The sequence below is a fragment of the Manacus vitellinus genome, unplaced genomic scaffold (assembly GCF_001715985.3).
Source record: "Manacus vitellinus isolate BGI_N305 unplaced genomic scaffold, ASM171598v3 scaffold_5_pilon, whole genome shotgun sequence".
NCBI lineage: Eukaryota > Metazoa > Chordata > Aves > Passeriformes > Pipridae > Manacus > Manacus vitellinus.
In genome coordinates, this window is record NW_021940682.1 from 4940580 (window position 1) to 5011126 (window position 70547).

At 44.2% G+C, this 70547-nt stretch overlaps 3 protein-coding genes across 4 annotated transcripts; 2 read left to right on the forward strand and 1 right to left on the reverse strand.

The window, feature by feature from the left end:
* The first annotated feature begins 2213 nt into the window (after positions 1–2213).
* Positions 2214–10105, forward strand: BID (BH3 interacting domain death agonist). Its single transcript, XM_029963546.1, has 6 exons — positions 2214–2357; positions 3306–3374; positions 4480–4732; positions 6015–6160; positions 7810–8013; positions 9244–10105. Exons 2-6 carry the CDS (start codon positions 3366–3368, stop codon positions 9253–9255), a joined length of 624 nt encoding a protein of 207 aa, XP_029819406.1. The 5' UTR covers positions 2214–2357; positions 3306–3365; the 3' UTR covers positions 9256–10105.
* Positions 10106–10349: 244 nt separating this feature from the next.
* BCL2L13 (BCL2 like 13) lies at positions 10350–51021 on the reverse strand. 2 transcript variants are annotated; one of them, XM_008920628.3, is made up of 7 exons: positions 50933–51021; positions 46023–46223; positions 37321–37431; positions 36207–36363; positions 33235–33304; positions 28423–28566; positions 10350–16905 (listed from the first exon to the last, which is right to left on the reverse strand). In XM_008920628.3, the coding sequence occupies exons 2-7, from the start codon at positions 46153–46155 to the stop codon at positions 16093–16095; spliced, it is 1428 nt and encodes a 475-aa protein (XP_008918876.2). In that variant the 5' UTR covers positions 46156–46223; positions 50933–51021; the 3' UTR covers positions 10350–16092. The 2 variants fall into 2 exon arrangements, with proteins under 2 accessions (XP_008918876.2, XP_029819338.1); XM_029963478.1 differs by lacking the exon at positions 50933–51021 and adding an exon at positions 46434–46448.
* Positions 51022–53364: 2343 nt separating this feature from the next.
* On the forward strand, positions 53365–65111 carry ATP6V1E1 (ATPase H+ transporting V1 subunit E1). Its single transcript, XM_008920602.3, has 9 exons — positions 53365–53541; positions 57017–57082; positions 58562–58671; positions 59148–59214; positions 61016–61105; positions 62404–62472; positions 62867–62961; positions 63788–63875; positions 64483–65111. The coding sequence occupies exons 1-9, from the start codon at positions 53509–53511 to the stop codon at positions 64543–64545; spliced, it is 681 nt and encodes a 226-aa protein (XP_008918850.1). The 5' UTR covers positions 53365–53508; the 3' UTR covers positions 64546–65111.
* The last annotated feature ends 5436 nt before the right edge of the window (positions 65112–70547 follow it).

The window sequence follows — 70547 nt, forward strand, 5'->3', positions numbered from 1 at the left end:
CTTCCAAAGTCTTAATGATTAAAATCTTCAGGTGGCATCAACATGATTGCATTTGACTGTTTGGTGTTTGCTCTTTAGGGGTCCATGGGGTTTTGGCTTTTTTTTTTTTTTTGAGAGTCCATTAAGGAATTTGACTTCTCAGGAGGAACATTGAGACTATCCAAGCCCTTTATGTTGATTCAAAGTAATTATGTAAAACTTGAGGCTTGTGGAATTAGTAATTAATTAAATAAAAAATAATTGGCCCTGGATTGCAGTAATAGGAAGCCATTTTGTGGTGTGGGAGAAATCCTTTTTCCTCCTCTCTGGCCACCCAAGCAGAACTTTGCTAGCCCAGGGCAGGAACCCTTCAGGGGCTTTGACTGCCTGGGTGGTCAGTCTTTGATTTAGGAAATTCAGTTCATGAAATTACCATATTCAAGCTTCCTTGTCTCATTTTTTTGCCATACAAGTACTTTGGAGTGTGGTGGAATTTTTCATTGTTCTTTTTTTTGTTTTACTTCTGCTCATGTGCAGGAGAGGACAAAACTCCAGTTTGCAACTACTATGGGTGACTTTTTTTTTAATGTCTCTATTTCTGTGGACTTTGCCCAGAGCTGAGATGATCCCTGAGGGGAGGGAAGAACCACACACGTTGTAGGTCTCTCCTCCCTGCACTGAGGTCTTGTCAAGGTGTTCTACCTGTGCAGGGCACCCAGCACTCAGGGAGGACTTTTTTTTTTGCTCTAATCAGCATGTGAGCATCTGCCTCTTTCTGAAAATCATAAGTGCTTTCAAAACACAGTATTTGAATCTGTAGAGACAGACAGGCACCTTTCCTGCACACTTCCAGGAACTGATGTGTGGAACATGCCCGGGCTTGAGCTCCTCTCGCAGCTTCTTATCAGTAAAGTGAGCTGGTGTGGATGGTGCAGAGGCTCGTGCCAAGCTGCTGTTCCCCGCCTTTCTGGGCCTGGCTTTGTGGGCATGCCCAGAATAAACCTGTGCTGCTTTGTTTGACTTGTATTTTCTGCTTTGGGAATGGAGCAGTGTGCTGCTTTTCCTTTCCAGACTGGAGCGGTCCGTGCCTCTTCTTTTAAAGCAGGGAGTGGGAAAAGACAATAGTGTGTCTCCTTTTGGTGGCCTCTTCCCATGGGTGTTCAGACTGAACCAAATGAGTTTCCTGCCAGTATGAAACAGTGTGAAAAAAAATGTAGGGGATCTGGGTGTTAAAGCCACATTCTGAGCTTACCTTGGAAAGATGTGTCAGGTGGCAAACCCCCAAGGAAGCATCTTGACTTCAATTTCTATTCCGTCCTCTTGCTGTAAGAAAAGCTTACATTGGTCCCTCTATAGGATGATATTTTATTTAGTCCATTTATCACCATCTGTCGATGCTCAGCTCTCCCTCCAGCAATTTACAGGAATTCTCAACAATGAGAAAAAGTAGGTCACCCCAGCACCGTTGGGCTGCGTTTGGCGGGGAGAGCTCTGGCTGTAGGGCTTTGGTGAGTGAGGAATCTCATTGGTGCTGGTCAGTCAGGCAGCCTCACCAGCACATCTGGCCATTTATGTGCAGCTTGCAGCTGGAGTGGCTTGTGTTGCATCACTTCTGCCAGAAGCCTGGGAGAACATCTGCCCCTCCACGACGGAGGGTGGTGTGATCAGAGGGTGGTGCAGCTTCTTGAAAAGATGGGCAGCTCTCTTCAGTTTATATTTGTGTTATAAAGTCAGCTGGCTGCTCCCAGCCCAAATTAGCCAGCATGGGTTTGTCTGATCAGCTGTGGAGTCCTGCTGTGGTGCCACAGGAAGCTTTTGGCACAGGCTAGGGCTGGGTGGGGATGGCAGTGCTGATATTGCTGTGATGAATGGGGTTTTCCAAGCAAATGGGATGTGGGCAGAGGAGGCTTGGTACTACTTCAGGCTTCCTGTGGTCTAAGCCATGATGCTTCAGGAAGTAGTGTTTAACTCAAGAGGAGTTAATAGCAGAGGATATCCACTGTTTGCCAGTTGTAACACAGACACCTTGGTTTTGGTCTGAATTACTTTGAATTGAAAATAAATGCTATCTATAAAACCAGAATATGTGCAAGCTGAGGCTTTACTTAACCTACAAAAATATTGCTGGTGTGGATAATTCCTGAGGAGTTTGCACAAAGCCAAAGTCCTGCCACAGACTTCATGCTAAATCCCCACTTTCCTCTTCATCCCAGAGTTCTGTTTCCAGTTCTCTAACCTGAATTAATGTCTGTCTCTCCTCCAGCAAAGTCAAACCCAGAAGAAGGGTCACTTCTGACCTGTTTCAGAACTCTGTCACGTCCCAGAGAAGAGGACAGAGGGGACTGCACTCTCCCCAGCCAGCACTCTTTAGGGTAGAGGTGAGTAGCAGCAATGGGGGTTTGAATGGAACAGAGGGAAATACAAAGCAGCAAAGGCTTAAGCCTGTGCTTTAGCCATTAGTCTGACATAACAACTCTGAAAAGAAGGGCTCGTGGTTAATACAGTGCCTGTGGGCTATTGTGTGTTTTAGATGTATTTGAGATTGTGTTTTGCCCTTGGACTTTTAAGAGCCTTTAAAAGGTTGGGCAGGTCTCTTGAAATATTACTGTGGTTTGCTTCAGAGGTTGAATTAATTTCTGCTTTCACTTCCTCCTTCTTCTCTACCAGCACACTTAGTTATTTAAAACACAATTACGAGAGGTTGTTACTGTGAAACGGGATCATTCATCACTAGCCCAGGTTAGCAGGCCATCTGGGCTCCTTAGTGCTTTCCCCCCGTTTTTGGCATTTGGTGGGAGGTACTGAAAGGAGCCTGAGTATCCACATGTATCTCTGGCGTGGGGGACAGGGGGAGGCACACTTGAGACCCTGCAGGTGTGCAGTGCTGTCAGCTGGGTGTTTCACTACAGACTGTGCTGTGCACAGAGCCAAGCAGCTCACCTGCTCTCAGTAGGTGCTCAAATTCCTCTCTGGTAACACTGCTCTCCATTCCAGCCTCTGGCACTGTGTGAGGGTTGTCCCTCTCCTCCCCAGCACCACCTTGGCTTTAAAGCCTCACTTGTAGGTAATGTCACTCCAGTGTCTGGCACGTGTCTGTGGCAGGAAGGAGTTTCATGCCCCTTGCTCACATTCACATGCCCTTCTCACTGAGGCAGCTGTGGATTTCTCAGCCCTTTTTCATGACTGCCAGCTTTCCAGAAATATGGATGTGCATCACTGAAAAGGTCATTTTCTGCGAGACATGGCCAGATACACGAGCACTGCTGCAAGATGTGGATTTATGGAATTATTTTTTTTTCTTTCACACTCTTCTTACTCTTTTGTAGGACAAGGAGTTCTGGTCTGAAGCAGAGGGTGACAGGAGCTGCTCTGTCTCTCAATCAATCATGCAACAGGTTAGAGTCAAGCATGGCTGAAGTCAGCTGTTTGCAGTGACCAGTGGTTCTCTTGTGCACGAGTGTTGGCTCATGTCCTTCTCATGTTTCTCAGAGTTCCTGCAGGGGCCCTGACACTGCTCTGAGCACAGAGGAGTGGATGGAACTGTGTAGTTTGCAAGCTGCTTCCTTGTTATCTCTCTGTGGCACTCCCCCTTGAAACTGCAGGCTGGAGATGTAGCTATGTAAGAGACTACAATGTTTATTGATAACGCTACAAACTGCTAAAACTAATAAATCAAATTAATAGGCACAGCACTGTGATCAATTTATTGCATTGTTTTGTGCAACCTTAAACACAATTATGAAGGTGCTATTTTTCACACTTAAATCTGATTAACTACATTGAACTGTTACTGAAATGTCTTGTCATCCTCCCCCACCCCAGCTTGTATTAGGATACATTTCTAACCCTCTGCTCTGCCCTCCCACAAGCCTTTTAAACACAGTGTGATAGAAAGTTTGCTTGGCTCTGCACGAGGAGCTGAACAGGTTTATTATGGAGCTACTTGAGGTTCCTTTGAAGGGGGAGAAGAAATGTGAACCTTGGGTTTTTTTGCAGGCTTATGCTATCTGCTATCTCTGTTTCCCACCTTGTTACTGCTCTGCTCTGATTACATTGAAGTGGGGAGCTGCTGCCTTCTTTATGCACAGGAAGTACAATGCCCAGTGCCCAAAGAGAGGGGTAAAACCCTTCCAAACAGAGATGTCTGAGTGGGGGAAGTGGATGGTTTTTGCTGCATACGCTTGTGTTTCAGAGGAGGAGCTCAGATCAGGGTTGCTGTCACTGCCACAGCTGGGAGTGTGAGGAGAAGGTGAGCTGGCTCTTCGACCACCAGTTGGTAAGAGCAGAGCCATCTGTCATTCAGTGTGGGACAGTTGAGTGCGGGTACACATCCAGGAGTTAGCATGCATTTGCTGAAATCTTGCTAATGCTACTCAGGATGCCCAAAGGAGGCCACAGAGACATGCTCAGGGTTGGAAAACAGCGTGTGTGCAGAGCTTTTGAGTGGGACATGGGCTTGACAGTGATTTCCTAACATTTCCGATCAACGGCTCTCTCCAGATGGAGCATGCCCTGCTGTACACCTTCCTGGAGGCATCCTCTGACTGCCAGTTCAAAGAGCAGCTGTGGTCCCTGGCACCTGTGTGTAACCAAGGGCCGATTGTGCCTCGTCGCCAAGGGGGGATTGATGGTTACCAGGGGAGGACTGTGCATTACCGAGGGTGGCTTGTGCCCCGGAGCCAAGGACCTGACGATGACTCTGAACTCCAGTGTGACGGCAACCGGAGCGGCCACCTGGAGAACGGAGAGCTAGGTGAGTGTGCATTCCTCCATCCCAAATGTCTGTCTGAACGTGGTGTTTTTCTTTCCCCCTTTCCTGTCTTGGCTGTTGACTGTTTCAGAGGGAGTAGTGTTTTCTCCACTGAGAAACTTCACAGTGTGGCTGTCGGTTGGGAGTTTAGCACTTGGGGATAAGACAGACTTTATCTGTCCATGGATTTCTAGAGCACCCATAACCCCAGGGTTTTGTCTGCAGCACACGGGACAAGGGCACAAAGCTGGTTCTCATGATAGCTGTCCTCAAGGAATGTGATATAAAAGCAGTTAATTGGGCCACTTGCTGCTCCTCAGGCAGTGACTGGGGCTGGGATCTTGGAACAAATCGTGTTCTGGTACTGGGTGAATCCCTTTCTGCTCCACCACTGTGGTGGAAACTGTTCCTCACTCAAAAGGTTTCTGGTCCTTTTCCTGCTTCACTAGCCATCTGCAGGGTGGCTACTGCCCTTTGCCCAGGGTGTGCCAGCTGGCACATTGACCTCAACCAGGGTGAGGAGGAAGTGCTGCAGTAAATAGACCCCCCTTGTACAAATTTGTGTAGGTCTCATGCCAGAAGTGACTGTGGGAAGCTTTGCCTGAAGGAGATTGAACAAGGTGTAATGGTTTTAAACTGAAATAGGGCAGATTCACACTAGATATAAGGAAGATTTTTACAACAAGGGTGGAGAAACACTGGCACGGGCTGCCCACTGGCAGTGGTGGATGCCCCATCCCTGGAAACTTTTAAGGCTGGCTGGGGCTCTGAGGAACCCAATCTCATTGAAGATGTCCCTGCTCATTTCAGGGGGTTTGGACAAGATGGCCTTTCAAGGTCCCTCCCAACTCAAACTGTTCCATGAGATGCTCCATTTTAGATGGTGCTTAAGAGACAAGTCATGACAACAGTCACTTCAATAAATCCTAGGATCATTTAGGGTGGAAAAGACTTTTAAGGTCATGCACAGTTTCTCAATTCCCCTCTCTGGACAGGATGTAGCCATTGCTGTTCTGTTGAGATTTTGGCTGGAGATGTTCTAATATCCCCTGTAGTGATTTTTTTTGACTGCACTTTATCTAAACCATAGATAAAAAACCTGTTTGTGCACTGTCTCTGTGAAGCAACTTGGGTTCACGTAAAGGAGTTGTGTTTAGAGCTGTCATGAATACACCATGAGAAGGTGGTTGCTAATGGAGATGAGCAAAATGCTGTGGGTCAGTTTACCTGCACTGAACCTGGTCTGGCTGCAGCCTGTGGACTAAATCCTGCTCCGTGTTGGCAGAGGCTGACGCTCCAACAAACGAAGACGTTATCCGGATCATCGCTGCTCAGCTCGCTGAGATTGGAGACAAGCTGGACAAAGATGTCCAAGGAAATGTAGTAAATGATCTAGTGCAGCACTTTCTGAATGAGAATCTCTCCAGAGAGGTGAGTGAAAAGCCACCTGGCTAGCAGTTCCCCTTTTGAATGTTGTGCGTCCTTCCTGCTGTGACTTTGAAAACAGCAAGCTTGAGACTTCTGTATCTTTGCTATTTTGCTGATTTAATTCTTGCCATCTTAAAATTCAACCCAAACACTTACATTTGGAGATTTGTTAGAGGTGATTCTGTAGCCTGTGGCAGAAGTTACTGTGTAAATTTGGTTCCTTGGGCTCATCTCCTTTCTGCAGATGCTGTAATTACAGCTGTGGGTAGTTGTGGAAAAGGACTGACTTTCAGAGGCATTTTGTCCTTGTTCTGTTGGCCCAGTGACTTACCTTTGAAAATTAACTGTCTGGTTAAGGCTTAGTATTTGTCCTTAAGATCTTTGGACTTTGGTGCCAAGTCCTGTGTGCCTGCTGATTGTCATGTGGGTAAAACAAGCAGGTTAGTGCCAGAAGCTTGACTTGTGCTTGTTACTGAACACTGAAGAGACAGCAAGTCATGAGACCCTTTTTTAGTGCCATAACTGCTCAGTGCTGGGAGCAGCAGTGGATTTTGGCCTGGATGGGTGACCTGCTGGGGTGGCCTCTCCAGGTGGCCTCTCCCTCTTTGATGCAGTTGGCCCAGCATCTAACATGCCTTGCTGCTCTGCAAGGGAAATAGAGTTGAAAGTCTCTTGTGTTAAAAAGGAAAAAGAAGGATGTCTAAGGATTAGTTCCACATCTGGACCAAGGGCCATAGTTTGCTTCCACAGAGCCTTCTTGGCATCTTCAAGGTAACTGTGGCTTTCTGGCTTGTTTGGCTTTCTCTGTCTGTGTTGAAGTTTTCTATGCTCTACAAGCCAATGTAGAACTGCGGACCCACCTTCTTGCCAAAAAGTCAGGATTTAATAACTTTAACCAATCCTTTTGTTTGGTTGGTTTTTTTGTGATGTGGGGTTTTCTACTAGGGTTTATCACTACACAGATTCCAGCAAAGTCTGACCATTCCTCATTCCTGCTGCCTTGCTCTCCACCCAGTTACGTTTCAGATCTTCAAATTTATTGCCTAACCTTTTAGTCTTTGATAAGACTGAGATATAAACCTAGTTGCTGACCTTGTTTTTTCACATTAGTAATATAGCTTAGTGTGTGCATATTGTTCTGTCTTGGGAAAACTGATCTTCCACTGACCTTGGGAGCAAGGCTTGGACACCTTCACTAGCTCTTCCTTATGTGAAGGCTTTTCTGTGAAACTTCCTCTGCCTTTTTCCAGTCCCTACCTAAGCTTGTACCCCAGATCTACGCTGGGTGGATTGTCCTTTCCTGGGAGCCCCAGAATTCCTTTACCATTTCAGGACTTGACAGGCTCAGTGCAAACCCTGGGGAGGAGGGGGCTGTTGCATCCTAAGTGTGTAAGGTGCTGTCTAAATTTTCCCGTGGTGGTGTGCTGCCTCCCTTTTGTTTTATCTTGGGTGAGCAGCTGAGCTCAGAGAGAGTGATCCTTGCTGTCATTCAGGGTATGTAGCAGGCAGGCTGCCCTGCCTGGGAGGAAGGGGAGGGACATCCTGTGGATGCTGAAAGAAGCACATCAGTTACCAGCAGTCCTGGCAGGCTGTGCTGAGACCCCTTTCTCCCCCAGCTGTTGCACTGAGATCCCTCTCCTCCCTCCATACAGGAGATAATGCGGCACATGTCAAGGGTAGTGAGAGAGCTTGCACAAGCCATCCCCGCAGACATGGAACAGGAGAGGGTCATGTTGGTGCTAGCAATGGTCTTGACTAAGAAAATTGTGAATACAGTGCCCTCCCTTCTACACCGTGCCTTCAGCGTCACTGTGGACTTCATGAACCAGCAGTTCCACAACTACATTGATGGAATGGTGAGTGCTGTCAAACAGCTCGGTGCGATCACAGCCGGCCTCTCTGCTGCCCTCCTGGCTGGCCTGGGTTATTCCCAGAGGGGTGGCCTAGCTCTGAACTGCCTGTGGTGTGCTGGGCTCCCTGAAGTGCTCTGGAAGTCAGGAGGAAACGTCAGTCTCTAAAGATCGGTGTGCTTGAGGGGGGTCACAGCTTCTGCTTGCCCCCTTCTGACAGTAGCCAGGGAACAGAGAGCTGTGACTGCTCCTCTCCTCCCTGCAGTCTCTTCAGGGAGCTGTGCCAGTAAGACTGGGGTTAATCGTGCCCTAAAAGCCTGACCTGAGCTCTGATGGCTGTATATCCTGAATGTCTTGATCCTGAGCTCTCTGCTCTTGACTTCCTTGGCTCCCCAGAGCTTGGCAGAACTGGAAGGGGAAAGGGATTGTCCCTGAGAAACAACCCTAGGAGAGCAACAATGAGAAATGGTCAGATCTGGTTTTGTTCACTGTTGGAGCTTCAGCATAGGTGGATTCTGTGCAGCTCATGGGCAAGGTGGGGTAGAGGCCGGGGCTTCAGCTGTCTGGGAAGGGGAGAGGACACACACATGTAGTGAGATGTGGCAGTACCCAAGAATGAGTCTGAGTGGTCAGAGCTGTGATCCTGCCACTCTGTGACAGTGCTGACACAGCTGTGGGGAGCTGCAGGTCCGTGGGACACCCCTGTGCTGCAGGCTTGCCATGGGCAGCACTGGCAGCCACCTGCAGAGGGGCTGGGCTCACCCTGTGTCCCAGGACTCAGCACCCTGTTCCCTTCCAGGCAGCAGGGCACGGTGTCACTGTGCAATGTCACTTGGCACTGCCCTTCCCTTCACTCAGTTTGGCTCCAGAGCGCTGAGTTATCCCAGAAATGGGTCACTCGTGTGGGACAGGCCCTTCCTGCTGCCCCAGCTGGCTCCGAGCACTGAGCAGCTGCTGGTTATCCCACCCCAGGAGGTGCCATCAGGAGCGGGCTGGAGCCGGGCGCCAGGGGCTGTCCCACGCTGTTCCCCCGGGATGCCTCCCTGCCGCTGCACGGAAGGGGGTGATGGCAGCCGCGGAGGCTCGGCAGGGGGCAGTGTCGGGGCGCGGTTCGCGGCACTGGGGACGCCCAGAGGTCCCCGGGAGCTGCCGGGCTCCTGGGCTGGGTGGGCTCGGGGCTTGCCGCGGGGGGTGGCTCTGCTGCTGTTAATGCCCGTTCTGTTTCTCTCCCTCCAGCTGGGTGAGTGAGCTCTCCTGCCCTCCACGTGGAGAACACGGATTCTAGAAGACAACTTTTCTTGGTGTTTGCTTTTTAACTTCTGAGATACTGTGGAAGTGTCTCAGTATCTCCCACAGCTGTGAAAGGGATGGCAGAGCTCCATAGATAGGTTTTTGTAGATTAGCACAGCTCTGCCAGTACCTGCAGGGAGAAGTGCTTGCCCTTTATAATTTTAGGATTTTTTTTCAGTTTTTTTTTTTTTTAGCAATAGCAGAGTTTGTGCAGACCCTGGCTTATACCTTCAGAGGCCCAGTGGGGGCAGGGCCTGCACCCTCAGTGTTTTTTCTAATCAGCTGCAGCATTTTGCTTTAGTTATTCGCTTGCCAGCCCTGCTCTTGCAGCTGAGCCGTGCTGAGTGCTGCTCCCTGGAAGGCCTCAGGCTGTGAAATGGATGGTTGATCAGTACAGATCACAAGTCATCTGTGGGGTGGATGGGAATCAGGCCTACCTTGATGGGGAGCTGGCAGCAAGAGAGAACAGAGCCCATAAGGACGGAGGGGTGTTTGGCCTGGTAAAGATACTTTAGTATCAATCACCATCCACCTGTGTTTGTTTGAAAAACAAAACTGATGGAGTAACTGTAAAGAAAAAGGCAGGAGTAGGCACAGGGCAAGTTTTTTTGATAATGCAACCTGGATATGCTTGAGAAAAAGTGATATATCTAGTAATCACATCTCAGGTTCAACAAACTTGGACTCAGGTTGTTCGACACATAATCACACGAGGTGGCAAACGTGTCACCTGTGATCCAGCTGCCTCATGAGTTTTGAAAGTTTGTAAATATTTTATGGGCTTTCTTAAATAAAAATGTCATTTCTGGTGGCACTATGGCTCGTAACAATTTCAATTTCCACCTGGATTTTTTTGGTGCTGTCAATTTTTTGTTCAAGTACTCGTGGCATTCCTCTGATTTACCAAGGCTTACGATGCAGCTGGCAGCAGTAGAGACACTCTGGTCCTGTCCTTGTGCCTTGCATGAGCAAATTTTATGTAAGTAAAAGCATCTTTTCTTTTGGTGCCTGCACTAAAACAGGGAGAGGGGGAAGCACAGAAGTAGTCTACACATTGTTCTTGAAAACTGTACCATTTATTAAAGTGCAACCTGGGGGCATGGATCTTACAGCAGTGTCCCATTAGCAGAGGGAAAAAATGTACATACCCCTTCACTTCAACTGACTATAGAACAATGAAGCTGGGAAGAACTTTCTTTTAAAGGTGGAAACACTTTTATTAACCAAATGGCACAAGAAGCTTTAGACAGTTTTCCCCAAGAGGGCTGCACTTGCATATTAGAAGGAACAGTATGACGAGTTCCTGGGATAATGGGTGACTTGAGGACCAGTCAGGGTCTCTTCCCCCAGGCAGGCCTCTTGAGAACAGAATCCGAAATCCCTGCAAGTCTGTCACTATTTGCTTACACCCAGCAGAAGCCTAGTAGAAGATATCCCCTAACATGCAGCTTTAGTCAGTCCCATTAGTCTTTGCTACTTAACAAATCAAGTCCCATTAGTCTTTGCTACTTAACAAATCAAGTGGCATTCTTTTGGTCTGAGTTTGAATAAAAGCTTATACTGCAAGTATAAGCTGCTTATACTGCTTATACTGCAAGTTAAAAATGGGGACAGACCCCCTAAAGGTATAGCAGTAAGATGCATCCTCTGCAGCTTGTTCTGTCCACATTGATAGTGTTCCTTCCCTCCCCTGCAGATACTGCAGGGAGATCAAAGGCAGCTTCCACTGGAAGCCAACAGGAGCTCCCCCACTTCTACAGCATGACCATAGACCTCTGGCTTGGAGGAAGCAAGTCACCTACCCAAGAGACCAAGAGAGGGTCAGCTCTAAGTAGGAAAAAAAAGTGATAAGTTATTTAACTTAAGGAAGTGGATCTGGGTAATGATGTGTTTGTGGTTCCCCTGGACTTTACACTGCAGCTGACCCCTCTGAGCTGGTGCCATTCCCCAGCCAAGGACTGGGCAGGAGAGTTCACTCTTGTCAGACACAAACTGAATTCCCTGCTCCTCTGGGCCTGAGAGCTCAATCTGCTGGAGTCAAGTAGTGGTGGCTTAAATTTTATAAACACCCCCTTTTTTGTTATGGCAATACAGAGCTTGCAGTTTGAAGCACAGGTACATACATGGAGTCAAAGCAATACTGTTCTTGTAACCTCCCTAGTGCTGAAATTAAGCAGACCAAGCCAAATTAAAATCATGCACAGCTTCTGCCTTCACTTGGTACAGGAGATATTGTGCCTCACCTCTCCATGTTTCACTGGGAAACACTTTCTCCTGTTGTGCTTCAGCCTGAGCAGACACAAACAGAGCCTGGGATAAAACATTCTCCTGAAGCCTTGGGCATTCTGAAGCCCCTCAGGCATTGCAGCTGGGCTGTGTTCACCTCTCCACCCCACACCCCCCCATTTCACAGCAAAGGAACCTCATAATTACACTCTCAAATTCTGTAACAGGAGCTTGCTCTGGCTTAGGGAGCACGATGCTGCCAGAAGCACTTCTAGTTTTTTCTGCCAAAATAGCAAGATCTACCTTCCTAGGGCCTTCCTAGTACTGCCATATCACTGTAGCTGAAATTAAATACCAGGAAGGTTTATGAGCTCAGATTATTTTATCTACTACAGTCATTAAAATGAAAAAAGACCAAACTTGAGAACCTTGCTTGTGACCCTTAGAAAGCATTGATTAGTTAAAAAATCCAGTCCAGAGTGTTAGGCTGGCTGTGATCAATGCTGTGTGAAAAGGAAGGAAGCAGGATTCTGGCAGCAGAACTTATCCTGTCTAAGAGCACTCAGCACTGCAGCTTTCACCTGGCCCTCCAGCTGCAGATGCCTGAGTGCAGCTTCCAGCCAGGAAGAAAAATCAAGCCCTCACAAACAGCACGGATGGATTCCTTAGTACTAACCTGCTCTCCAGAAGGCATGTTAGGAAAGAAACAACCAACTGCAAACACCACCACAACAGGCACTTCACCTCCAGCCAGAATCTAAACTGGTGTCCAAAAGCAGGTGCAATACTGAACAGAGACCACGCTCCCGCTGCATCATCCGGCTCTGTGCCAGGAGCTTCTGTTTGGACTGGTGAGTACCTGGAGCAGCAGCAGCTGCTCCAAGATTCACATCTTAATGGACAGAAGGCTGCAGAAGTGCTGCTTTCTTGGCTCCAGATTGTTGGGCCAGCCCTAGCATCTTAGATTGTTATTTTCTGTAGTTTTCAGCAGCCAAATTACCACCCTGAGAACCCCTCTCAGCACCCACCCAGGCAAGTGAAAACCAAAACCTTAAGTATTCAAGCTGCCTCTCTCTCTCTGCCCAGTAATATTCCTGTTTTGGCCAGCTGAACAGCTCAGTACTGTCGTGTTGCCCCACCTCCAGCCCCACAGCTGGATTTTGTGAAGGTTAAGGGAGTCCACCAGGCTCCACCCCACACAGGGCAGCTACAACAGGCAGGGATGTGGCTCTGTGTCTGCACTTTGGGCTTTTGGGTAACAGTGGGATTCTGGGGTTTGGTCTTTGCTCCCAGCCTCTTGTTCCTGCAGTGCCAGCTGAAGAAAGCCCTTGCCCATCTCCCAGCCACAATGCCCAACTGAGCATAGCTTAGAATTAAGCACAGCTGAAATTTAAGTTGCACCTTATCTTGAAAGCCTTTTCCTTGACAGCTCCTTACTGAGCATGCTGCCCACTGCAGGTCATTAACTATTTACCACTTCTTTGTAGATCTCATCTGCTGCTGTTTTAGCATCTCAGCTTTAGGGTGTGCTAAGGATAAAGTGAAGACAGAATGGGTCTAAGGTAGATATTTTGTTAAGATACAGGCCACTCGAGGACAGATATTGAGGCACTTCTGGGAAGGGGATATGCAACACAAGTTGCCCTTTTGTAAGTATAGAGCTACTGCCTTTCCCTCTGCCAGCTACAAGAGATCCACTAAAGAGAGGTTGCATCCCACCTTTTAGGGTAGTTAGAACCTGCAGTGTAGGATTACTGCAATATACTTGAAGATGGGGGGGAAAACCCCTTCCATTTTCTAATTCACACCTCTGACAGAGCAGCCTGTCACTCAGGTATGGAGGAACACTGCCATCTGACCTTACCTGCCCTTTGGTGACTTCCACAGGGCCTGTCCCAGCTCTGACCACAGGACTCCAAATTCAGCAGAATTCAAGCCCACAACTGACCTTTTTAACTAATGGAGTGTTCCCAGAGGAAAGAGACTCACAATGTCCTGAACATGTGGTCAGTGGGGTGGGGGAGAAGAGGGTACAAATTCTTGCTGACTTGCCAAATCTAAAAGACCCTTAGAGGAAAAGAATATTCTAGAGGAAGGACCAAGCAAAAACATACAGTGCAGCTGATGCTCCATTAAATGTGGCAACACACCAGATACTCAAGTATTTTCACGGTCAGGCAAAAGACTTAACACAGTCACTTATTCCTTACTCCTGCTGCCACCTTCTCACTGCTGTGTGGAAGAAGATGCTTTGTATTTAATACCCTGCTGGGCTCCTTGTGCCAACAAGTTATGGACTTCTTCCCTAGCTAGCCTGGATTTATTCCTGTCCTCTACTGATCTCCCACACTAACACTGAAACAACTACATCCAGAGAAGAGTTAAAGTAAAACCAGTTCTGTCTGCACCCCCCTTGATACACAAATTATCCGGTGCCCACAGAATCCATCTCTGCTTTAGAGTAACCTGCTGTGTGGTGACAGCTGGGGATGTCCCAGATGTAGGCTCAGTGTCTTCAGTAAGGAGAGGATGTAGGTCAGGTTCAGAACAGCCCTTTTTCCCACAGAGAATGTTCCTGGAGAAGAACCCAAAGCCATCAGCAAAGCAGCAGAAGAGGGGCAGCCCTATCCTGACTGACCAGGCAGGAAAGCACAGCAATGAGACTACCAGGAAATGGCAAAGTCAATTCCACTTTGCAATATGATAAAGGGTTTTGTTTTTTTTCTGTTAAGGCCAAACTACTAAGTTTTGTATATGGAAAAAGAGCCATTAGTGATCAACAGTAAAGTCCAGAACTCCACAGCTCCCAAGTTCAGTCCACAGTGGCAGCACATATGTGACAACCTTTCTCTTAATATTCAACTTCACACACACAGAGTTCAAAATCCAGTAAGTTTTCTAGAAAATCCATTCTCACAAAAGCTTAACCAAAAATAATTCCTCAGAATCTGATACGCTCTGACTAACTTTCCAGCATCCTGGGATAGGAAAATGCAGCAAGAATATCCTAAAATAGAGAATATGCTAAAAATCTCTTCATTCTGAGATCCCTCAAGAAACAGGCTCATCAGGAGATGTACCCTAGATAAAGTTATTTAGAAATAAAAGTACCTTGTCTTTGTGCTTTGTGAAGAGTAAGATTCCTGTAAGCTCATGTTTCGGTTTCTACATTATCGCGAGTTCCCCTTCACCTCCCTCCAGCTGGTCTAAGCCACAGTGCCAGCACCAACCTTCAGAGATGCATCCATAGTTCTGCCTGGAAAGCCCAAGGTCTTGCCCACAGAGCTGCAGTGGACATGGACAGACACACAAACATGCTGAAAGAGGAAGGCTTGTAGCTGGATCTGACTAACGAGCATGGCAATACTTAAAACGTTTCTCTCCACACGCACTTGAAGAATTGTGACTGCAGGAAGAGGGGTTTCCTTTCTGCCAAAGTAACTTTTCTCAGCATTTGTGAACCTGTAAGTTTAGCTGATTACAGATTCACCGCTGCAAAAGAAATCGCACTGACCAGCGCTCCGGGTCAGGTCAGGAACAAGCAGATAGAGGAGATGTTTAATGCTCTTTTGCTCACTAGAATCCATTGCTTTATATATCTGGGATTCTGTCACAGGCAAGACCAAGTTAGGACTAAATACACTCTGTGCTTAACTTGGGAAAGACGATGCAGACTGCGGCGTGACACAGGACAGCAGAGCGTTTACCGCTGAACGCACCCCGGAGATCAGAGCGCTGATCCAAGCGGCACCGTGTCCAGCATGAATTTTGCACCTCTGGTAACCGAGGGGTCGCAGTAAGTGGGCCGGGCAGGAGGAAAGCAAATGAGTTCTCAAACCAGCAGTGTCCCTCCCACCCTCCTGGGCAGCACCTCTACCCCAGGAACACCAGGATGCTCAGAGATAATACAGCAATAGAGAGGCAGCATCTTCACAGGATGGGGCTCCAGTAAACGTTAGGGGCCAAAACCAGTGTGAGCCAAGAGGTAAAAAAAAGCACTGTCCCACCGGGGCTTAGGAGGAACCTGGAAGGTTATGAGGAGCAGTGCTGTACCTGAGAGGAAGCCGAGACAAAAGGGAGACCAGCCTCTCGCTACAGGACTCAGGTTGGCTAATGTTTGTTAGGAAGGGCTCTGGGGCGCAACGGGAAGTGACAAGACAGCACAGCTGCAATAGCGGTCAGTCTGAGAAGCCAAAAACTCCAGGGGTTGGCAGCAGCTGGCTCTCCCCTTCCCCTGGGGATTCTCTGTTCCAGTTCCTAGAGTATGAGCACCCCTTTCTTCAGCACCTGCACTTAAGTTCTTAAATTTGCAGAATTTTTTTTTTGTTTTTTTTTTTAAAAATACCCCAGTACTTTAATCACGAAAAACCAGTCCCCGCCCCAATTCTACTAAAAACATGATTGTCCGTAGCTGGAGGCTTATTGAACAACCTCACCCCGTCACCATTAAGTTACTCGAATGTCCAATTAAACAGCAGGCAGCTCAACCCTTAGGTAACACAACTACAAAAAAACTGGATGGTGCTCTCTTGTCTCTCCCCCCTCCTCCTCCTCCTCGAGAGAGCTCCGTTACTTTTTCCTAAGCGCCAGCGCTACTCCGACCGCTACAGCCAATATAGCCACGGCGGCAGCCCCGCCGTACAGCAGTATCGATTTCCCTTCCGGCAAGAGGATGGGCTTCTCCTCGGCAGCGGAGGATTTCTCTTCCGCTTCTTCCAAATGGCCCTCTTTCCCCGCTTTTTTTTCCCCTGGAAGCAGTATTTTCTCAGGTTCTGGTGCAGCCTTTTCTTCTGACGGCGCTACCTTTGGGACAGGTTTACTTAGTGCGGGGATTTCAGGTTCAACAAGCTCTTCGGCCGCTTTTCCCTTTTCCTCCTGGGTTGCACGCAGAAGTGCAGAGGGATGTGCTTTTTCAACAGCAGCAACTTCAGCTGGAGGTTTTGCTTCCTGTAGAGAAGCAGAGGTTTCTGGGAACGCCGCCTGCATGGTCTCTGCAGCGCCAGCTGCCACCACTGCTTCCTCAATCCCCTCCGGTATCTCTTCCTTCTCCACGTGAACAATGTCGGAGTTGGAAGAGTTGTTCTCGCTCCTCTCTTCACCCCCTCCGTTGCTGTCCAGGCTTTTGACTTCTTCAGGATCCATAGCCACTTGCTGCCAGGACTCGGGTCCCAGGGAGACTGGCAGGCTCTCCGTGTGCCAGCTCTGACTCGCCGACAGGGAGACGGGCAGGCTCTCCGACTGCCACGACGTGGTCACCGTGGGGGACTCGGGGGGGCTCACCTGGCCTGAGTTGTCACTGGTCAGGATGTAGATGTCATTACTGTCCTCTGCGATGAGCCCGGGGTACTCTTCCTCTTCGGATTCCAAAGTAAAGACTGTCCCCTACAAACAAAAGGGAAGACACAACATATGAGCCACGGCTTCAGCATTACCTCCCCTGTACAGGAAGGAACAGGACACCTGGAAACTTGAGCTGGAAGAAAGATGAGAGGGCTCTGCAGCTGCCTGACCTACATTTCAGTAGCTTACAGGACCCAGCTGGTCCAGCTGGCATTTCCAGAGAATGGAACCTCTTAGATGAGCTTTACTGGGAGCTCCTCCTTTCCCTGACGTTACTGCATCGCCGAGTACACCACCAAAACACACCACTATTAACCAGACAAGATACTAAAATCTGAAACCAAACTGCAACAAAACAAAGCAAGCAAACACAAGGACATGTGCCCAGCTGAATACAGCTGCCTTCTCCCTTCTGTGCACCCTATTGCTTGTCTGTTTTCATCCAACAGTGTTCCTCTTACATTAATTTTATCCCATTTCCAGTGCTATCTGAAGCCTGCATTTCTACTTTGTACCAACAAGCTGGAATATACAGTAATTCTAGTATTTTACCACAAACAATTTTAGCTATTCTTAAAATTAAGTTGTGTAGCCAAAGTCTTGAAAAGTTAAGTTGAAACAAACAACCAAGCACAGACATGCAGAGATGCTGACAGAGTTGGCTTGCTTGTATTTAGCTCATTCCCCAGCAGTGATTGGCAGCTCCCAGCAAACTCCCCCAAGTTCACACAGGGAGCATGACATTCTATGGTATGGAATATCCCTTGGATATTACCAGTTTGGGTTAGCTGTCCTGGCCACCCTCCCTTCCAGCCTCTTGTGCCCCTCCTTGCTAACAGAGCATGAGAAACTGAAAAGGGCTTGGTTTAGGGTAAGGGCTACACAGCCAAAACGTCAGCATGTTATCAACATTACTCTCATACTAAATCCAAAACCCAACTCTGTAGCAGTTACCAAGAAGAAAATTAACTATTCCAGCTGAAACCAGGACAAAGAGATGGGACAGAGAGGAACCCCAAAGTTTGCTAGGTCACATAATAGAAGTCTGTGAAACCATTAACAGAGATTCAATAACTTTTCTGCTCATAACAAAAATATTTGAACATTCTATAAAGTACTGCAGTGCTGGGAGCCTCTTCTGTGCAAATTCCTTGTTCAGTTATCAAGCTTTCCAGTACATTCCATCATAACATGAAGAAAAAAATTCCATTCATTCTCTTTCTTTCTGCTCCCTTCTACACTCAACAGTTCTAAAGCACTCCAAGCAGTTGTCCCTCTTTTTTAAACCTTTCCAACACCAGTGCATTTGGGGGTTGACTGTGCTCCAGTCTCCTACCTACTGTTTCCCATTCCTCTCCACAGAGACACAAGACACACTGCAACTCCTCACTGCCCTAGAACGGGGAAGGATGTCCACACAGACAAAAAAACCCCACCAAAATCCCAAAAAGTGAGTTGGCAGACACAGGAGAGGCAGCACAAACACTGCTGGTCACTGGCAGGAGCTGTGATCAGAACACATGAAGCAGGGTTGGGATGTAAATCTCCTCAGCCCATGGAATTTCGGAATATATTTGGACATGGACAAAGGAATACTGAAGAACACTTTGAAAAGGAATTTTTCTTCATAAATGCCTTTAAATTGGTTGGATGTGGGAAACATCATCCAGCTCGGTAACATGTTCAAAAACTCTAAAGAGAAATGAAGCACAGAGTTCCTCAGGGAAAGGGTTAAAGGTGATTAAGCTGTTCATTAAGGATCTCCACAAAGTCTTAATTCAGAATGAAATAAAAGCTAATAAAGCATTACCTTTGTGAAAATTTCAGACACCACCCACATGCCAACAACCCCAAAGCAAGTTCTGCTCTGTGAGCAGTGACTGACAGTTCAGGACTCTGGTACCCTCTTGAAAGTCATGTTTCACTAGAACAGCTAATTTTTTTTAAATGCAGTTCAGGCCATTAAAGCAAAATGGAGCTCGACACCCAGGGGGAAACAACCAGCATTGCAAAGGAAGGGCAGTGGAAAAGAGGAGCCAAGAAACTGAAGTAAAGGCAGAGGTTACTGGATCCAAAAGAGCCCTGAGCCATGTGGGCTGGGGCTGCTGTGCAGTGTGGGAGGACAGGACTCCACAGCAGCACTGCCCTGTCCTGCTCCAGCAGACACTGGAGAGCAGCACAGCAGGGAGTCAGTCACTGCTGTCAGCTCCCACCACTCTGCTGAGGATGGAGAGGCAGCTCACTGCCCACTCTGAGACTGTACACTCACTCCTTTCACCATCAGGGTTTGCTCTGGATGTTAAGTAGGAAATACTCTCACTGGAATATAAGCCAGTACCAGACACCTCCGATTATAACAGATTTTTAATTTCCACAAGTGACACAGACTCTTAAGAGTGGCAATTAAACAACAAAATAATTAGGGGTGAAACCTGCAATCTCATGAACCTCTGTACTACCCTCCTCCCTGCTCAGCTCTACCCTTCCACAAATCAGAATGATTTCCCCTCCACAGCACATCACAGCACACTAGGCCGCAGCTGTGATCTGACGTTAGCAAAAAGAACAGGGACACCCAGCCCTGACAACAGCTCTGCTCTTGGCACTGCCCTGGGAGTGTGCCCCTGCTGCTGTGACCCACTCAACACGAGGCATACACAAAAATATTCCAAAACCACACCGTGCTGCTGCGGCTTTGTGAGCCCTGGCAATTGCAGCAAACTTCCATAACGAACTAAAAGAAGCATCACACAGGGCCATACTCAGACAGCCTGAATTCCCCTGCAGTCACACCCTGTTCACTGGAGAAAGCCCAGAGGCTTTGAGCTGTGACTCAGCAGCCCATGGAGGGGAGGATGGAGCCACCTGTAGCCAACAGGGACAGTCGGGTACAGAGACTGCCGTGAAATTTAAGCCATCCTGATGCTTCTTAATACGTACTTATTCCTTTAGCCTCTGCTTCTGCTCTCTTCCTGATCCACCACTCTTCACTATTCCCTTCCCTGTCATAAGGAAAATCAAAGGAAACCCACAGACAATTTGCCCATGATAAAAAAGAACAAATAGTTCCACCTACATGTGGTACATAAGGTACCACCACAGCTGTAATGTGGACCAGCAGGTGCCCAGGCCCAGAAAATATCTTTGCTCAGTATGACACAATGCCAGATCCTCAGCAAGCTGACAAACAGATGGGGAGGCAACACTGGTGCACAAAGATTGGGCATTAGTTATTCTGGTTATCCTCACATATCAAGGCACTTTTAAAATGTGCTTTGCTGGAGCGGTTTCACTGGAGACACACTTCTCACAAAATACAAGTAAGATCCTGAGGGTAACACACAGGATAAACTGTTTTGGAGAGCATAAGGAAATGAAGGGGGGTACTACAAGAAACATGGGCAATCCTCAACATTTCAAATACTTCATTAATACATGAACCAACACCACACACACATCCTGCCTTCAGCAGAAGGGAGGAGGGCCAAAGGGGCTCAAGAGTGTTATTGTTCCTCTTCTCACGCAGGCTGTGCTGACCTCAAAAGAGTTATCAGTCGCTGGCTCCCTACAAATCAGAGCCTTATGCAGCCTGGCTGATTCCTTTCTGTCTTTACAGACAATTTAACTTCCGTGTCAGTGCCTCGGGGACACAACTCTCCAAGCCTGAAGCCAGGGTTGGCAAACCTGGGGGGGAGCTGAACGCCCCGAGTGGCAGTGGGTAATTCCATTCCACTGCTTTTTCGTTAAAAGCTTGTGAAGCTTTAATTGAAAAGCCAGACAGTAATAGGCATTATTTAGGATACGTGATTAATATTTCTTGAGCTGAATTAAGATTTAATACATAAAGTCAAGCGGATAAAGCCAGGATTTTGTGACAGTTCAGTTGAGGTTTGCACTTCCTGGTGTTTTTTTTTTCCCCCTTTTAAAGCAACTGCAATAAAAGCTGAATGACATTCAGGACAATTCTCTTGATTCATCTACAGATGTGACCCAGAAGCAAAGCCCCAACAGGCAGATTATTTCAGGACAGGATGTAACATGTGGAAGGATTTTTAATAACTTGAGGCCTTATATAAGCCCTACACTTTAGATTTATTAGTAAGCACGAATGTATGTAGGTATTTCTTTATCTGCTTTGTTTATTGTAAATAGACAGTCTACTGCTTCAAACCAGAAAGATCAGAGCTGCTCTTTTTCAAATTTGCCACGGGAGACTTACAAACTCATCCAGCAAACTTAGAGAACCACGTCAGGTGTGGTAGAGAAGCGTGGGTAAGCCCCTCACCACAGCATCCTGCCACTCCTGATCCCAGCCACTGCCACTTGAGGGAAGAGTGGGCACAAGTTGTGAGGAGGAGAAGGAGAACTGCATATTTCCTTTCTTGGCTAGAACATAACCAGAATGGTTCACAGCCCATGAGGCAGGCCTGAGGAAAAGATCAACAATTCTGTGGAGGTGGCATCTGCAGACCTAAAGAACAGAGCTACTGCAGTCAGACCCCACTGTCCTCAGCCCGTGGGGTCTGACTTGCAGAAAGTATTTGGACAAGTGACAGAAAGCACTCTAACAATTGTGGCAGGCTCACCCTCAGCATAGGCTGTAGCTGCTAAGCTACAGGGTGAGCTACACCGGAGTACTCTAAACTGGTAACAAGATAACAAACACACATCTGAAAGCTCCTCCAACAAGCAGAATCCATCAGTCTGGATTTAGCTGTAGTCCTGCCAGTGCCAGGAACCTGAACTTTGCTGAAAATCACTCTCAGCCATGGACTCAGAACACTACCAGTCTTTGACATACAGTACAGAACTGCTCCTTAAAAAACACCTGTCAAGTTTCAAATATGACTTAAAGACAGCAAATGTAACAAAAAAAAAACCCCAAACCACGACTTGGAAACTGACTCTTATGATGACTAATATTATTTCTCATAGTATTCTAATAGGTTGTTAAGGGTATACAAACAAACTGACTTATTAACTATAGTAGTTATATTTGCTAAACAGCAAAAACTTTAACTACACCTAAGGAAAAAAAATCCCTATTTAGCAAAATAATAATTTCAGCCTGATTTATGTAAACCTGCTCCTGGTGCAAAGCAATATTCACATCCAAATTCTGAATGTCTCAAAGACAAAAGCAACTTTTTTTCTCTATGAAAAGAGTAGGAGTAGTAGCACACACTGCATCTATAATGGAGATATTATTAAATAGTGAACAGAAAGAGATCCCCATCAAGGTGTCCAACAGAACATTTACTGCCTCTTTGAGAAGACTTTGAATGCCCTCCCCTGTAAACACCAAAGACCAGGAAAATGCAAACCAACTGTGTCTAAATGCTGTGGAAGCTGCTTCTAAGGTTTGGTTTTAAGTGTTCTTAAAAGCTCAACTGGTCTCTCTGGTTCAGTTCTTAAAATATAAACAAGGAATTATGTGGACAGGCAACTCACACAAAACTCAATTCTGAAGACACAGAGGAGCCCACCCGAAAAGCCACACAGCCCAGCAAGCCACACGCACACCCCAGATCCTGATTTTGTCCAGCACAGGCAAAAATTCTGTACACAGATCAAAGTGCCACCAGGGGAAAAAATAAACATGTTCCCTGGGCTTCAATCCCTCAACATGAAACTGAACAGACCCACATAAAATCCCTGATAAAAAGAGTGTCTTGAGGTGCAGGAGGAAATACTGGCAGAACAGTCCCAGGAGAGCAATTCTGGCTACGATAAAAAATTCAAACCACTCAACTCAGCTAGAAGTTTCTTAGTTGAGGGTACTGACTATCTTGTAACATAACCCATCACAGAGAGAAATGAAGTTCAAGAACCATTTGGACAATGTTCTCAGGCACATGGTGTGATTCAGGGTCAGGACCTGGACTCAATGATCCTTGTGGGTCCCTTCCAACTCAGGATATTCTATGACTCTATGGCCACTTTCCTCACACCAGCAGTGTCACAGCAATGAGCACTAGGAATCCATCAGGTGCGTTTGTGCTTAAAACCTACTGTCCAACAAACAAGAGGCAAGGAGCGATGAATTGGCCTGTGTCCAGGGGTCCTAAGACATCTCCCTCTGGGGAAATAAGCAAACTTCCCACAACAACAAACTTCCCCAGAGCTGGGAACACACTTGCTGTAGGATTTCTAGCTGTGGCAGAGGAGCAGTCGTGTGCTGGTGCCGAGGGATGAGCGGGCAAAGGCTGTGCCCAGGGATGGCTGCCGGGGTGCGGAAGCTCCGCTCCCACCCTTGTTTGACCAGGCTGCAGTTCCATCTGCTCCATGTCTCCATCCACAGCCCTGGTACACTGTGCCTCTTCAGACCCTCCTGGAAGTCAGACCTGACAGCACTACCCTGCTAATCCTTCAGAGAAACGGGATTATAAAGGAGCTGCTGACAACACTCAGATCCAGAACAACACATTTTGAAATATAAAGGAGTAAGAAAAAGCCCTCAGGCACTTACTGTGCCTCTCTGTCCATCTCTCTGAAACTGTTGAGAGAGGTGGAGCCAAGACAAAGAGAGCAGAGTTCTTACAAATAGTCCACAAATAGGACAGCACTTTTTATTAAGGAAAAAAAAAGGAAAAAAAGGTTGAGTGAACCAGATCAAAGCACTCCTGTACTGCAACCACTGCTCTCATTCTTCCCTTCAAGGAATGCTTTGGCTAGAACAGCCTGCAGAAATGATCCTATTCCATCCCTGCCCTCCAGCATAACCTCTACAACCTGCAGAGTCAGCACCAAACCAACATCTTTTAAGGTTTCTGTGTTATCTGTTTAAATTGAGGTAAATTCAGTTATTTATAGACCACTTCTTCAGACAGACAGATTTGAAGTTGTTGGAGGGAAAAAGAGAAAGGAGATCTAGTTGCTCCTTTACTGTTTAATTTCCTTTTTCAGTCACAGCGCCTAAAAAAATCTATTACTGTATCAAAGAAGTTAGATACAAATAAAAGTGGACATTTCACTGCAGTGTTCCATGACATGAGTGGAAATTATAATTATTTTGAAAGGAAAACTCCTTTCTAGGACTTCTCTAATTAGACTGCCCTTTCTTGCATCTCTCCCACATTAAACTTACTTCTCTCTCCTCCAGTGGAGCACGTCTCTCTATTTCTGCATTGTCATTCCCAGGGCAGACACCTGGACTGCTGCAGGAGATTTTCATCCCTGGTAGCACAAACTGCCTGCCTCCTTCCGTGGGATGACAAGCATCTCTTTACTCTTTCTCCTCCAGATTGTTTAACAGACTCTCATACGCACATTATTCAAGCACCAGCAGCAAAGAAAATGTTTACACTCGCTGCAAAGCCCAAGACAAAACACCGGGAACACAGAGAGAACAGCTCCTCTAAGGCTGAGATAGGAAACTGTAAACACTGTGCACATTATAAGCGAATTTACTTTTACTCTCTTCAGCATGGGCAATGAACTAGTTAAACGCAAATCCAGGCCTGAACATCGTGAGACAAGAACCCTGGGAAGGCAGAGACAATTCCAGCTTCACAAATACAAGAAGTTCCAGGCTGGTTATTAACTGCACACCGATAAACATCGATTGCGTGCGCTTAATTCACCTCTTCAAACAAGGGAAAAACAGATGGGCTTGTGACAGGAATGTGAGTCTGAGAGAGAAAAAAAAAGGCAGCTAGTTTCCAAGCAATCTTACACTTTTTCCTCCTTATAGACATTCCCAGGCTATTTCTACATATATGAAATCTAACCATGAAAACAGGATCCGCAGAACCTGAGAAGAAGTGAATTTTTTGGGAGTAGGGGTGGAAAAGGAAGAGGAAAAAAATCCTTACCAACTGACTGGCCTTACTGTGCACCTTTCCAGGAGACCAAGAATTGCTTCTGATGCAGCAGCATTCAGCCCTGGAGAAGTCAGACAGAGCAAAAAGGGAGGGGAGGTATGAGTAGGAAAGGGAGGGGAGAAGAGGAGAAGGGAGGAGAGAGGAGGAAAGGGGTGGGGAGAGGAGAAAAAGGGAGGGAGAGGAGAAAAAGGGAGGGAGAGGAGAAAAAGGGAGGGAGAGGAGAAAAAGGGAGGGAGAGGAGAAAAAGGGAGGGAGAGGAGAAAAAGGGAGGGGAGAGCATGTATACTGCATGTCAGTTTGTTGAGCCCTAACATTGCTTTTGGGAAAGAGAAGAACGAAGCTACTTGTAATCAGGCTGGGTATTGCTTTGCAATGGTTCAAGATGATAAAGGAAGGAGATCTTAGCGTGACCATTTGACTTATTAGTCAGGAGGAAGAAATGTGTCCCCTTTTTAGAGAACCTGGAATGCCCAGCACACTTTTTGCTCTGAAAGAGAGATCATACTAAAACTTAAGACTTAAGTAGGGTAAATATAAGAGCTGCAGCCAAACCCATCACAGCAATTAGTGAAAGAGGGAGGCTGTTCAGAAGAAAGCAAGATTTCCTTGCTTTCCTACAGTCCTCCAAAATCCTTTTGCATCTACCTGCAAATCTAAGAGATTGTAAACTAGATGAGGTGGTCCTTTCATCTCTTCATTCATGTTTATGTTGCCAGCTGCACCCAAACACCATATACAGTGCACTGCAGACATTCCTACTTGGAAGACTTTCACCCTGAAGTAGTGGAAGAGAGCCAGGGGAAGGGGAACAGGATACACAATGGCCAGAATCACAGCACTGAAATACCTATGCACTTGAACACAAAAATATGCCAGCCATTCCCTCACCAACCAACCCACCATTACATCCCAGTCCCATCCTGACACCCAAAGTTAGCTGAATCACAATTTCAGTGCCTGAAGGAAGAATGGGAGGGGAACACTCATTGCTTCAACACATCATCTCGTAACCATCTCTCTGCAGGACTGGCATGAAAAAAATCAAAATGCAACTTCTCATCCTCTCATATCTCAAATCTCCCATTCCCTACAAGCCACGTCAACTTCTTGAAATCTGCTCAGAGCTATCCAATTTATAAATCTTAACTCCCTTGAGCCTGCAATTTTGCTTCTAGTTAACTGTCCACCTTCCTCAATCAGATGCTTTCCCAGACCAACAAGTCTCCTGAGCTCCTAAAGGAACCTTCAAGCCTTGCACACATGCAGAACACTGGGAGCTCTTCCAGCCGCATCCTGGCTGCACAGCAGGATGCACCAAGGGCATGACACAGCTCTGTAAAATGTTGACTCCCCAGATCCACAGTGGGGCACAGGAAAGGCTCAGCTGACCCCTTACCTTTGACTGGCTACTTCCCTCCTGGAAAAGGTTGACTTCAATCCAAAAATTGAGGAAGATCCCAAATCACGCGGTGCCAAGGGAAGAGATAGTACAAGAGACACCACAGAGTTTTTCAGGTCTGCCCCTGAAAAGCTGACTCCTGTGAAGTTCTCCTCTGCTCCTGGCCCACAAAAAACCAGAGAGGCTATTCTGGCATCTTCTCAGTTTTAAGTAAGCTCTTTGCAGCTGCAGGAAAGACCTATCTTCACCCGCTCCAAAATAACACAAAAATTGACCCTGTTACTGTCACAGCAACATGAGTCACTGGAGACTCCCAGGTTTCTACGCTGCCCTTATGGTTCTAGCAGATTATTACTGACAACTTGATCCGGCACACAGAGCCCCAGTGGCAGATGCTTATCTTAAAAAATGCAAACACTTCCATGGCAGCGGCTCTTCCTGGCCCTTCTCAGAAACACAACCTCTCCCACCCCGGCCCCACGCCCTGCTCCCAGCACTGCCATCCCCAACCACCATCCCACAGGCTCAGAACAAACTGAGAATCATGCAGCTTGGGAAAGATGAACATTTTGCTTAGGGAGGAAAAAAAAATAAATACAGTAAACCCACCTATTTCCCTTCCTCCACGTAAAGTCACATGCCCAGTGGGTCCCCAGCCCTATGCCCAGAGCAACTCACAAAAGGTTAGTGCAGCTACATTAATTCATCTGGAAAGGATTTTCATCACCTTGTCTCTTTCCTCGCCTCTTGTGCTGTTTCAAAAATAGCTCTGGCTTGTTTGCTGCGCCGCTGGTGTCAGTGTGATTTCATGCCTGGCTGGACGGACACAGACGGGCTCGCAGCCCGGCTCTGCACATACATGCACAGTCACACAAACACAAAGCACAGCCCCCTCCCTTGGAGGCCGTGCTGGAAAGCTGCTTGTTTTCAGAGGCTTTGCACTGTGTTAAGTGTGTTTACAGCAGGCCTCTAAAAGAGGCTGGAGAACAGACCACAGCCCTTTCTGGGGTTAAAAAACGAGGCAGGAAAGCAAAACAGCACCAACACTGATCTGTCTAAAAGCTGCAAGTAAGGACCTGCCCTGGGATGAAAATACTTTGAAATGTAAGTGCATTTATCAAACAACCTGAGGTCATTTGGCTGAGTGCTGTTACTGCTTCTCTCCATTAAAGACAAACAATCTCTCCCAAAGGCCTTGAAAACTATTATCCACCACTGCCAGGAAGGGAACAGATAAAGAAGGTGCAGATGTGCAGAAATTCTGGAAAGAACTAGTCTTAAAAAAAAGCTCAGGTACACTCTTGAAATGTGAGAAGCTTCTGAATGAGATTTTTCCTACTAGTGCTTTTTTTATCACTGGGTTTTCCTGAACAGCTTTTCTTTTTAGAATAAATCAACTTGCTGGAGCCATTTCACAAATCCCAGATTAATTCCATTCAAATCTGGCATCCCTCCCAAACCCAGTAATCTTAAGTCTCAGCCTTCAAGACCCAGCTCCTGGGCTCTGAGCTGTCTCTCTGATGTATTTTTAAATGAAACCTTCTCAGCATGCCATGACTCAGGAACATTGGTTACCATGAATTAAAGATTTCTACAAGGAAAATTGAAGCACAAAGAAATCCTGATTGCTCATTCTATGCATGTTCCTATACAGTTATAAAGTCTAATATGCATGAGGTATTTTAACACTTATTATAAAAATAAATTAGTACCTACTGACATTTCTGTACGAAGTGTTCTCCAATTACTTATCTGCTAAAAAACCCCTCTGAAATTTAAGAGGAGAAAAGAAAACATATACCATTCCCAGCAGTCACCAGGGGATACTATTAAAAAGAAAAGCCTCTTGGGCACAGTATCTCTTGCTAGGGGTGTTTGCTTCCACATGCAGTGCTGCATGTATATTAACAGGAAAGCACATACAATCAAAAGCTCACCATACAAATTACCAACAAATTAGCACCTTAACACACCGTGTATGACACCTAATTGTTATCTGACACCTAAGGACCTCTTCAACTACAACAGCAATCCAGCAAACCAGGCATGCAAAGAACTGGAACAGACTGCCTGGGGAAACTGTGGAGTCCAATCACACAGGTCTTTATTGTCAACATCAGAAATGAATGGGTAAAAGTCAGTTCTGCCTTGGGGCAGAGAAGTGACATAGATGACTGCCAGAGATCCCTTTCTGGTCCTGACCTCCTCATATTTTTTTGCTTTTTCTGAGTCATTCCTTCTAGCAACTCCTCAGCCTTCACTCCTGTTCAGACTCTTATCACATTTATCACAAATAAACTTTGGACAAAGTACGAAAATGAAACATGCTCTTCTTACCCATCCTCCCTGTTGAATGATATAGTCTGCAGAATAGTCTTCTAGATATGTCACCCCGAAGTTCACAAGGGCACTCAGTGGTTCCTGGCCCCGTCTGGTTAACTCCATCAGAAACTGTTGTAACAGAACCAGGGGCACCAAGACCTTCAAAAAACAAGAATTGTGAATAAATATAAAAAGCATCATCAACGCTACCGTGTAGCTAGAACAGAATTCACATGGTCCACAGAAAAGGTCTGAGTCTACAAGGGATTTAATTTCTGACATTTCAATACACTTCATTTCTGTGAAGACACAAGGCAGACACGCAATACAAGGCACTAAAAAAGAAACACTCAGTTTGATATGCACAGCTTAACTAGAGAATTTCATAGGACACGACTGCAGTGCTTTCTTAAGCCCCATTTTTTTCCCAAGACAGGACTCAGGTAGAAAAGCAAAAGAGGTCCAGAACTTTCTACCCCAGAAATGGAAAGATAAAACATAGCTTGAAGGGATATGCATCCAATTGTATTAAGCAGCAAACTTTGAATAGATACTTTGCACTTCTCTTTAGAAGTTCACACTTGACCTTGAGACGGGACAGGAACAAACATCTCCTCCCAGCAGCATAACATCACACACATGTTTAGAATGACAAACATAAACCCCTCTCCATGTCAAACTATGACAAATTTAACACACAGATTTTGCTCCCTCATTTCCCACTCCTGTTCCTCTTTAGAAATGTTTTTTCTTTAATTGAATGCTCAGCCTCAACCCAAATTGCTCTGGAAGATGAAAGACTCTGTGAACCCATCTCCTTCATATTATACAGTTCCAGCCACCTCCTTCTGAAATTATGTTTTTGTTTGCCTAAACAACAAGCAGTTGAACTTTTAAACTCTAAATTTATTCTCCTGGAGCACCCAAGTGGCCCTCTGGGCAAAGTTTATACGCAGCACTTCGCCAAGGTCAGGAAACCGGCATGAACTGAAGTCACGAGCATCTGAAAAAGCACTTTTATGATGTGAGAGAAAAATATTTGTCAGTTTTACCACCCCTCGTTCGTGACAACTGCACTGCACATCCATTCACTGTGCAGACAGGAATGCTGTTCCCCAGTTGCACAAGGGACATACAGGCTTTCCTACTGCTCATTCCTACCTCCTAATGCCTCCTTCCTTTTCCAATCTCTTCCCCCTTCAGCCTGGTTTTCTTTGCTGGAAATATCCTGCATTACTACTACTGTCCCTGAAATCACACCTCAGAATGAAAAGCTGGAGGAAGATGAATAGGAAAAGTGAGGTTAGGTTTGAGATTAGTACTAAATTCATGATGGTGTCTCACTGAGGTGGACTACCGAAACCAGACAGGACTTAAAAAATACCTGTTACCTGATAAATTTCAGATGTTCCAGCTGACTAACAAATGTGAGAGTCCTATACTACGGCAGACAGGTTACAGACCTGTTCTGTGATGAACAGCAAACGCTGGTAACTGTCAACACTTCACTAGGAATGTCACTTGGTGCTTGAATTTTAAAAGCAACATGGTGTTTGAATTTTAAAAGTCTGGGGGGTTTTTTGAGTTTCTTGCAATTGATCTCAACTCAGAGGCAGAAGAGGTACAAGCTCACAGTGCACAAACGTAAGGAGCAAGTCAAGGTGAGATGTCAGAAGAAACTTTTTATCTTTTTGGACCCAAAATAAAAGCATGCTGTCAAGGGTAGACATGTTTCAGAGGCTTTGGGCACACCCACATAACTCTACAAGAGCATGAACACTGAGATCTCAAAATATTTGACATTTACTGTAAGCTGAAGGCAAAAGAAACAAAGGCAAAAAAAGGTTGCTTGGGAAATGAAGGGAGCTCAAATGCTGGCATACTGAACATGACTTGCCTTCTTCCTCTGCCAACTTAAATACCTAATCCATCCATTCCTCCCAAATTCAGTAAGCCTGTGCAAGCCTCAGGACCGAGGGACCAAACTCAAACTCTAACACCAGTCCCACACAGACCAACAAACACCACCTGGTTTTCCTCTCCCCCTGAAATTACTGACACTTCTACCTTTGAGACCAGAATGAACTGGAGCAGGTTTGCATGACACTGTCCCTAAATTCATGAAAGAAATTACCTTCACAGTACTTCCACAGAGGTTAACAACAGCTTTCTGTACTTAAGAGTTGTATTATTCTTTGGCCCTGTTAATAGTAAGAATGGGGCACTGAGATGACTGCTAACCTACTCACCAGTTCCACTGGCTCTCAATAACAGTATTTGTTATCCTTCCATATAATGCACAATAGTGGGAGCATGTATAGAATATTCAGTTTTAAGCAAAAAACATAACAACTCAGCAGTGGAGTACTTCAATTTTTAAAATTATACTTATTACAGAAATATAATTTGCCCTGTTTTAGGTTGCTTTGGTTTTGTTTTATTTTACTGAGAGTTTTACTTCAAATAGAAAGTGAAGACTTTTTCTTTACAGAATCCAAGAGCGTGCCTCTTATTTTCACACCATAATTTCTGAGAAATACATGGAAAAAGTTATTTTCCTGGTTTATTTTTCTGAGAACCAGCACTTCTAATGTCTGTGGATAAACTTTGCTTCTGTGGGATGTCAGTGGAAGAACTGATGATCTCATGTATTAGCTTACCCTGCAGTATTTCCTCATTCAGATGGGTATTCATGTTTTAGTAACTGCAACCATCCCTTTACATCCCATGTGCCAGTCAGTTAACCAAATTTGTTCAGGAGTTCAAACATACCACTGCACTTTGGAAAATATCCATATTTTTAAAGGGAAAAAATAACAGCTATATTTTCCAAGTGTCATCCTTCTGCTCACATTTGTATGATGAATATTCTTTGGAAGCTGGTATGACTAAACATGACACCTCCCCAATTTCAAACCATCAGCTCCTGTTACAGTTCCTGTGCATCTTCAATTTCTGCTCCACCCAAGAAACTACAGGATACAGGGAGTGCTTTGTTACTCTGTTCTGCCAGGCCAGTTGTGTTTTCTTATTATTCAGTCATAAAAGGGATGAAGCTTCAGTTCTCCCAAACATACATCCTCCAGATTTTCACAAACTTGAGGCCAGCACAGCCTCATTCTGCTGCTATGTGCCTGCTAATTAGACCTAACACTCTCTCTATTTATAGCTGCTTCTTAAAATTATTTTTCTAACAGCTTCTTTACAGTGAAAATTAAGCTGGGCTGAGATGGGAGGAAAGATATCTAGATCTCTTCTGTTACAAAATACAACTCTGATTAAGATGATAAAGGAATTTAAAAGGAAATGAAACCAACACAAATGTATTCCACCTCCTCAAAACAAGGATTATTAAAGGAACTGCTGGGCATTCCTGAAGCACCAAGCTACCATGAAAACAATATCAACAGATGCTGTGCTAGTCTACAAAATTTCCATTCTGGTTTGCTTCTGGACTATAAGTTTTGTAGCAACAAATGTTACAGGGAAGCAAAGCTGATGGCAACCACAAGGTGATGGGGACCAAAATCCACCACCCCCAGGGGCTGCACAAATGTAGCACAATGGAGGCTGAATCATAACCCCCCCAAAACAGCCATTCCACCTCCCCAGGGCTGTATCTTCAAGAGATGGGTTCCAAAAGCAGACTGAGAGGCACCAGGGCACTGACAAGCCCCGTCCACCTCCTCCCTTGCCAGCTGAGCCACAATGACTGGTTTTATGCTTGGTTTTAGTTTTCACCAACTGAAAAGTAAAATGTGCTAGCTTAAGCCACCTTCTTGATAATCAGATTTCATGGTTGTTTAAACTAAAATGCTGTGAATCACAAGAGGACAAATTGAAAGAGCACACACATAAAGCAATTATAATTGCTGGAGCCATGGGCAGTAACTTGTCATGCAATGTTTAAACAAACTGCTTTATGAGTGCCCACACCCTTGGTTAGTTTCTGAAGTAAGCAGGGAAATCTAGTCAAGGAAAAGTATTTCTGGAAAAAAAATATAAAGAGGGAAAAGATTTCTTGTTCTATTTTAAATTTAAGACTGAATTTTAACACTCAAATTGTGATTAAATTTGCAAATAGTTATTTCGTTTCATTCTTTTTCTGATGCCCACTGAACCTATCAGAGAATGATTAAGGAGATGAATTTGAATGATTAATGAAAGATGAATCTGGGAAGAGTAATTCTACTCATTCTACATGAAAAGTATTATAAAGATAGTTCATTTACAGATTTGCATTTTGTTTTAAAGAGAAGGTTCGGTTCATTTACAGATTTGCACATTGCTTTAAAAGGAAGTTTCGTATCATTTGAGACAACTACTCTGGAAGACAGGTAGGCACAGTATGTTTATGTTTTATGAACAATTTAAATATCATGAAGATACTGTCAATTTTTATTTTCACCATGTTCAGCACTCTTTTTTACATGTATTTTAAACCTGACATGGGAACAGAAAAACAGTAGAGAAGTATTACAAAAACATCTGTATCAGATTCCATTACGAAACTGCTACGGAAATAAACGTCTCTTGGGAATTTAAAAATGTTTAATGATTATTAAAAAAAAAAGTCAAGCAACATATCTAACTTTTCATTTTACTATAATAGAGGAGGATTGACCTAACACTTACATTCTATAACTTCTGACTAAATTATCTAAAAACTACTCAATATGTGCACGTTCTAAGAGTGCAATTTATTTCACACTAAAACCAAGTGGGTTCTTTGTATTCCTGGCCCTCTGTGAAGCTGTACCTCATAAAACCATTATGGACATCAAACAGATATGAGACATATCCAAGGTAAAGTCATTTATCTAGTACCTTGTTCCATCCACTGGCATGAGCAGCTGCCTCTTGTGTGCGCTCTCGATATTCTTGATATGTCACCGGCCTGCAGAAGTTAAACCAACACTGAAAGTTATAAAAGGAAACAAAAGAACAAGAATAAAATAAAATTCTCAGTTTCCAGAGAACAAAACATTTTCACATGCATCACAGCAAATAATTTTCCAGAGCTAATGAGTCTTGTGTTTCAGGACATAAAACACCAGCACCAGGCAGGGTCAGGAAGGCATCACCTTCTCCCAGTTACACAGTTTTGTTTAACTGATTAAGTAAATTTTGTAACAATTTGATACTCTACAACTTAAAAGACGTTAGATAAGTAGGCTCTCTGATATGCTACAAAATTTCTAAGCTCTTGAATATAATTTTTTTATGGTCTAAGACTTTAAAGATAAAAAATTCCACTAAGAAATTCATATGTGAGCTGGAGGCCAATGAAGAGTTAAAATTTTATAAACAATATGGGCTATGAACCAACACAGAGTGCTTGGCTGCATTAACATTATGTCAGAGTTGAAGCCTTTATTTGCAAGAAACAGCACTTCTGATCATAAAAAAACCCTTCATATTTCAGTAGATACCTCCATTCTAGATTTATCACCTCTCTACTTCTCAGAATCGGGATGATGAAATTCCACTCTTCCATATTCTTTCCTCCAAGATCATACAGCAACTGATACAGAACCAGTAACAATAAAGGTTGTCTGCCAAGTGATGCACTGCTTCAAAAGCAGCCAGATCATTACAAAAGGCAAGTTCAGACTTTAGTTTAAGGGAAACAGTGTTAACTGGTATTGGACAAGAAAACTCCTTATTGAATCTGTCATGATCTAACAGCCTGCTGAACCCTAATACTTGTTCGTATGCATGTTAGAGAGCAGGAAAATACAAGTGAAATAAATATGTATTGCAGCGAACAGCACTACTGTGGCAAACATGGGTAAAAGAACAGAGTGGGGAAAACATAATTTGGGTTTGTCATTTTAAGTGCATTCTCTTAACTTCCTTGATATGTTAGTTCTTTACAAAGCAAATCCAGATCAATCAGTGGGATGAGAAGAGCAAGAACAGCTGCAGGAAGGATATTCTCGGGAGATTAAACAGTAGCTCTACTTTGCCTTAGAAAAAGGCCACATAGTTTCACGGGCATTTCAGATTTTATACGTATGTCTGTACGTACATAAAGAAAAAATTACTCAGAATGCAAACATTTTCCCACAGAAAACATAAGAAGCCTAGAACATCAGGTTACCAACAAGCTAGAAATCCTTAATTTTCAAAGACCTCCTTTCAGGAACTTTCCAAAAAGAATCAACCTGGAGTGCACCACTTATGACCCCTCAATGTCAGCCAGTCAGCCAACTATCAATAACCTTTAAGACACTTAATCTTAAAATGCTGTTATTTCAATGTAACATTTTAGACACAGAAAAAGGATGGGTTGCAAGACTTCCTGCTCCACCACTCCAAGGCCTTGCCAGTCTGGTTTTTTAGTGTGTTAGTGAGGTATTTTTCAGAATCTCAGCTCTTCAGAAGACAGTAAGTACAAGTTTTTAAGGCCACGTGGGACTAATGCCTGGCTTGTAAAGGCAGATTAGCTGCTGCCATTTCTAGAGGAACACACTGGCCTATCTTTTGCCACTTAAGACAGAGTGCACTTCTCCCTTGGATGACTCATGGAAAAAGAGACAACCATCTTCATCTCTCTGGTCAGATGTCACATGGCACCTTTGGTGTGAACTCCACAGCAGGGTCATAGAATCACAGGATGGTTTGGGTTGGAAGGGACCTCTAAAGATCAGTGGCAGGGACATCTTTCATTACATCAGGTTGCCCAAAGCCCCATCCTACCTGACTTTGAACAGTCAGTTTTAAATTATATTGGTCATAAAAAGTCAACCCCTACTTGTCAGCTAGGGAGCTAGTTAAGGAATATATGGGCTAGTTAAGGAATCACAGAATGGCTGATGTGGGAAGAGACCTCTGCAGAACACCCTGTCCAACCTCCTTGCTCTATTAGGCTCTCCTAGTGCACGCTGCCCAGGACAGCTTTTGAGAATTCCAGTACCTTTTTGTTCCAACAGTTCATGAACAGCTACACAAACTCTTATAAAAAGTAGCACTGGAGATTCTCAGCCTCTTTTGAGCCACATTATTTTAACCAATCCACAAAACAAAGGCTCAGAGAGCTGTTTGCTAATGTTGCCTTCACAACTGCATTTATGTAACCATCCCTAAAGCAGCACCTTCCAACTCCAGCTCTCTACAAACACATTTTGGAGGTCACTCAGAAAAGCCTCAAGTAGTCAATGCGGATCCATTAAATTCAGGCTGGTAATTTATAACAGAAAACCAAGCAACCACAACAATTTTATCCCTTTTCAAAAGACATTAATCAAGATACTTGCATGCCAAGTACAATGTGCTGTTTAAACAACAAGCTTAAACTGGTAGCACAGCTCTTAAGGCACCAAGGTTAGCCCAGGGGCCCACATCTGCTCCAGATGTGTACCTGAATGGTGGTCACAAAGCATTTAACCACCATCCTTTCAGGCAAACTCTCCCACTCATCAGGAGCCAGACTACAAACCAACCCTCAGCTCCACTCTTAACTATAAGGTAAAAGAAGTTAATCTGGCTACAGCCCAGATTCATGAAATTAATTGGCAATGGCAGTGGCAGCTGCCACTTCCACCAGCACCTCAAACTGCCTGAAGCAGCCTCAGAAGTTCAATGAAACAAGATTAGAAAGATTTTAGAATTTACATTACTGCAGAGGCCAAATACCACAAAGTATTTGCACATTACCAACACAAAAAAACCCCTCAGCCAGATAAAGGAACATTGAAGAAGACAGAAATGCAATTCAAGATCTTCAGCATTTCAACAGCAGTCACAGTGCGGAAGGAAACACCTTCTTCCCTTTGGAAAAGCAAATAGAAACTCACTTGCTAAGCAAGGTCTGTAGTGCTTTGTGCAGGTGTTCCTTCAACTCCTGGGACACTTTCTCCCCCAAATGAGCCAGGCAGTCTTCTATTGAGCTCTCTGGATTGGCAGGGCTGAACACTGGGGAAGTGTGGCAGTCAAATCCTGTAGTGGTAAATGCTGAGAGAAACAAGTATACAAAATAAAATTAAATAGATTCCTATAAGAACATCAACAGTCTCGGATTTCTTATCCCAGCAGTTAACACAGTTTACATGAGGGATGAAGAAATCACAGCTCTGTAGTCAAAGCATGTTATGAACAAATCATAAACACATGATCATAAAACAACATCCAAATACATTCTGAAAGTGGTACTTACGAGCCCCAGATGACTTTGAGCTGCATTTCCCCTCCAGCTCTTATTTCACAATTGCATCCCAGCCAGTAACTTTCCTGAATGTGCAGTTATTCTCAATTTTAAGCTGATGCCAACCCTGATGGAGCAGTAAGGGAGCCTCTTTTCTGTGCTAGAATTTGCCCACACATGGACATCTCTGCAGCAGTACTAGAGTATCATTTTTTAAAATATTATTTTGTTCATACAACCTTTTCCTTCTCTGCTTAAAACTTCTAAGAAAGCTCTCTATGAATGAACTTAGGAGTCTTTCTACTTCAGATTTCCAATTTGCCATACACATGCAAAACAAAGACTGTTTTCAAATCATCCCTCACTGGGCATCCTATAAAAGCCACATCTACACATCAAAGCATGTCACAAAAAATAAACCTGCTGGAAGTGAGAAATCTGATGGTTTAAGTCCACACTCCTTGGGATATTGGCTGCTGAGGACTTCTGCCATCAGCTGCAGCAGCTTAAGGGCTGTTTACTTTTCATTATTTATAGTAGCCTATTAAATGTCATCCAGTTGTTTGCTTTGGCTGGGCTCCACCACTCCAAATGGTGGCGTTTAACTATTTTACTTCACGTGACAATGTGTAGAAATCTCGTGGGGGGAGGAGGGTAAAGAGATTCAGTGCATTCAAAAATCTCTTTAACTGGAGTACCTGTTACAAATTAACCACCATTACAGGGCATAGAGATTATGGATTGAAATGGGAAAACTTGAAGAGCACCTTCCAAGATTTCTTCATCGAGACGTTTTAGCTCCTCCTCGATTTCTACTTTGATCTTCTCCAAAGCCTCTTTCTCCAAAGCATGTTGGGTCATAAGCTGTTGTTGAGCCCCTAGAAGAAACCAGAGAAATCATTCAAATGTTTCAATTCAATATTTCAAACAAGGTAGACAATGGAACACGATACTGAAATATTAAATTATTAAGGAATTCAGGGTGACAGTTCTGTTTCAGACAGTGACAAGTATGATTCCATAAGAGGACTTATTACACGAACCCAGAAACACATCAACTTCCAGGCCTATTCAAGACAGAACAGGTGCTTTAAATATTAAAAAGAAAAAACAGAACTAAAAAGTTACAAACAGAATATATAACAGCTTTAAAAACCAGCTTATCTTAAATTTAAGACAAAACCCAAACCAAGGCACACAAACAAGCTGCCATTAAACCCAATACAGTCACCATCCAACTACACCAAAACAAAACAGACTGGCATAAGCTTGATTTTTAGTAGCAAAATAAAAAATGTATGTTGATGCCTGCAGAATCTACCGAAATACTCAGAGAAAATATGCAATGACATCAATGAACAGTTCTGAAATCTGTGAACTGTGCATCATTTCCCTGGTCAAGAGGATCTACAGGCCACAATGAAATAATTTAAGATCAGGTTTACAAGTAAGACTAAGGGCAAAGGACCCCACAGTTGTCAGTTATTTGTCAATTCTCGTCTCCTGATCAAACAATTTAGGAATCTGAAATGGCTGCATATCCCCAGAAGTACACATGCCATGGACTGGGATTATGAATACATATCCCATATGCTGACTCTGGATATTTGGTCACAAAAAGTTGTTTCAGCCATCTAAATCATCTTAATCATTATGCTGAACCAAAATAGACACACAAAACTGTCTCCAAACAATGCAAGGTATTTAAGACAACTGTCTGCTGAACGTCAGCCTTTCCAATATAAGGCAGTAAAACTACTCAAGTAACTTTTATGGGATGGGTACTAATGCAAAGATCAGAGGTCTGGGACAGAGCTCTTGCTATTTAGTTGCTTTTTCTTTGGGTTTGCTCATCTTTATTTCTTCCATCAGCTTTCAAGCACATCTTCAAATCCCATTCTTAAGGCACACACAAGAACTATTCCATTAACTGCTCTCTTATTTTCACCAAACTTCACTGAACCAACAGCCCACCACTGAAATTTTCTTCTTCCTTTCATTCCATTCCTTAAAATGTCCTACTTAAGGATAAAATGGATCCTACTTAAGAGATAAAATGGATCTCTGTTATATCCAAAGGAATATAAAAGTGAATTTTGTATCAACTTACTCCTGAAATAAATCAACAAATAAAATTGTCAACAAAACTTCCCTTTGCTTAGTAATCCCCCTTCCAGCCATTTCCTTCCCTAAGTTTTGGGTCAGTTATCAGTCCTCATTAGCCTTGCACTGTGTTATGTTCAACAGCATCAGTGACTGGGTTACCCCAAACACATTTTCTTAGCTCTCTTACTTCTGAATGTTCCTCAAAATTTTTTGGGGGGGGACTTGATGTTCTCTCACATCCCTGATTTAAATACCACCTCCAGGCTGAGCTTCTGATAACGTTCCCCATATCCACTGTCTCTTACTCATTCACCCAAATACTGACAATCCAACCTTCCTCACCCTTTCTTCACCTACACCAACTGCTACAGCTTTCACACCCAAATCTTCAGGTAAGTCCTGTAACAGCCAGCGTAGCCTCCTGGCACATCTTTCTTCATTCCTGTTTCGAAGACATTAAATCATAATTTGGTGGTCTTATGAATGACTCTTTTACAGCCCGTTTTCTTTGGTCTCTCTGGGACTCTCTTTAACTGTTCATTGCCTGCCCCTTTCCTCCACAATGGACACATAATACCATTAATTTTCACAACAGAGTGTGTAAAAACCATAAAAGCAGTTAACACACACAGGTGTGCAGTTAACTACACACAAGTGAAGTACTCTGTGCATTTTCTGTATTTCAAAAAACATTGTGCAATGAGACTTTCAAGGTCTCCTGCAACTGAAAAATAAGTTAAAAATCCACAGAATCAAGTCACTGAATGCGTGTTAATGCTCATAGATATCTGTGAGACAAAACATTTCTAAACCAATGTGTGCTTAAGTCAGTGCAAAATGTTCTCATTTATTTATGTGACCAGTCTAAAAGAACAAAGCATAGTCAGTTTAATTCCATTTTACTTAGCCGTACATGTGCAGAATAACTTAATTCAGCTTCTTAAATCCCTTCCCAAGCAGTCTCTCTTTGTCACTCTGAACCACAAATTCCAGAGAGGAGCAAACTGTTCCTCCTTTTGGTTAATGCCTTGTCAGTCCCTTTCAGTCGCCTCTTTGAGTGAAGTGCAACAAGTACGTGCAAGTGCAAACTCCTCCCTGAACCTGCGCTCCCCCTGTGCGTGGAGGGGACGAGGGTGTCCAGGAGAGCACCGTTCTCACGGGACTAATGTGACGATGATTGCACATGACAAGCTGTCATACTGGATAAGAAGTCACCCGGAAAGTGGAAGGAAGAGAAATTCCATTGCTGCCAGGGTACAAAAGAGCTGTTTAGATAATCAGCGCTGCAGTCAATGGTTTCCATCTCGTAACACCCACAACTTTGCAGCAGCTGCTGATTCCGAGAGCACCTGACTGTTCAGTCATGCCAAAATATCAAACCCCTACCCCTCCCACACCAGTGACTTTGCACTGTTTATTCCCTCAATTATGAATGGACTTCAGCTTTCTGCAGCTCCTGCAGGTTGACCAGTACCAACAAAAACTGCACACGGTGCTGGAGAACAGCACAGTCCAACAGCAAAGGTCCTAATTGAGGGGTATCTTTTTCTCCTTCAGACAAATCCCAAGTCTGTTTGCAAACAGGCAGAATAAAACAGCAGAATCAGTTTGTAGTAGATGAGAATGTACGTTCAGCATTTAATGATGCAAATGGTCACACCCCGGGGCTTGTAAGAGCCACAAACACCGAGTGCTTTCCTGTGCTCAAGAAATGGCTTTGCCTCTTGTGGGCTTTGGGTAAACCAACCCTTTTAAGGCCTCTTTCAAACCCAGAGGCTCAACAAACCTCTGTTACACGGTCTTACACAACAGGTTAGTGCATTCTACTTTCTATTTATGTGATAAATGTTCCCTTTTGCACAACTGTGTTCTCGTTAAGATTTTGGCTTTCAGGTATTTGGAGGTACTTGAAAAGCAGAGGAAACTGTGTTCTAGAAGTCCATCAAGCACCACATCACTGCCCATCAGACTACTAAATAAATGTAATACTTCAGTAAAACTCCATGGTAAGGCCATTCCAGAAGTTTGGTAAAAATACAAGACTAACCCGTTCCCCAGGTTTGATCCCAGGAGGAGGAGGAGGGATGGGAAGTCATTCATCAGAGCTGGAGAGTCTGCACATCTGACTCTACAGTGCTTGGGCCAAATACTGCAGCTAACAAGGGACAGTGGCAACTACAAGGAGAGATCTCTTTACAAACATATTTATCCTTTAATGAAAAGGCTTAGCTTAAAAAAAACTAAAAAAGTCTAAAATATTAAGAACCAAAAAGAGACAAGACATTGCCAACTAGCAGGGTTTTTTTGTTTTGTTTGTTTTGTTTGCTTTTGGGTTTTTTGTAGGCAGAGAGGAGGCTTAGTCAAATGGGAATTCATATTCCTGGAGGGAATTCACACTCCAAAAACTCCCTTTCCTCACCTCAGTTCAGGGAATAGCTTCCTCATTACCATGACCTCAACTACAACGTGTACTTTTTCAGCCAAAGCAGGCATGTTTTCCTTAAGAGGAAAGCTTCTAACAAATGAGTTAATCACCTAAGCTAAAATCACCTAAAAAACACCTTCATTTCCTACAGGGACAGAGAATGAGAAAAAAAAACCATTTTTCCCAGTAACCCAGTTCAACACTGCTCAGCTCTAAGACGTGTGTGGGAAACCACAAAAATGGTTTGATCACTAACTACCTACAGCACTTCATACAGTGATTCCAAAACAGATGATAAATGGTCTAAAGAACATAATAATTGGATTGAAGTACTGTGGATAGCAGACACCTCAGGGAAACTGAAAAACTGTCAAAACCTTGTTCACCTCTTGACTAATCTATGTCACCACGCAGTAGTGGCACTGATTATCAATCTTCCAGATGCTCTCTGAGTTAAGGGATTATTCAAGATTTCTCATTCTGTCAAGGAAAACACAGAAAAACTACTTTCCTTCATAACCTCTGTTATAGCCACAGGCTCTTGGGATGGTACCAAAACATGGGGAACTACATTAAGAAAGAGGAATACACTAAAAGTCCCTCCTTGATGAAACGCAAAGAAGTATTTATAATACAAATTCACTGAATCACAAAAACAAAGTACTTTGACTCACTTAAAAACCAAGTAGTACAAACAATTTCAGCAGATGGAAGCTTCTGTAATGAGTGTAACTTCAGGGGGGGAAATGTAGAGATGTTTTCCAATATTTGATATTTATTTTCTGTGTAAGAACCAGTAGTTACAGGTATGACAAAAAGTTCTGAAAAAGTACTAAAGCATCTCTCCACAATCCAATGAACAGACAGCTGAGAGTTTCCACACATTTTAAATATATGTACTCACTTGTTGCCTCAACCCACACGAACTTACACAGGTGAGATCTTACTCTGTGTGTTTTATCAATTTATCTGAGCAACTGGTACTATCCACCTACCTGAAAACCTACCAAAAAGTAACAGAATTTATTGCTGATGGACTTTGTTTCTAATAAACAGAAGTGGCTGTTATGCAGAATCACTATTCTGCCAAAACTAATAGGAAAAATCTCTCAAACATTTCCCAGTTAAATTTGCTGGATTATCCTCTGGAGGCACTGAAATCCACTGCAGAGAACTACAGAGCTGTAATGCTAAAAGATTGGTTTGTCCAGTAAAGCCATCTTTTCTTCAAGAGTCTGGAATACCACAGATGGTTCTCTCTTCAGTCCCTGCATTGAAGAGAAGAGATCTAAACAAAAATTTGGAAGTACTAATCAGGTGTTGACTTAGATTGGCCTTATTTGCTTGAAATGGAAAGTGATTTCAGTGCTTGTAATTGAAGCATCTTTCTTCCAACAAAGTCAAGAACAACCAAGAGATCCAAAGGGAAACACAGGAGGTAATTTTCTGTGTAATTTGTCTGAATCTCTATTCACTAAATAAAAACCCTCTGAAAACCATCAGTCTTGCAAAACATATTATGTCTGCAAAAAGGAGAAGTTTTAACTTGTAACCTACCAAGTAACTTAAAGATTTAATCTTATCTGAGTTTTTGGAACAAAAAGTCATACATTAGAAAAAGAACTCTTTAGTAAGGAATGCAGGAAGGCAGAGGTTTGTGGCAGGTGATGGGAGAAGGAAAGGAAGGGACAAAAGCATTTAATCTCTCCTACTGGTTCTGGTAGGATAAGAGAGAAACTTCCAACTCGTGTTGGGAAGGATTGCTTTTTTGGTTGGGTTTTTTGGCCCATCAGATACACTCCTTGGTTTAAGTGGACTGTTGAAACTTTGCCTGAAATCTGGGAAACTGCTGCAGAAGGAGACTCAAGAGCAGTACAGAAATACTAACAACACCTTAAAAGTAAAGTGTGCCTTATTTCCTTATTTCCTATGTTCTGTACACATGCAATGGAAAGGCAGAAGATCCTCCAGCAGGTGACACAAGGAGGCTGCAATCAGGATCCTGCATTGAACTGCCCTCTAGAGGAGTCCCTCACTCTCCCACACCGAGGGAGACCAAAGAGGTTAAAACTATGAGGGCAAAGTAGAACTAGTCTTTCTGGATACTCCCATTATAATGTAACGTGGTTCAGAAAACAGACTGAGTAAGGACTCATTTGGATTTAAAAAGAATAAACAAAGGAAAGTACCATAAACCAGAGTCAATGTCTCACTGACACATAAAATTGAGAAGTGTTCTGCACCTGAAAAGGAAACAGGCAATAGCCCAAATCACTGCTTTTTTCCCATGACAGGTCTGACAGCACAAGAACCAAATTAAAGCAAAACAAGATTAAGCAACAGGTGCTTTTTACTGAAATCCTCTCAATTCACAATTCAACCATACAGAGTAGAAAGACAACTAACCAGTGTTTTGAAGTGCCACAGAAATCAACAATGGGAGGAACTTGGGATCATCAGACTGATGATGGTGCTTGAAAAACACACTGGCAAGCACGATGCAATGTCAAGCTGTTATCACCCTCCTATGTCACAGTCATCAAACCCCAGAAGTTTCCTCCTCATGACGGGATTTTAGACAACAACTGTCCATTTTTCATTTACCGGCTCTCACATCTCTCTTGCTCTTATCAGGTTCTCAGACCACACTGTAACACCCATCTATGTCCCAGCAGTGCATTAGCAGGGCAGGAAATATCCATTATGGGTATTACTCCTCTCCTAGGGGAGAATATAGAGCACAGGGAGCAGAGTACAGCAAGGAGGCATCAGCCACGTGCCAGACAACAAGGAGATACAGACTGTATACAAACTACTCAGCAGTCAGAGAAGATGGATACAGCACCTCTAAATAACCACAGGGCTGCTGCCACACGTATCCTTAGAGTGCAGGGAAACACTCTTTGTTTACAAGCAAGGAGAGAAGAAGTAGGAGAAAGGATTTTTAAAGAGTAGCTGTCAGACAAATGAGAGCTGTCAGGTGCATGGAAAGCAGAACAGCACCAGGAAAAGAGAGTTAGGAAAGAATGAAACGAATCCTGAAGCAGAAGGATAAAGTGTTTGCACTTGGTTCAACACAGCCTGAAGTCCATCTAAGGCTTTACAAAACAGAGTGAGAAACAAGATGGCAAATTAAAAGTAAGGGGAAATTATTTTATCCAGAGGCTTTGATCAGAAAGCAGTAAAAATACTGAAAGAGAGATCTATTTAAAGTGAAAGATGACAAGAGGAGGAGACATTGTGGGCACTGTCTGGTATTGGGAATGAGGTGGGAAAATGTAGGAAGACTTCCTGTTTAAAAGGGAAGGTTTAAAGCAACAAGGATGAAAGAACAGATTTGTAAAGTATCAATGATTTAGGGTATTTTAATAGCAAATCCAGCTGCACCCTGCTGTCACACAAGCTAACATATCTAAACAATATCTGAAATGTAGACTCAATAGTTATCTGCACTCAGGAGCTTTAAAGTCCTCTTACCTGAGTACAAAATTTTTATTCAAGCACTTGTAGCTTCCTCTTTAGAAAGCTTTAATATTGCTCTTCAATTCAAATTAGAAGCTTAGAGGTTTCAGTAATGAGAATCAGTTGAAGGGTTTCCTCTCAGCTTGCAAATATTTCAAAGGTAACTACAGCCAAATTGTTTTTAAAAAGCTTTAAGACTAACAGTTTCCTTTCTGAGTCTTGCATTTATAAGAACAAAGCAGACTCTTCCACACTGAACCTTTCTATGTACTCAATACATTTCCAGTTACAGCCCAGTTATAACTGGATGGGATATTCAGAATGAGACATTATTGCTAAAATAAGCACGTTTTTCAACTAGGGGTTTTATGAAACAGCTTCTTGGCACTAAGGTGCCTCTCCTTTCATGGACCACAGATCAAAGTGGAAGTAGCAGACATATCCTAAATATACTCAGACTAATTTTATGAATTAAATACACTAAAATTAATTTTATGAATTATATATCATACAACCAGCATATGCTATAGGCTTTAGTGCCAAACTGAAAATCATTTCTGTCGTAACTTTGATGCAATCTTTTCTTTCCAGGAATTCCTCACTTCATGACAGTTGAGGTCAGTAAATGACACAGTATGCATTCTTAAATGCTTGTTCAAAAAAAAAAATATTTTAAAGACTTTGTCTGGTTGGGGTATTTTTAATTCTTTAAGCAGAATAAGTTCTGAATCATAGGAACTACTAGTGACTGAAACATCATTAAGAAGTAGCAAGTCACCCAAGCAATCCTGATAAACAACATTGTTTAAGTGCTTGCCACCACAAAGTAGAGAAAAGCTTCACTCCCCAGGTTTATGTCAAACACAATCTACCAGACTTCTTTTACTTTGCCTTCTATTTATTTATTTAACCTCTTTTATGCATAAACCTGTTCTGGAAGAACCACCTGACTCCACGCAGTCCTTGACTTCTTATAAATAAATAAATAATTAGGTGCAGCATAGGCCCTGTCTCAGCACTGCCACTGACTGACAACAACAGAAGCCTCAATGTAATAGGGCAGAAGTATTTAGCACAGGAGATTGATTGCTCAAGCCATCACTCAGCTGGTAAACACCACCTCAGCCCTGCTTACTTCCACTTGTGTCCCCAGAAAAGCAAGCATGGGCTCAAACTCAATGAAGACAATATATATTCATCCCTCCTGGCCTGAAGGCAGCTACTAAAACCACTTACTTGCTTCATAAACACCAGTGGGCCCTGACGTAGCTCAAACTAAAACAGTCATCTACATACAAACAGCTTCGTTTCCATCAACATCTCTTCTATTTCAACTGAAATTCAATTCAGTTTTCAGGGAATAAAACAAGAGATGCGTGACACCAAACATCAGGCTCGCGCTCCGCCGACAGCCCAAGAACTAACTGCAAGCAGAGCTGCACAAGTAAATGGTACAGATGAATATGCAAATGTTACCTGGAGCTGGAGGAGGAGGAGGAGGAGGAGGATGCTCCTGCGGCTTCTCCTGTGCTAAGAGCCCCAGGTAGCTGAGCACTACGTACTTGGTTTCATAGTGGAATCCTACAGGCACAGCAGTAGTGGACGCCATCAGGTTGGCGGGCAGGCGGCAGTGTCCTCGTGGGGCACGGCAGGAGCGCTCCGGGGAGCCCGGGAAGACTGTAAGGGAAGAGCAGAGGGTTTTCTTTGGTTGTTTGTAAGGCTGCAACAGGTCGTGAACTCCTACATAACCAGGAATTACGTAACAATCCGGAAGCAATATCCAGGTTTTTGCCCTGATATCCTATGCATTCTTATTTTAATAAGAACCATGCAGAGCAAACCCAACTGCGCCCCAGCCCAGCTCTGGCCTGGCACACAAACTCTCACCTGAAAGCAAATTGAGCAGTTCCCCACCACACGTCCTCCTCCCAACGCCTCCCAGCTCAACCACACAAAGAGGTCTTGGCAGATTCTGAAGACCTACTTAACTACAGTGTGAGGTAAAAAGACAGGTTGTGAGGAATCTCTCCTCCCCTGAAGAACAGAGGAGGAATCTCTCTTCCCCTAAGCCTCCCATGAATATTTTCCCAGTTCTCTGCTTTCTCAGGTTCACTGTTACGATGCTTAAAAGTTGTAATGCAGAAAAAGTGACCACAATTGCCTTGAATTCATTTCAATGTTCCAAGAGCAACAGAAAACATATGCTCAACAGAGAAAATTCCACATTATTGTAGGGATTGGGAGAACAGATGGTTGTGTGTCCTGGATTTCTCACCCAGACATTAATAAGTATAAACCAGAAAGCCACACCTAACAGCAACATCTGGCCAAAGAACCTCCCTGTTTTACTCTTCTTTTTTGTTGCTTTTTTCAAACATTCAAATAAGGAAGCAGGAAACACTACAGTGGAGAGAAATTGAAAACAGTCATGAAGGACAAGGGAAAAAAAAAAACAACTCAGAAAACAAGATGAAGTGGAGAAAAGAGCCAAGCAACAGGTTGAAAGGATGTTTCAGATTAATCAACATGGTTTAGCTCTTTTTTTTGGGTGAAGTCTGGATAACTATTTCCAACATGCTATCAACTTAATGAATCAAACAGTAATATTTAGGGGTTTATGATAAACTCTGAAAGTTAAGTTCTCCATGACTTCAAAGAGCCATTCCCAAACAAGTAGTAGCCTATTCTTGGCCATCAGAATGAATGTCCAAATGAAAGACACGCAAATATTTCATACTACTAAAGAGACACTGAAAGGAGCCAGACAATTTAAATAGTGTGAGCCTGCAGTTGCATTTAGAAGAAGCATTTAAATCAAGTTTAAAGTTTAAAGCAGTCAGAATGAGCAAAGTGCTATATACAGGGAACAGAAGTTGGACCATCTCAAGAGAGTTCTTGATTACTCTGGAAACGCCTTGAGACTAAGAGAGAAAGTCAAGTTTCAAACCCAAAGCACAAGCTGCAAATGACGGCTCGAGATTAAAAATAATAATAGTAAACTGAGCAAGCAAAAGAAAAGCACTAACCTGTCTAGCTATTCAAGATGTCTGGGCTAACTTCTAATCCCTCCTCCCTGAAGAGGAATTCGGATTACCAGCAATTGTACAGTGGTTACTGAGGATAAACAGAACTAGAACTGTGCTGCGGTATGGTTGCTGTGTGAGTAGGTAGCTTGGCAAAGAAAAATTTACCCATCGAACTAAAAGCTGCAAAAGGAAAAGAGTTGGTGTAAAATTGGCTAAGTGTTCTTTCTTTAATCTTTAGAAACTCTAGTTTCTGAAACTCATTCAGTATTGAAAACAGAAAAGGACTCTTTCATGAAGACTGTACTATGGCAGCCCTGCCTCTTGCACCACGTCTTCAAAAACGCCTGAAAGCCTTCACCAGAAAGCTTCAGTTGTGTCTTTCCTGCAGCTTGAACCAAAGTAATGATTTATTTATGAAGGAAACAATGTCGAAACTTTAAGTCAACCCTCATCCCTTTTCCCTTGGAGCAGTAATCCTACATTTATGTTGCCTCTTCCATCCCAGAATGCTCTATGGGCACTGTATGCTACTTCAGAAAACTAAGAAATCATAGCAGAGATAAAGCAGAGCTTTTGCAAAATGCACAGTTATCCTTCAGCCGCTTCCATAAACGGAGACTTCCATAAAACAAGGGGATTTGGGAGAAAGATAACTGCTCTGAGGACTTTAGGATCCTTTAACAACAGATCTGCTCTTCAGACAAGATCCCCATGCACAACCACCACATCCCATGTTCACATCACCAGGTGGGAAAGATGCCATTCACCAAAAAGCAAAAGCTCCCCAGCGCGTTTCAGTTCTGGTTTGTTCCGCAGAGATCCACAGCCCTGGAATCAACGTGCTTCCCACAGTGCCTACACAGCACATGGGAGCCCTTCCAGACAACCTGAACTGATCTCTCCTGAAAGAATCAGCCTGACAGATGGCCCAGAGACATCCAGAAACTAGGCTGTGGATCAAAGAACAAATTTGGACGTACGACAAAGATTATTTTTCAAGATATAATTCCATATCAGCGCAGAAAATGACAGAAAAAAAGTTGATGACAACAAGCAAGAGATTCCAGAGCAGCACACTGATCCATGTGCAACAGGGAGGCCTACTTCACAAAAAGTTCAGCTTGCTTAGCTCAGCACCTCTGGAGAGAGGAGGAAAAAGAAACAGAGAGAATCAGACCACAGTGCATTTAAATAGTGGCTAAGGTTTCCCTGGGAAAAGAATGACAAAACTCAGCTTTGGATGACAAAAAATAATCCCTTTGGTCAATATATTCTGAGAGGTAGTTTTATACTGAGATGAGAAGGGAGACTTAAGAACTTGAATGGGAGAAATCTTCAGCTTCACACAAAAGAATGTCATGAGTGGAAATGCACTTCAGAAGCCCTGGTTTTCCTTTGAGACAAGCCCACAGCACAGCAACCGAATTACTCATTTCAAACTGTGAATTACTGGTTTTGTTTACAAAAAGAAATACAGAAATATTGACTCAGATACTGTAAATATCTCAGAAAAGGCCATTTTACAGGAATGAGTGCGATTGAAAAAGGGCATGTAGCTTGAGAGACCAGATCAGAGGAAGGAGAGCTTTCCACTAAAGGAGCAAAACGGAAGAGAGTCCAGAAACAGTTTTAGAGAATAAGCTTGTACAGGAGATGCAACAGAGCACAGGAAATAAGGTATTATACAGACTCCATAAGTCTCAGAGCAAGAGCTAGAGGGTTACTTCTGGTTTAACAGGTTCACTGCAGGAATATTGCCCTTAAAAAGCTACAGAGATCAAAATTATTACCAATTGCTCCCTACAGAAAAATTCACCTTTCTCAGTTCCTGCAGCCTTGGGGGAACAGAAGACTATACCTGTTGAAGCTTACTTAGCTTGTTACTCCTCCAGCCCTGCTGTCACTTGTTCCATGTGGGCTGAGCTGCTCAACCGACCTGAGAACAGGAGTTCCAGCCAGACTGACATTTCTTCATGCAGTCTGTCACGTCCTAATCCACAGAAGAGTTATACATTGGATAATGGGCAAAGCAAGGCTACCAATGAATACAGCGAATATAATCCCCCAGTGAGGAGGCTCTGCTGTGTTTCAGTCCCTATCTGCAAAATGCCACTGTGCCTCGAGCTTTCACTGGGCATCATTCAGCCCCCAAAACGCAGCACAACGCTGCCCATCGGAACAGTTCAGCAGCTGCCATGGATCTGTCGTGCACCTATTCGGCTGCTGCAGGTCTGAGACTTGCCCTTCTGCAGCCTCACGAAGTATCTTGCTGCGTGTTTATAAACAAAATAGTGGGTGTTCAGTGTCAGTGTGTATTTCAGAAACAGCAGCGGTGCTGTCACGGACTGCCTTCTTGTTGCAAACAGCAGCACCGCTGCCCTTCACTTCCACTGGAACACAGAGTCAGGCTGGAGCTGGATGCATTTCCCACCTACAGCCCGGGTCACCAGGCCTCACTTACCAGCTACAAACCTAATCACCCCAGACAGCTCTAGCAGAACACCTCCTGTGCTGCAGAGTTATTTCAGAGCATGAATGGCCTCAGCCAGAAGCATTCACTCAAGCATGGACAGGCAATTTAGAGAGGCAACAAAATGACGCTCAAATCATTTTTAGGGCAGCTTGACACTGGTATGCTCATGGTTTGGGTCATCCTCCTGATATCAGTCTCTGCAACAGGCAACTTCTGTCAGTTCAGCTGTATCTACAGCCTTAGGTTTACATCGTGCTCTTTATCCAAACCTACCGAAATTCAAGGAGTTGAAAAACCACACCCCGTATCAACAAGATGGAAAATATCCAAGCGCTCTGCAACCTTACCAGGAGGCTTATGTACGGATTTCAGATGAGACCTGCATGTGTGGACTAGTTCAACCTTGCAGCAGTTTGCCTCTGAACACACTTCACATAACAGGCAGGTCTATCCAATACACTTGATCGTGATCGACTTGGGAGATAAAAATTCTGCAGAGTACTTTTCCAACAGTATATGAGAGCATGACTAAGAGATTGTTTTTAATAAACTGAGAACTACTGAGTTCAAACATGTCAGTCCCTACTGGAAATGAATCGATATGGCCATCCACTGCTGATCCTCTGGTGGCACTTAATGGATAGAAATACTGGAAAATACTATGGTCGTTTATCTGGGCAGTGGTTGTAGTCAACCTTACTGGGAAATATGATTAGAGTATTCTAGGCAAATGGTGTGACTTCTCTTCTAGGAAGAGAAACAAAAACTGTGTGAGTTACCCACTACAAAGGTCCTCGATCCTCTCCAGCTTCAAGCTACCTCACCACAACATTAAACCACGGCAAACCCAGCTTTCATTAACAACCTTCCATTCACTTTCTGCCTACTTGGACAAAAACTCGGCTCCAAGTTTTCAGCAGCGCCAGAGCAGCGTGAGCCCCTCAGTTACTACGGCGATGAATGAGATATTTATACCCGGGCGGGCTCGGAGCCGCGATGAGTCACCGGCGGGGCCGTGCGGGACGCGCAGCCCGCGGCCCCTGCGGCGGGGAGCCGCCGGCTCTGCTCCTTCCGCCCGCAAGCTGCCGGCGGGGACGCCGTGGGCTTCCGGCGGGGGCTTCCCGCCGTGGTCCGGGGTGTCCCGGGGGTGTCCCGGGGGTTGTCCCGGTCGAGCGGGACCCCCGGGGGGGGGGGGGGGGGAGGGATAGCGGCACGGCCGCCAGGGGGCGGCCTCCGCCCCGACGCGCGCCCCCGCGGCTGGGGGGGGGAAAGGAAGGTCCGTGGCGACGCCCGCTCAACCGCCGCCCCCGCCCCGCTCCCCCAGCCCTACGCGGAGCGGGGGGCGCGCGCGCGCGAGGCCGCCGGGCCCGCTCCCTGCCACCCCCAAATAATGAAATAAATTAAGTGAAGGTAAAATAAATAAATAACAAATATAATGTAAATAATAGGCCAGCAAGCCCGCCGCCCGCTCGCTCGCTCCCCCTCTCATCCCTACCGTTCCTCACCTGCGGGCGCCGCGGGTATTGATAGGAGGAGGCCCGGCGGAAGCAGTGGCCGCCGCTCGCGGGTCGCTCCCGCCGGGGGCGGTGTATGCGTGTGGCGTGTGTCGTGTGTGTGTGTGGGTGTGTGTGGGGTGAGGTGGGGAAGGGGGGGGGGACGCGCCGCGCGCGCGCTTCGGCGGTGAGCGCGGGCTCTGCCCTAATTTGCCAGCCGCCGCGCCATATGAGGGGGCAGGGGGGGCGGGTGCGGAGAGAGGAAGCGCGCGCGGGGCTCGTCGCGGCCGCGTGCGCGGCGTCAGCGGCTCCGCCGACGCGGCAGGGCCACGCCCCCCCCTGTCACGTGACCTGGCCGCGGGGAAGGGGCCGGCGCTCGGAGTCCCACGGAGAGAGGGGGAAATGTGGATGGGGGGGGTTCCTGCCAACCCCTCCGCCTTCTACCCGCGGGTTCGGAGCAAAAGGACCTCCTGGCACTTCAGGTTCCGCGGGCCCGACCCCCAGGTCACGTGGGCGGGTCAACCCCCCCCAAACACCCGCCCCCCCGCAAGGGTAGGGGAGCCGCAAGGAAAACAAACCGAGTCTGAACGTAGTTCACATGTATTATAATATAATGTCATTTAGATGGTGCCCGAAGTAATACAAAGTATTCTCAAGCCCTCAAAGTACAAGTTGATTTTCCTGCACTCTATAATTGCCATATGAAAAAAACATCAAAGTTACCGAAGTTTTATAATAAGCTTTCTTTTTTTTTTTTCCCCCACATAGAAAAGTACGGTAAAAATTAGGGAAATAGGAATAAATCGGGAAGAAGCACGGGTGTGACAAATGCCGCGTTTGACACTTGATTCACAAGGAAGGGTTCTATTTTTTTTCCAGTAAATGTACCTGCAGAACAGAAACAGAAGCTTCCTGCCAACTAGAATAAACGAACACTATTACAGGTTATGAAGATTGCCTTAAATTTTGCCAGAAAGACAAGAATGGCAGCAGCAACGCAACTTCTGAAGAATCACCACATCACAGAAGGTAATAATAAATAAATAACGAATGAAAAAATAAATAAATAATGCCTTGGATCCCCACCGTGTATACTACAATGAAATGCTCGTTAATCACAGCAGCACAACCATCCCAAGGGGCCAGCACAAGATTTCCCCTATGCCCGCTCCACCTGACAGCCAGTGACCTCCAGCCTCCCTGCTGCTGTAAAGCCGTCCTTCCCCTCCCCTTGTCCACCTATTTCCTGCATCCTTTTGCTTTTCCTTCATGAAATCACAGAATGCCCTGTTTCCAGGTCTGGGCTTCTCAGTTCAGCAAGAGACAAGGAGCTGCTGGAAAGGGTGATGAGGGGTCTGAAGCATCTCTCTTATGAGGAAAGACAACAGGGATTGGGCATGTTTAGTCTGGAGAAGAGAAGGCTGACAGGGGATCTCATCAATGCACGTAACTGTCCTCAGGGTGGGTGCCAAGAGGATGGTGCCAGGCCCTTTTCCGTGGTGCCCAGCGACAGGGCTGGGGGAGCAGTGTCCGCAAACTTAAACACAGGAAGCTTCCACCTCAACACGAGGAAGGACCTCTTTACGTTGCGGGCGGCAGAGCCCTGGCACAGGCTGCCGGGGGAGGGCGCGGAGCCTCCTCCCGTGGAGCCGCTCCGAGCCGTTCCAAGCCATTCCAAGCCATTCCGAACCATTCCAGAGCCCACCCGGGGGCGGCCCGGCCGGCCCGGCCCCGCCCCGCCCTGCACGGCTGCGTGACGTCACGCGGGGCGCGGTTCACTATTGGGCCGGCGGGAGGGGGGTGGGCGGGGCTCGCGGCCGCCTGACCCGACCCGGATGTGATTCCGCTCCGGGCACCGACGGCACGGCGGGCGCGACTCGGACACCGCCACCGTCACTGTCACCACCACCGCCACCGTCACCGCCACTGTCACCGCCACTGTCACCGCCACCGCCGCAGACACCGCCGCCATGGCGCTCAGCGATGCCGACGTGCAGAAGCAGGTAGGCCCGCGGGGCCTCAGCCGTGGGGAGCGCGGGCAGGAGCGGCCCCGGCCCCCGCGGCGGCGGCTGGTTCGGGCTTTGGGGGTGTGAAATCGTGTGTCCTGCTCTGCGAGGGGGAGCCGGGCGCTCCTCTGGGAAAGGAGGAAGGGGAGGAGAAGTCTCTGAACAAACTGGTTTATTCCGTGAAGCGTTTTGGTGACGTTTTGTGCCGGGCTATAAGGAAAGGGTTCACGAGCAGGCTGTTTGCTGTCTGCGGGGTTTAGCTGCACTTCAAGGCACATAAACACACGGCCCTAGACAAGTGCCGGCTTTTTAGATGCTGCGGTAGATGTTTAGAGGCCGGGGCCGATCTCTTCTGCCGTGAGAGGACTGGAGGAAGTGGCCTTAAGCTGAGACAGGGGAGATTCAGAAGATATTAGAAGAAAAAAAAATTCGTTGTTAGGGTGGTCAGGCATTGGAATAGGTTTCCCAGGGAGGTGGTGGAGTCACCATCCCTGAAGGTGCTCAAGAGTCACCTGGGTGACACATTTTAATGGTTTAGTGGTTTAGGGGTTGCAGGAGTAGTCCTGAGTTCATGGTTGGGCTGAGTGATCTCAAAGGTCTCTTCCAAACTCCCTTCTACGGTTCTCTAAGGACTTTCCATCTCTCTTTTGCTTGTGGCTGTCCTACATCCACTTGGCTGTACCTCAGCCTTTGGGTGGGATGTGTGGTGTTCTTGAATGCCTTTTTCACATCTAAGCAGAGTGGGGCAGCCTGGGCTTGGCTTGAAATGGAAACTTACAGCCCTGCAGTAAGTCTGGCTGCAGACACCTCCTCCCGGGGCAGGACAGCCTGTCCCTGTTGACAGTAAACACTGCCCCCGCCTAAAAAAGCTGCTTTCAGCTGGGTTGGAAATGCTGTGCCGTGTTAAAGGCTGCACGGATCCAGTCAGCACTGGTCTGTGGGGTTTCCTACAGGTGATGAGCAGATCAGGCAAGTTCCCTTTGTCCTTTGCATCACAAGTACTTCGTGTCTCACTTTCTCATTCAGTAAACATGGTCTCTTGGCAAGGAAGCATCGCATTGAAAGTAAAATCAACGGGTTGCCTTCCTCCTAAAGGAGAGTTGTAACACTGCATTTTATCCACAAAGCTTGTTTGTTTTTTTTCCTGCCTCTTCCACGAAGAGAATAAAAATAAATCTGGATTTAGGGGTGGTTTTGCTCAGCCATGATGGACCTGAACTTCAAAGGTTAGTTCAGGCTCTGGTGATGTACTAAACATGACATTCTCATAGCATTTCAGATCTGCAGCTTTCCTGTCAATGCTCTACACTCCTGAGCCTTGGATGATCCTGTTGACTGGAAAGGAGAATGCTGATGATATGGCAGTCCTGAATGTGTATAAATCTGGCAAGAACTTGCCAACTGACCCTCTTGCCTACTCACCATGGCGCTTTCAATAATTTTCACTTTGAAAATCATCTCCAATTAAGGATTTTTCCCATTGATAGATTTGTTTGCTCTATTCTGTCAGAGGTGTTTAATAGATTGTTCCATGTAGTTATTTCTAGCTACAGCCAGTCTAACATCTAGAACTTCCTATGGAAAGGGTAATCACAATACTGCTGATAGGCAAACCCTCTCTTCCTTTCTGTAGGAAATAATACTTTAAAGTTAATGTCTCATTTCAAAATACATTTTTTGTTAGTATTATTAAAACTAATCCTATTTGTAGATGTGAAAATCTCACTGTGGACCTCTTTTCATGTCTATAAAAAGCAAAAAAGGATTTCAGTACAGCAGCATTTGAAGGAAGTGACACTGTTCAGTCTTACCATACCAGGGGAAGTGAGTTCTGTATTAGCTTACTTCCATCTTGTTCCTTTTCTGCATGCAGAGGATGTTTCTTGAACACCCAGAATTGTTAGAAGTAGTTTTCCAAAATTCAGAAACCAAACCACACTGGAGGAAGTGACTCAGTAATGTGAGGGTTGCTGCTGTTATACAAAAGTTCTTAGTCTCCTTCAACAATAGGCTATTCAGCAAAATAATTTCCTTACTTTATGTGCCTCTCTTGTCCTTTCTGAAGTGCAGGGTAGAAAACTGATGCTGTAGGTAGAGACACACTTTAAAGTGTTGCAAACTGGAATTAGAAGAAAAATTGCTGATTTGATTTGAGGATGTGGATATTACTGTTCACTTCTTCCACTGCACATGTTTAAAATCTTCCACTTGTTGGTTCACTTCTGTTTTCTCCTCTCTGTGGGCATAGTGCTGTTCTGCACCTTGGCTCAGTGCTCAACTTGGCACCTTCCTAATCTCTTTAAAATATTACATTTTAACATGAGATTCTATAAGTAGAATCTTTTGTGTGAGTTTACTCAGAGTGGGTTGTCTGCAAAACGTGTCTCAGCACTAAGTGCAAGCAAAAAGCCAGTAGGTTTTTGTGGTCTGCTCCATCTGCCCCTGGAAATGGATGTACCCCCTTCCCAGCTGCAGTTTGTGTGGTCATGAGTCCTTATGGTTTGCCCCACAATGGGATCCTGACCTTAGGCCTGGTCACAGAAAGGCATGTGATAGATAAGAAGAGCTCAGTATAATTGCTTTCCTTGTCTTTAAGATGCTGAACCTGTGCTTTATAGTGTTTTGAGGTGGCTTCAGAAGTATTCTCCAAGTGGAATATATTGGTGCATACCAGGTTCTGAAGCAGCATGTGATCTGCTTGATGTGGTCTGGATCAACTAGCACTGCTGCCTCTGTCTCCTTCCCCAGCTCCTCCAAACTGTCATGCAACTACTTTGTAAAGTCATTTTGTAGCAGTATTTTTTAATGACCCTGTAGATCTTTACAGAATTTATTACGTTTTTTTTTCAGGAAAGATTTCTCAGGTGTTTGAAGGAACTTCTGGTTGTACAGATCTGACCAGAGTGGTCAGTAGCCCTTTGCTTTGCTTCACTGGCCACTGAGTGTGGAAGGCCCAGGTTCATTCAGATGCCATCTGTGTTAGTCTTCTCTGTTTCATGTAAATGTCATAACAAACACACTGATTTTGCTGTGTGAGGATTTTTGAATATTTCTTTTTTTAACTAAACCCCGGAGGCCAAAAAGTTGGTCTCATTAGTGAAGAATGAAAAACACTCAGCCTCACGTTTATACAAATTTACTTTGGGGTTGGTTGGGGTTTTTTTGTGTGGTTGGGTTTGGTTGGTTGGGTTTTTCTGTAGGGTTGCATATCTGAGGAACATTCTTCTAGTGATACCATTGAAACACCATTATGTAGAATTATTGGGAAAAATAATTTTCTTGTAGTCAATGCTAAGATGAACTGACTCCTTGGCCTGCATGCTCAATTTAACTTTGTTTGCAAACAACATTATATGAATTAGTAAATGGATATGGAAGGGCCTGCTGTACAAATGAGGAATATATATACCTGCTTCCTCTAGTCAAAGTGCTTTCCTATACAAAATATTTTCTTTCCTCTCTCTTGTCACAGATCAAGCATATGATGGCTTTCATTGAGCAGGAAGCCAATGAAAAGGCTGAAGAAATAGATGCAAAGGTAAAAATGGAAGTTCACTGTCAGTAAGTGCAAAAGGAAAACTGCATCTGGCATCCTGTTTTGATAGTTGCACTCAGAGCAGGCCTAGAACACCTTTGTAAGCTACAGCTGATTTCATGTTTAGTTATTACATAGCAAAAAATGGTGTGCCAAATAAAGTTAACATTTCTTAGCTTTTGACAGATGAAAACAGGTTGGAGCTATATTTTGGCCTAAGTTTTCTTAGTGGTTCTCAGATAAAAATTTATCCATGTGGAAGTTCACTCCTTTTTTTAAGCAATCAGGAGATCTGAGTGATAATGTGACTGGATTGGATTAAGTGAAACACTTTCCCCACCTCCTGTCCATAACTTGATATCACTGAGGATTGAAGGAGTTCTCTTCGTAACTATTAATTCTGCTGAGGTTTGTGCTAACAATTATAGTATTGTTTTATTATAACTATTTATAATATTGCCCAAGAGCTCATACATGTCCCAAAATGCTAAAAGATGAAAGTTAGACTGGTTGGATTATGTTGGTGAAAGTTTGTTTGTAACCAGGTTCATAACTGTACCTAAAACTGTGTAGACAGCTGCAGTCTTAATTCTAGATGTGATTCAGTAGGATCCTGGGGAACTAAACCATCAGTTCATGTTTAAGGCTTGTGTTGAATTACTTGCAGAATTCTTCACTTAGGTTAAGCCACAAGAGACCAAGTTTAATATTAATCAGGTGACAGAGTGTAGATGTTTACTAAAGAAGGATTTATGGTGCCTTACAGCCCTAACAGTGTTCATTATACCACTTCAGAAACACCTTGTTGGTATTGGACTCAGCATGTGCATTACTAGTAATATTTAATCTCCCTTAAACATTTAGATCTACACAAATATTTAATCAGCACCAAAGCAGGTATTCCTGAGGATCTGCAAACAGAAGTCAAAGGTTGGGATTGGATTCTCAGGTATAATTAGGGAAGTTTTCCACGTGTTTTCACGTGCTGCCTGGCTAGGCTTTACACAAAAGTAACATCTATACTGTCACTCTCCCTGTGAAAGAATTATTTAAAGTAATGACGTTTGTGGACACTGAGGGTTGGGTACCTTGTTTTAGGTAGAACCTTTTGTAGCCAGAAAAGAGACCAATTCTGTAAAAACAGATCAGAGCTGAAGCTAAAATGAGTTTCATGTAACAGTATATAATACATAAATTTGGTAATTTTGTGCCTGAGGAATACATGCTGCAAGGAAACATACCTCAGTCAGTTAATAAAATAAGCATTATCTTGGTGAGCAAGGTTCTAGTTTAGCAGAACACATCTTGTACTCACTCTGACTTGAGGACTGGTCAAAATGTTTTATTTTATGTGGAACCATAAATTGTATCATCCTATCTTGTCTGTGAATGTACTCTGAAAGAATGGCTGTCACATTTTGATTCTGTTTCTTTCAGCCCATGGAATCAATTTCCACTTCAGTTATTTAATTTTTACTGTAGGCAGAAGAAGAATTCAACATTGAGAAGGGTCGCCTTGTTCAGACACAGAGGCTGAAAATCATGGAGTATTATGAAAAGAAGGAGAAGCAAATAGAACAGCAAAAGAAAATGTAAGTTGCTTAGGTTAGATGGCTGACTTCAAAGCCTGACCTCTCATTTTATTGCTAATTTTATACAAAATTCTTTTTCCCTGGCAAACAGGCAAACTGATGATATATTTAATTCTGAGTTTCTAGGGTTTTTTTCTGGAGAGAAATTGTCAGAGCTGAGCTACAATAGTGTAACTTTTAGGAAGAGCAATTAAAGGATCCTTCATGTTTCTTTATGCACTTAATTTCTGGAAATCTGCCCTGGTCTGTTACCCTGGGACAAATGATCATGTCAGGTTTATTTTGGGTGGGTCTTTACTTAAGGACAGGGTTCTGCATTTTAATCATTTGTGCAGGTTCAGAAACAGATTCAAACAGGTGAACAGGCTTCATTATTAAATGTTGTAGTACTGTTATCTTTAAGGTGTACAGATAAATGTTGCAGTTCTTCTGTCAAAGGCTGACGGATTGATTCACATATATCATTCAACTTGCAGTCAGATGTCCAACCTGATGAATCAAGCAAGACTGAAGGTCCTCAAGGCAAGGGATGACCTTATTGCAGTGAGTATCTCTCCAGTAATACACAGAGGCTCTATTTCTACCGTGTGTCAGGAAATGTAACAATTCTCTAAAGAAAAACAGGATTTGGGAGTGAGTAACGTTTGCTTCAACATACAAAAGTGGCTTTCCAAGGCATTAAGGATTTAGTCCAGATTTGCTGATCTACTTTAGCTTATTTTCACTGTTTCTATTACGTGCTCCTTTAGGAAAATACAGTTGTTCCTGTTCCCAGGAACGTTGCAGGGACTGTTGTATCTGTCATTTGCACAACAGCTTGTTTCTTTAAAGAGCAGGAACACCCTCTTGCACGGCTGGGAGAAGTTTGAGGTTCTCTTTGCCCGAAGCAACGTTTCTGTGTTAAAGCTGCCGTGGTGTAAGCAAGGAGGCTTAAAACACCATTAACTGGGCTTTTCTGTCTCCTTCGGTGGCCCATATTACATGAAAAGCTTTGTTTCTTGTTCTAGTAGGTGACCAGTCTGTGTCTTGACTTACAGGGTGAGTGATCGTTTATCAGAGCAGGCTACGTTTGGGCTTAGGTCGGGCTTACTGTGTTTGTCTTACACCACGTGCAGTGTGTTCTCACTCTGCTCATTGTGCTGCGTTCCCACGCCTGTCTTAGAGACGGTTCCTGCTCTGCTAGGTGGGGCTGTTGAGCTGTTGGAAAAGCTGAGAGACCTGTGGAAGTCAAAAATAAAAGCTAATGGGTAAAGGATAATGTTCAAGTTGATTCTACCATGAAAAAGGGGAGTTAGCAGAAGAAAATCACCAGTTTATTGACTCTTTAAACCGAGTTTCAAACTTTAGATTGTATTCACAGAGAGGAGGAAGGTGGGTAGCTGAAGAGCTAACTCTATTGTGATAGTCTCTGCTGGGTAATCTCTTCCTCATTTATCTGCTGACTCAACCTCATGCTTCTGAGTAATTCTAAACACTCTTCCTCATTTTAAGACATTTAAAATCACATGCTGCTCACTCTTTCTTCCCTTATCAGATCTTTGGCTTCTTTTGTGAAGAGAGATGAGCAGTTCCAGAAATGCTGTGTTACTCTAGGGAGGGCAGTGTAACTAGGTTTGACCATGGCATTAAATTGTGATAGTGTTATATCCTCACAGTGATTGTGTTACCCTGCACTCTTCTTCTAAATGCCATGAGGCAGGACAGTAGGGAAGGGTTTATACCAAATCATGGTTTCTTTATCTGAAATAATTATGATGGTTCAGTTCTAGGAGCTGTGTTTGAGGTGACTCAAATTTCTTAAAAATTCAATCCCATCCAGTATTGATTTGTCAAATAAAGATAATCAAGACCAACTTCTTCAAATTAAAAAATAAGCTCTCTCTTTCAAATCTTGACTTGCATTTGCTTACAATTAAAAAATACCTAACCTGAATATTATTTGCTACAAAGGTAAATTAGGTTTCTTTGTTTGACCATAAAGCTGAAAAATTTGTTTGGACAACTTTATTAGTTTACATGAAGCATTTATTTACAACATATTTAGTCTGTCTGAATTAATGCTGCAGGTACTATCCTTTTACTACTGAGCTCTCCCTTTTTCATGAGAAAGGAGTTATTGTCAGATTTTAATGAGTTCAGATCAGGGCAGGAAGAAGGGAAGTGTTTGGAGAGGATAGTGTGCCATGCACAGAGATGAAGGTCTAGCTTGGATGAACACCAGCTGGAGTGTACATTTACGTGTTGGCAGGGTGTGATAGCTATAATAGAAGTACAGAAAGTTGGTAGGCATGAAACCAAATGCCAAACAGATGGGCTCTGCTGATCTGATTTCTTCTGAATGTAGGATTTGCTGAATGAGGCCAAGCAGAGACTTGCCAAGGTGGTGAAGGATACTGCCAGGTACCAGGCACTGCTGGATGGACTAGTTCTACAGGTAAATATTTAAATTGTAGAACACAGATCATTGCTGCCCTATCCCCCTAAGTTTCTTTTGTCAGAAATAACCCACTGGAAATTACAGTTGTATTGGAGTCTAGATCAAATGTTGCTGAGTGATCTTTGGGTTTTAAACATCAGCTCAATATGTTTCAGACTTGGATCCTGAACAGAAGAGGTTGCAGCTTATTTTGAGGGGTAGAACCTGATATACCAAGCAGCAGTTCCATTGTAGCAATAATTGCAGATGTGCACACATACACTGTAACATGCACATTTTAGGCTGCACACATTAAGGTCCTGTAGTAATTGGCTGGATCAAATGCACCTTTGACAAAGGCTGTTTCTCCAAACCCAGAAGTTAGTAGTTATCCGCTTCTAAAGTCTTTTGGGCGTTTGAGACTTAATAAGCCCTGGCTTTGACAAATTTGCTGTAGTATGGCATGTGCCTGTGAGAGGCATATGAGGTAGAAATCAAAGCTTTGCTTACCTAGAAGAACGTCCTCAAGCCCCAGAAATCAACTGCCAGAAATCCAACAGACATTGGCCGGGTCAGTCCTGCGGGCCCTGGTGCCACCTCCTGGTACGGGTTGGTCCTGTTTCTGTGAACTCCCAGGAGCCACCCACGAGCTCTCCTGTCACAGCTGGATGGCTGAGTTTTCTCAGCAGTGTCTCCTACCAGCTTGTGCCTCCAATTTAGTGGGGTTTCCTTGCCACACTCAGATCTGGTATTGCTGTACATCAAACAAACCTGTCCTGCTCTTGCGAACTGGCCACGTTTGTCTTGGCTCATTATATTTGATCCAGTGAGAGATCTGTACTCACAGTTGGACTAGATGATCATTGTAGATCTCTTCAAACTGGAACTAAACTTATTTTAATCTGTTCTAGTCTCAGATATTACCACAGGAGCTGCAAGACAGGAGTTATTAGAACAGGCATCTGAAGCTACTGCATGTCTTCAAGAGCTTGGCTGCATCCTCAGTCTACATAGACAGCAATGCTCCTTGTGTATACATGAACATTAACTGGCCAACACAATCCTATGATTCCATGTATAGTTGCACTTGAGTTCCAAACCCATCATCCTTATTTGGGCTCTTTCCCAGGTATTGGTGCTGTCCTCACAGAATGTCTGCATGAGGTGAACTTGCGAGCAAAGAACTAAATAAAAGAGGCTGATATCGTCAGGTTCTGGGTTTCAAGTTGATCAGCTTCTTTCCTTTCTTGGGGTTAAATAATTCTAAGACAGTTAAAATGTTGACTGTATGATCCTGAAGTGGTTGTTCCCTGCAGGGATTCTACCAGCTGCTTGAGCCCAGATTAGTTGTTCGGTGCAGGAAGCCGGATCTCCCAATGGTTAAGGTAAGACACCTGGAATGGTTTGACAGTGTCCTGCTCACAAAGGCCTAGACCTGACTGCAAATATTTGCTGCTCAGACCCCTTCTGTGTGACATGAAAACAAGCTTGGCTTGTTGCACTTCTGTTGTAGATACAATGCAAGAACCTAAGTGTGCTTCCAAAGTTGGGGATCATTTGCTTGCTTGGATATTACCTTGGAAACTTTATACATTGCTACAGTATTAAGAATAATAATTGGATCTGGCTCAAAAGCCAAACTGAAATGCATTTGCTTAATTAAAATAAAAAAAAGAGGCCTCAATCCCTTCATTTTATTACTACAAATAATTGAGTGGTCGAACCTGAGTGGTGCAAAAGCATTTGTCAGTGCTAACTGGAAGTTTATCTTCTATCTAGAGTGCGGTACAGAAGAGCATTCCTGTCTACAAAAATGCCATAAAAAGAGATGTGGATGTTCACATTGACCAAGACAACTTCCTGCCAGAAGACATGTAAGGAAAACGGGAGTGTTTTATACACAGGACTAACATAATGCAACTTTTCAAGATGCAGCTTGTACTAGAGCACTCTCAGAAAATTAAGTATGGAACATCCTCACAGTGTCTGCTGCTGTTCTTGTGGAATTTGGCACTTCTTTGTGTTAATCAGGCACAGACTCTGCAGTTTTCTCCAGGCAAGCAGTGTCTCAGTCAAAAATGTCAGTAAAAGTTTTGTGCACCCTCCAGCCTGATTCACTGGAGCAGAGGATAACTGCACATAGAAACTTAACCACTGGTCTTTTTAGGAGAGAGGATATGGATGTTGCTTTCTGTCTCAAGATGATGCAAACTGAGTCATAAGGTGCTGCAGGATAATCACTTGATGGGGTTTATGTCTCTTCTGTCTGCAAGGCTCTAAAGAACATGGCACAAAGCTGTATATTCTGATAGTGATCTTTGTGTATGGACCAACAAACAATTCTTTTATCACTCGTCCTCATTTCCGAAATCTGGTAGCTGTCTTAATAACACAGAGTCTGAAGCTGTTTTGAAGTGACAAGTTTCATGGCTCCACTTAAGATTTAGATCATGCTGATGAGGACCCTTGCACGTGGCTGTGGGCTCTGATAACTCCAAAGGTGCTTTGCACTGCTGCTTCACTGGATCACTCTGTGCTGGTTCCTGTTAACACATGATCAAAAAGTTTGGTTTTTTAGAAATAAAAATCTGTCTATCTGACCTGTTTATAAACGCTGGTTTATGATAGTTTCTCTGCCACATTCTGTCTCTGACCCATGGAGTTCACAGATTTTTTTTTTTATTTTTTGTCACTTTTTAGTGCTGGAGGTGTTGAAATCTACAACGGTGATGGTAAAATTAAGGTTTCCAATACCCTGGAAAGTCGACTGGACCTTGTAGCCCAGCAGGTGAGTTTCTCTAACAACCGAGGTGAACAAAGTACAGTTAACTAGTTTGGTCTTGTAATTAAACCCTCCTGTTTCCAGTGTGTCACAATAATGCATGGGATCAGATTTCAACGTGGATGACAAGAAGTTATTTTTTAATAGAAAGAGCTAAGTTACCTACTGTTTGTGCTTGTCTGCAACAAACATGGCTTTCCCCAGAATGATCCCTTTTGAATTAAACTTGAGCATAAAACTCTATAAATTATGATACTGAAAGACTTGGCATGACTACACTGCAGTCAGGATGCTGAAATTCTGAGGCTAACTTGAATTACTGAAGCAAGCTTGGGACCAGAAACTTTGGCTGACACCTATTAAATCCTAGTGCAAAAAAAAAAACCAAACCACCAAACTAGCTCTGGCATCTATTTCTTATGCTGCAGTACAGGCAGTCCTTCCAGTCTAGAGAGAAGCAGGCAATGTGTGATCTGATAAAGACTTCAGAAAGCTCAAATGAACTGACTTGTTAATTTTGAAGCCTAGCCTAGCTATCCCACAGTGCCTGCAGGAGGAACATACAGGAATTGTATTGCCCATTGCATGGAACTGATGTGCTCTTTCTCCACAGATGATGCCAGAAATCAGAGTGGCTCTCTTTGGTGCTAATGCCAACAGGAAGTTTTTGGACTAAACCTCTATGAGAGGAGGTGGGATCTGTTCCACTGCCATACTGAAGGGGATGCAAAAGCATCTGCTAATTTGAAATCTTGAAATATAACATTACTGTGTCATCCAATATCTGTTCTTCAATGGAATAATTTTGCATACCTGCTGTGCTTAGCCTCTCTACTTGTGGTTAGAATGTATTGCTCAAAGGATGTGAAGACATACATATTCATCCAGAAGTGGCACTAGGAAGTGGAGGCATTTGGGCTCTTGGCTTTCCTTACACTGTTGTGACACTATAAGGGCAAGTGGTCCATTTAGGGTCACTTTGTTTGCTTTGGCCACATCTCTTTCAAGTTGTCTGATCTGTGAAGTAAATCACTGTGCTGGCAAATTTGCTTTTATTTGCTGCTGGCAAACCCCTTTTCAATTGAGGTCTTCAATGTTACAGAGGGCATGTATTCCTTCCCAAGGTAGTAGTTTAATTCATGTTCCTTGGTCAGGCATTTCTTGTTCTGTATATGTGATTTAAAATAAAAAGCCTGAGCCTGTAAAACTCTATTTATTAAAATAAAAATGCGTGTGTGTGTATATGGAGTTCCCTGTCGCTTCTCTCTGGGGCATTGGCAGCAACCTTTGAAGAGTGGGATTGTGTGAGTAAGGACTTACTACATGAGCTGTGTGTATTAACTGTTCTGTGAAGCCAGAACTCGAGTGCACGGAGTGGTGTCAAGCTATTTGCTGGAATAGCGTTGGATGGCAGGCAAGGCTTTTGAATAGGACTCCAGGATGCCAGTCATTCTCCCTGAGAAATGGGTCAGTGGTTTTGCTCCCTCAGCCTTCTTTCACAAGAGGGAACTACAGTAACACGACTGTGCTGCTCAGATAAAACAAATGCAATCCATTTCCAGTCACAGCTTTGTCGCTTCTGTGCAGGAGATCCAAACCATAACCCTGTAGTAATTAAGTTTCAGGACCTGAGGGACAGCAGCTGACTCTGTTGCAAGTGTTCTCTCTATTGTTACAGTAACTATTAATTTAATTAACAGTAGCATAACTATAATAATTACCAAATCTGTTAAGTTTTGCTATTTACTTCTCCTTTGCTTCTGCTATGGTGACCAGTATTGTCTCCACATTTTATGGTGTAGGACAGAAAAATTCTTGGGGTGACTTTCCATATTACAAGCCTCTGCCAGAATACTTGACTCTCTGCCTAGTGCTCAATTCTGCAACTTCTTTTGTGGCAGTAAGAAGCTGATGAATTACTACTTGAGTGTGTTTTGAAATCATCTTCTCTTAAGTGTTGCAGTGAATCAGGAATAGTAGGAGTTTTACATTGTGCCATGAAGAATACTTGAAAGCTGCAGCAACACTGCTTTATGTGGTGTTTTTAACCTGAGGCCCTTTCTTCTCGAGCTGAGTTGTGTGCCCTCATGTAAAGTGGGCTCTAAATGCTAGATGAGCCTTTTACTGCCTCATTTCTCTCAAATGGAGATTGACTGCTAAGAAACTCCTGAATCCAAACTTATTTAATTCATGTCTAGAAGAAATGCTTTAAATTTACTCTTAGAAAATGAGATTCTTTAACAAGGTTGGGTTTTTTTTTTGTTTTACTGCTCCTTACTGTTGCGTTTAGGTGCCAGTTCTTGTTTTCCCACATAGATGGTTTGTGACATTTATTCCTTTAGTGCTTTGCTTTTTAATACATGTTTCTGTGACTGGGCAATAAGTGTATCTAGATTAAACTCCCACCCTTTCTAGATTTTGGATAAGGGTTACAACTTTAATCTTTGCAACAGTGATCCAGCTTCCTGACTAAGCTTTGGGCTCTGGTTTTGTGACACACCTGCAGGAAAGGAAAATCTTCACATATTCATGCTTAACTGTGTTGTTTCTTGGTTCAAAGAGTACTTTTTGAAGCAGATTTGTTTCCTGTCTGGAGACTGCTCATCAATAGGCTATCTGCCAGTGCTTTGAAAAAGCAGTTGAACTTACTTGGGTCCTTATTTGCTCTGCAACCAGGACTTAAGAACAGAAATTAAATGTTGAGATGGAGTGCAGTGTATGGAAATAAAAATTGAGGGTTAGTAGTCTTTGGTAGGTGATGTACACTATGAATATTTTCTCCAGTGCTCCATGAAGAGACTTCAAAGAGATGGTGAGATTATCTCTAAGGAAGTGAACAGCCTAGATTTGGCCATCATAATTTGAAAGTGTAGCTTTTATCTTGTCCTAGTGCTGCTGTTTCCTTTGGAAAACTGATACAGGCCGTGGTGTTACTGTATGTGGGTAAAGTCAGGGGCAGAATAAGCTAAAGGTTGGGACATAGAAGAAAACAAATTGCTTTGTTGTACATCATTCCACAGTGGTGGGACATATTACAACATTATCTTCCAGTAGGTTTTATTCACTAAAAAAACCTATTCTTTGAGAAGTTATGAAGATGTTTCTGATATCAATAACATAAAGATGCTTGGCTGTGACAAAAGGAGATTCTTTGGTCTGTTTCTTTTATGAAGGTGGCAAGACCTTCATAAATCCATTTCTTGTGTGTTTTTGAAAAGCAAAACAGTAACTAGTTAAGTGTCTGACTGTGGTTGCTCACTGCAAGTTCCCTGCAAGAGTGTTACAAGGAGGCACGGATTAATTTTAATCTTGGGACAACCACATGAGATAATTTGATTGCAAAAAAATGTCTGCATCACCTGGAACATCCTTCTACTTGATTCCAAGTAACAGGGGCTGTTACTGAGTTTTGTTGCCTTAGAGATGCAGAGAAAAATGGAATATCCCATCCAGGTGTACCTAGTGCAGTTGGCAACCCTGCTATGTCTTCATCCAGACTTCTCTTCTGTGTTTGTACACAGATTTTTACGTGCAAAATGTGAGACAAAAGCAGCATTTTAGGTGGATTTCGGAATTCCTGCTGGAGCTGTGTTGCAGCACTGTTTCATGAGTTGAACTGTACTGCTGAATGAAGCAAATGAGGCAGGATACACGATATTTTTCTCACTGATGTACCTGGTGACCAGGGGCAAATCACTGAGGATATTGATCTTTATTCATCTTTGTATAAGCATGCATAATATTCCAGTTGGATATAGTAAACAAGCCCTAAGCCAGATCAGCACATTAAGAAACTATACAAATATAGGGAACAAAGGAAGCATTAAATCAGGGTTCAGGTAAAAGAATTAAATTGTGATGGGAGAGGCAAGATTAACAGTGAGTGCAAGAGCTAGAGCTGGAAAAGGAGTTAGGGAAGTGGATAATGCTGTGCTTGCTCTGCAGAGTTGGCAGTGGAAAATTTAAGAGCAGACTTGACACTAAGTGATCAGCAGAGGACTTAAAATGTTACTGCACATCTGAGTCACAACCCCGCTTTTAGCACGAAGTTTTCGCACTGAGAGGAATTAACATTAATCAGAGAGACACGTGCTGGATGAATGATTCCTGGAGGTGCACCCAAGTGTCAAGGTGAGAGAAAGACTGGAAGAAAACAACCAGAAAGTACCGAGAACTGAGGCCTCAATGCCTTTATTAAGCCAGTGACAGTGGATAGAGAGAGAACTCCTGGAGGGAAGCTCTGAGCTGGCTGTCAAGGGGGTGAGTGCTACTCCCCAGAACAGTGCTGGTGACAGGGCCAGGTGCTGCAGGGAGGCTGTTCAGGTGCCCAGCTCTCTTCCTTCAGTCTTGGAGAAAAGCACGACAATGTTTTCCACAAGTTTTGTAAAAACTAGCAGTGAAAATCCAACTTTTGGGTGAAGCCTGCCAGGAAAGGCCAGCTACAGGCCTTGGGGTGCTCGGTGTCCAGGGAGGCCACAGATCCCATCCTGCAGCCAGAGGCAGGCTGGCAGGGGGAGGGTACCTTGCTTGTTGCATGCCCTGCTGATGTGAGCAAGCAGAATATGCATCTCTTGGAGAACAGAAGAGTGTTGGCTCATACCTTACACAGACCAATAGCATACACAGTACAGCAGGGCTGGGGCCACCTCCAGAGGCCCACAGGAGTGTGAAATAGTTGGGGAGGTTAAGAGAAAGTTACCCATTTATTTCCTTCCAAAGAAATAGCAGTGAAGGAGGAGCAGAAAAATTTGGAAATAAAAGTGAACGACCCCAGGGGAAATCTCAAAGCAAAAAAGTTTCTTTGGGAAAGTGAACTCTGAGCTGCTATTCTGGGGAGCAAAGGCTTGAGACTGCAGTAAAGCAACTTGGCAAAAGGTGTGTAGCCCTGAGCAAGAGCCCAGACAGACTGCAGTGTGATTTGGCTGGGTTTGCTGTTTGATACAGGCAGCTCAGAGAGGCAGGTGGAGGCCCTCATCCTGCCTCTCAAACATGTTTTCAGGGAACAGGCCATGACAAGAAGGCCCTTCCAGGGCTGGGAAGTTCCTGCTGCTCTCAGCCAAAGTAGAGCTGGCTGGGAAACCCCAAATCTGTCTTCCTAGGCATCTTGTTCAGAGCATCCCATACCACTTCTTTGGCTTTGCTTTAGAGAAAGCAAGACAAACATCTGTATGGGAGCATTCTCAGGTTAAAAATCATACTGACAATGTGCCAAAATATGCCATTTCCCAGCCCTTGTTACATGATGGAAATCAAAGGCTGTGGAAATCAAGGCTACCATGTTATTTTAGGTAGTTCAAGGCTGATCTGTTGGGAGAGACTGCAAAGGGAAACTATCAAGGGCGGTCCCTCCCAGTATTTCTGAAGGCCCTTTCCCTTCCTGTGTCCAAGAGAGTTTGTAGAAGTCAGCTCCTTTCTCCAGACAGCCCCTGGCCCACATATCCACTGCCTGAACGCCAAGTGATTACCCATCCCCAACCCAGCACCAACTGCAAACCTTGGGGCTGTTCAGCTCTCTGTGGCTGCCAAATGGGTGGGCAAACGGGTACCAAATACAGAGGCAGCATCTTGACATCCAGCTGGAAGTGGACAGGAGAAGGGAACAGCTGTCTTGGCTTGCCCCAGCTGGTGAACTGAACACAAATAAGGGAGAGAGACTCGTGCTATTTGGAGGGATCTTTTGCAAAACTCTCCTTTCATCCACATGTGCACAGTTTCTACCTGGCTCCCTTGGGATCATTTGCCTGCAGTGCCACTGTAACACCTTTCTCCCAGCAAAGGCCACTTTTACCCAGGTGGTCACAGCAACCCTCAGTGGGGACCCAGCACAGACAAAACCTTCTTGGAACACCTTTGGAGAAATGCTGGTGCTTCCCCTCAGAGGGCTCCAGAAGGAGAGGTGAGCCTCACTATCAGCAGCGAAATGCTAGAAGTTAGTCCCAAAGCAACTCTTGAGCAACTCAGAAAATTATTAATCTCTCTAAAAAATTATTATTTTTCCCACATGCATGTGGTGTAAAGCAGTTTAAGCACAGCCAGTTGTTCCACCCTCCTGCTCTCAGCTCCGAACACTTTGAAGGAAGATGGTAACATGACTATCCAGGGCTGGGACAGCAGGAACTGGGAGGCTCCTTTCACCTGCTGCCTGGTTGACTTGCCAAGTATCCCTGCTGCCGTGGTGGGCTCTGTGGGATAGCACTGCAGAGTCACTGGACTTTAGGAACACAAGAATTGCTAACATCAAGGACATCCACATCCCACCTGTGGCAATAAACCACATGAAGGAAGCGCTTCCGTACTGTGGGGGAACCGTTCTTGGCTAAGAGCATGAGCAGTTCATCACTCATGTTCTAAAATCCTGCCATTTGAAATTTTAATCCCAGCATAACAGTGACTACTGCTGCAATGAAGGTTAAGGGTGCTAACCTATTAAAAACCCTTAAAAATGTTATTAGTCCAGCTATGCCAGTGCCATTCTGCAGCAGGGTGTTCCTCAGCCTCATACACGTTATGTTGGCAGGCACGAGCTGTTTGCTTTCATCCAACCTGAAGCATTTGCCTCTCAGTTCCACCAGGTGACCTCTTGTGAAGTCATCTGGAGTTGTAAAGTAAATGGGAGCAACCCTCTGGCTTTTTTTCTGTTCCCCATTCAGTATATTGCTGCCATATCTCCCTGCACCT

What these genes read in the sequence shown, in the direction of transcription:
- BID (XM_029963546.1), top strand. An exon ending in CCTGGAGAACGGAGAGCTAG is followed by an intron (nt 4,733 to 6,014) that starts GTGAGTGTGCAT and finishes CCGTGTTGGCAG; the next exon opens with AGGCTGACGCTCCAACAAAC. An exon ending in ATGAGAATCTCTCCAGAGAG is followed by an intron (nt 6,161 to 7,809) that starts GTGAGTGAAAAG and finishes CCCTCCATACAG; the next exon opens with GAGATAATGCGGCACATGTC.
- BCL2L13 (XM_008920628.3), bottom strand. Translation starts at nt 46,155, where the DNA reads ATGGCGTCCACTACTGCTGTGCCTGTAGGATTCCACTATGAAACCAAG. An exon ending in ATGCCAGTGGATGGAACAAG is followed by an intron (nt 28,567 to 33,234) that starts GTACTAGATAAA and finishes TGTTTTTTGAAG; the next exon opens with GTCTTGGTGCCCCTGGTTCT. An exon ending in TCATTCAACAGGGAGGATGG is followed by an intron (nt 16,906 to 28,422) that starts GTAAGAAGAGCA and finishes TTTTGTTTGTAG; the next exon opens with GGGACAGTCTTTACTTTGGA.
- ATP6V1E1 (XM_008920602.3), top strand. Translation starts at nt 53,509, where the DNA reads ATGGCGCTCAGCGATGCCGACGTGCAGAAGCAG. An exon ending in CAAGGGATGACCTTATTGCA is followed by an intron (nt 59,215 to 61,015) that starts GTGAGTATCTCT and finishes TTCTGAATGTAG; the next exon opens with GATTTGCTGAATGAGGCCAA. An exon ending in TGGATGGACTAGTTCTACAG is followed by an intron (nt 61,106 to 62,403) that starts GTAAATATTTAA and finishes TGTTCCCTGCAG; the next exon opens with GGATTCTACCAGCTGCTTGA.